Below are 70,849 nucleotides of genomic sequence, written 5' to 3'. Positions count from 1 at the left end.
TCAATAAAGCAGAAATAGATGTTTTTCTGGAACTCTCTTGCTTTTTCGATGATCCAGTGGATGCTGGCAATTTGATTTCTGGTTCCTCTGCCTTTTCTAAAACCAGCTTGAACATCTGGAAGTTCACAGTTCATGTATTGCTGAAGCCTGGCTTGGAGAATTTTGAGTATTACTTTACTAGCGTGTGAGATGAGTGCAATTGTGTGGTAGTTTGAGCATTCTTTGATATTGCCTTTCTTTGGGATTGGAATGAAAACTGACCTTTTCCAGTCCTGTGGCCACTGCTGAGTTTTCCAAATTTGCTGGCATAGTGAGTGCAGCACTTTCACAGCATCATCTTTCAGGATTTTAAATAGCTCAACTGGAATTCCATTACCTCCGCTAGCTTTGTTCATAGTGATGCTTTCTAAGGCCCACTTGACTTCACATTCCAGGATGTCTGGCTCTAGGTCAGTGATCACACCATCGTGATTATCTTGGTCATGAAGATCTTTTTTGTATAGTTCTTCTGTGTATTCTGGCCACCTCTTCTTAATATCTTCTGCTTCTGTTAGGTCCATACCATTTCTGTCCTTTATCGAGCCCATCTTCCCATGAAATGTTCCCTTGGTATCTCTAACTTTCTTGAAGAGATCTCTAGTCTTTCCCATTCTGTTGTTTTCTTCTATTTCTTTGCATTGATTGCTGAGGAAGGCTTTCTTATCTCTTCTTGCTATTCTTTGGAACTCTGAATTCAGATGTTTATATCTTTCCTTTTCTCCTTTGCTTTTCGCTTCTCTTCTTTTCACAGCAATTTGTAAGGCTTCCCCAGGCAGCCATTTTGCTTTTTTGCATTTCTTTTCCATGGGGATGGTCTTGACCCCTGTCTCCTGTACAATGTCATGAACCTCCGACCATAGTTCATCAGGCACTCTATCTATCAGATCTAAGCCCTTAAATCTATTTCTCACTTCCACTGTATAATCATAAGGGATTTGATTTAGGTCATACCTGAATGGTCTAGTGGTTTTCCCTACTTTCTTCAATTTCTGTCTGAATTTGGCAATAAGGAGTTCATGATCTGAGCCACAGTCAGCTCCTGGTCTTGTTTTTGCTGACTGTATAGAGCTTCTCCATCTTTGGCTGCAAAGAATATAATCAATCTGATTTCGGTGTTGACCATCTGGTGATGTCCAAGTGTAGAGTCTTCTCTTGTGTTGTTGGAAGAGGGTGTTTGCTATGACCAGTGCATTTTCTTGGCAAAACTCTATCAGTCTTTGCCCTGCTTCATTCCGTATTCCAAGGCCAAATTTGCCTGTTACTCCAGGTGTTTCTTGACTTCCTACTTTCGCATTCCAGTCCCCTATAATGACAAGGACATCTTTTTTGGGTGTTAGTTCTAAAAGGGTAAGTTGTTGCATTTTGCCCTTCCTACAGCCAAGAAAGGGGCACATGCCTACCTCATCTCTTTAAATTTTGGAGGAAACGTATTTCTCTTTTGGGGCTGTTGCTCCAGCTCATTTAGTAGGTGACCTGAAAGCCTGTTAGTTTTGAGTGATGCCCTGAACAGGAGAACACTCTGCTGTGGGTCCAGGCTGTTGTGTAAGCTGCTGGGATACTCAGGCCATGTGGTCCAGCAGATCCAGTTACAGAAATGAGGACTTCAATTGTTGTATTTCCTCCTTCTTTTATTATGAATGTGTTTGTGAGTGTATGCACATGTATTAAGTAAATACCTTTGTTTTTTTCTTTTCTTATTACCTTATCATGTAACATAAGATGTATTGACTTTATACAGTGTTTAAGTATTGCTATTTTATATCAAAGTATTTAAGTTATGGGATACCAGGAGAGGAGTAAAACTCACTCAAGAACATTATTTCCTCTTCTAGAGAAGAGATGAATGCATTTTTGGTTCTATACAGGGTAATTTTATGTTACAAAGAATTTTGATCTTTTATTGTCTTTATCTGAGGATTAACTGTATGTGTGCCAAATTGACAAGGGGTAGACTTACAACCTCAGATAATTTCCACACATGCATGTTGTGATGGTTAGTTTTTAGTCAACCTGACTTGCTGAGGGATGCCCAGAGAGCTGGTAAAACATTTCTTGGTATGTCTGTGAGGCTGTTTCTGGAAGAGTTTAGCATTTGAATTGTTGAACTACATGAAGAAGACAGCCTCACGATGCAGGTGTGCCTCATCCAGTCCACTGAGGACTTGACCAGGACAGAAGGGTGAATTGCTCTCCGCTTGAGCTGAGACTTCCATCTTCTTCTGCCCTGGGACATTAGACTTCAGCGCTCCTGGTTTTCTTCTTGGCATTTTTTTCCCCGAGCTTTTGGACTTGGGCTAGGTTTTGCACAGTTGGCTCCCCAGCTTCTCAGGGCGTCAGACTCTGACTGAATTGCTCCTTGGCTGTCCTGGTTCCACAGCTCACACATGGCAGATTGTGAGACTTCTTGGCCTCCATAACCACATGAGCCAATTACTGTACAAATCTCCTCTCATCTTTATGTGTTGTTGTTGTTCAGTCGCTCAGTCACGTCCAGCTCTTTGTGACCCCATGGACTGTAGCACGCCAGGCTTCTCTGTCCTTCACTATCTCCCAGAGCTTGCTCAAACACATGTCCATCAAGTCAGTGATGCCATCCAACCAACTCATCCTCTGTTGTCCCCTTCTCTTCCTGGCTTCAATCTTTTCCAGCATTAGGGTCTTTTCTAATGAGTCGGCTCTTCGCATCAGGTGGCCAAAATATTGGAGCTTCAGCTTCAGCATCGGTCCTTCCAATGAATATTCAGAATTGATTTCCTTTAGGATTGACTGGTTTGATCTCCTTGCAGTCCAAGGGACTCTGAAAAGTCTTCTCCAACACCACAGTTCAAAAGCATCAATTCTTCAGTGCTCAGCCCTCTTTATGGTCCAACTCTCACATCCATACGTGACTACTGGAAAAACCATAGCTTTGACTAGATGCTGGCAGAGTAATGTCTCTGCTTTTTAATGTGCTGTCTAGGTTGGTCATAACGTTTCTTCCAAGGAGCAAGTGTCTTTTAATTTCATGGCTGCAGTCGCTGTCTGCAGTGATTTTGGAGCCCAAGAAAATAAAGTCTGACACTGTCTCCATTGTTTCCCCATGTATTTGCCATGAAGTGATGGGACCGGATGCCATAATCTTTATTTTTTGAATGTTGAGTTTTAAGCCAGCTTTTTCACTCTCCTCTTTCACCTTCATCAAGAGGCTTTTTAGTTCCTCTTTGCTTTCTGCCATAAGGATGGTGTCATTTGCATATCTGAGGTTTTTAATATTTTTCCAGGCAGTCTTGATTTTGGTGTGTACTTCATCCAGCCTGGCATTTCGCATGATGTACTCTGCATAGAAGTTAAATCTTATATGCACATCTTTATGTGTGTGGTTGACCTTTGGTGCAAACTCCCTGCACAGTCAAAAATCTATGTGTAAATAGACCCAGGAAGTTCAACCCCTGGTGGAAGGCACAGCAACCCACTGCAGTATTCTTGCCTAGAGAATCCCATGGACAGAGAAGCCCAGCAGGCTATGGTCCATATGGTCGTAAAGAGTCAAACATGACTGAAACAACTTAGCAGGCAGGCAGTTCAAACCTATGTTGTTCAAGGGTCAATTGTATTTCTCTTAACGTGTATCCTATTGTTTCTGATTCTCTGGAAAACCCTGGCTAATGCAGCTGTGTTCCTTCGTACTCAGAAGACTTGAGGGCTCATCTGCAGATATCCAAGGCCGGCTCCTGCTCTTTCTTTCCTCTGTCCTTCTCCCTTTCTGTACTGCTCTCTCCTCAGTAACACTCTGCCCTGTGAGCTGCAACCACCTTGGCCTCCCTGCTGCATCCTCAAGGAGACCACGGGGCTCCACCTAGATTCCCGCTCCTGTGCAGTGGTCTGACAGCCCCCTCCAGATATGAAGCTGGGGGCTCCTCTTTCTTGCTTTCTCTTTCTCTAGGATCACTGCCTTCTTTGATGTCTGAGGTGTGGAAAACTGTTGTTTCATATATTTTGCCCAGTTTTTGGTTTCAAGTGAGAGGACAAACTCCACTTATAACTCCTTCTTAGCCAGAAAGAAAGTCGATGAATGAGCTCAGATCTCTTCTCAAGGAATTGATATAGATTCAGATGTTTCTACTCGGCAACTCGGATGGAGAACCTCTGTAATTTTTTTTAAAAAAACACTGGATGAATGAAACAGGACATTTCACAGGCTATATTTTGCCCTTGGGTAGCCTTGAGACTCATAACCTACATATTTGTAGATTTTTTTTTACTTGTTATTCTAACTAGTTTAAGCCTCAAAATAGTCTTCACATTTTACAGGTGCAGAAATTAAGACTCAGAGAGGTTAGGCAACCTACCCAAAGTGAGGAGTTGGACAAAACAGCATTTGAACCCCGTTCCTCTCTGACTTCAAAGGCAGTGCTGTTTCTTGCCATTTTGTCCCTATTTGTGCTGTTGTGGTTTGTGGCATTTTCTGTGTCTTTCCTGTGTGTTTCTTCCCTTCCCCCTCTGACTTTGAAACTCCTGTCTTTTCATCCACATCTCTTCATATTTAGCAGAGAACCTGACCTATGGGCAAAGATGAGGAAATTTTTGTGGAACGAATGACTCTTCTCCTTTTGTTTGCATTCTTAATGTTTCATGCCTTCTCTAGTCCACACCTGTCTATTAAGTGGGAGGTGTGTTACCAGCAGCTCAGGTGGGATTTAAATCAGGCAGCTGTTAACAGTGAGATGAGGCCTCTGCTACCAGAGGCGTGAGGAGCATGGAGTGACACTAAGATGGAGGTGGTTCATTAGAGAGGAAAAGAGGTGGTTGACATCATGTAAATAAGATCTTTGAGGGATTAAAAAAAATTTTTAAGTCCTAGGACATTGCCAAGGGGCTATTCAACTTCAGTAGTCATCAAAAAATTCAAATTAACAAACAAAATATTAGCATAATTAAGAAAATAACACAGGCATTGATGAAAGTACAAGGAGAAGGTGCTCTCACATGCTGCTGATGACATTATAAATCAGTACTATTTTTCTGGAAAGCCATTTAGCAAAGCTTATCAAAAGCCTTAAATTGTTCATCCCATTGACTCAGCAATTTCACAACTAGAACATTCTATCCTAAGGTGATAATCGGACAGGTGCACCATGATTTATCCAGGAGAATGTTCATTGCAGCTCTGTTTATATTAGTTGAAAACTGGGGACTTGATAAATGTATCCATTCAAAAGACAACGCCACAGCCTTTAAAAACAAATATGCAGAAGAAGAATGACTTGAAAAATGTTTACGAACAATTGCCGAGTTAAGAAAACTCAATTATAAAAGTATATGCATATCCATCATAATTAATTCTTCCCACATGCTTTGCTTAATTAATTAACCCATTTGGTTCTTACAATAATCTTTTGAGGCAGGTGCTGTCCTTGTGGCTTGTAGAAGCTGGAGCATGGAGAGACCGATTGACTTCCTTGCAGGCAGGAGGCTGGTGAAGGAATTCAACCCCTGACACCAGATCCCACAGTCAATTCTCAAAATGTGGTCCTTGGGCCAGGAGCTCAGTATCACTTGGAACTTGTTAGAAATGCTAATTCCCAGGCCGTCCAATCAGAAGTTCTCGGAGTGAGGCCCAGTGATGTATGTTTAAACAAGCCTACCAGGATCTACCCTATTCCACTTTTTCTTGCAGTTTGGATTTAAAAAATGTATGCGGGTGGATAAAAAGTGTCCAATGGATTAGTCACTAAAGTATCAAGAACATCATCTCTGGATGATGGCATTCTGGGTGATTTTTATTTTCTTGGAGTTTTTTGTTGTTGTTGTTAGTTTGTTCTTTTCAAAAGTTTCACAACGAACATTTATGAACAACAACAACAACAAAAAAAGCATTCTTAAAAAAAAGAAGAAGAAATGTCCCCAGGGAGAAGGAACCCTCCTTTAAAACTCAGCGAGTGGGCACATATTTGCACGGTAGGGGGATGGACAGAAGGAAATGGGTTTCCTAAATCATGTAGAAACTAAAGCAGTGCTTTTTAATCATGTATGAATCAGCAAGGTTTCTTGTTAAAACACAGACTCTGATTCAGCAGGTCTAGGTGGCTGAGGTTCTGGATTTCCATCCAGCTCCCAGAAGATGAGGTCCAGGGACCAACCACACTTTGAGAAACTTTGAAATGTAAGCCCTCAACTCCCAGAATGCAAGCTCCATGAGGGGAAGCCTTTTCTGGGTCAAAGGATGTATTCCCAGTGCTGAGAACAGACAAAGAATAAATACATGGAGGAATCGCAAGACCAAGGGTCCTGCTGGGGATCCAGGAAACTGGGTTTTGACCATGGTTCTGTGCCAGCTTGGAGAAGGAAATGGCAACCCACTCCAGTATTCTTGCCCGGAGAATCCCGTGGACAGAGGAACCTGGTGGGCTGCTGTCCATGGGGTCGCACAGAGTTGGACATGACTGAAGTGACTTAGCATGCATGCATGCATTGAAGAAGGAAATGACAACCCACTCCAGTATTCTTGCCCAGAGAATCCCGTGGACAGAGGAGCCTGGTGGGCTGCCGTCTATGGGGTCGCACAGAGTCGGACGCGACTGAAGCCACTTAGCAGCAGCAGTAGCAGCTGTGCCTGCTGCTGGCAGCCCCCTGGGCAAGCTGTGGCCTCCCCATGTTCACTGGGCAGAGAGACAGCCCTGGGCCTCCTTCTCTAGACCTGATGTGTCAGTCCCACTCAGTCTGGCCCAGTGAGATTTCAGCCTGACTCAAGACAGAAAGTTCCAGGAACTTGGCAACTCATGGCCAGGAGTAGTTCTAAGAAGCCAAGGAAAGCAGTTAGAAATGAAGAAATCTCCAAGTTGAGGTTTCCGTAGAAACATTAACTCATCCACAGAGGCTGCGTGCTGCATTTGGATTACAGGTTAGGCTCGTAAGCCTGAAATAAATTATATACTCTTTGTATTATTCAGCACTGTACTGTATAATAATAAATTATACAGTTATAGGCCTCAGCCCAAGTTATAACAAATTATACCATAGCGTATAATTACCCTGCACTGCACCATATAATAATAAATTAGACAGCTACGAACTTAAGTTGTGATTCCAGAAAGTGATATGGGAATGAACAGGGGCTGTTGATCCATTCCTCTGATCAGAGCCTTGTCAGACAAGCCTGGGGCTGAAGGAGAAAAGAGTCGATCCTTTTTCCTTCCTTTCCTCTTTCCTTCCACGTATGTAGATGCTTCCTTGATTCTGAGTACAGACTTGACCTTGGAAACCTGGGCTGACTGGAGCTAAAGCTCGTCCCTAAGGGTTCCCAGTTGGTCGGGAAGGGTGGTGGGGGAGAGGTAGGAAACCATTTGTAACCTGAAAATGCAACCCTGTGTGACAACAGCCATTTACTACTCATAGTAAAATAGCAAATAGGCCAAGTATCTAATGTGTTAGCCCAGGTGTTGACTCCTTATAGCTCTGCAAAGTGGGCGTCAGCATTTATTTATCTTTTTTTTTAATTGGAGGATAATTGCTTTACAGTATTGCTTTGGCTTCTGCCATCCATCAACATGAATCAGCCACAGGCATACATATGTCCCCTCTCTCCTGAACCCCTCTCCTATCTCCCACCCTATCTCCCCACTCTAGGCTGTCACAGAGCACTGGATTGAGCTCCCTGGGTCACAGAGAAAATTCCCACTGGCTATCTATTTTACATATGGTAATGTATATGTTTCCATGCTTTTCCCTCAATTCATCCCACCCTCTCCTTCCCATCCCTGTGTCCACAAGTCTGTTTTCTTTGTCTACAGGTCATCAGCATTTATTGACAAGTGAAATGAGCAAGGCTGACATGACTTGTTCAAGGTCACACACTTAGAAATGGCAGAATGGGGATTCTAGCCCAGGACTATCTGCTGGTCATACTCCTCTGACGGTGCTAGAAAGTGGAGTCAGTTTGGAAAGCAAGATCAAGCATCATCAACATGACACTTGACACGTCCCTAGGAGACACCAGCTTGAAACTGACATGTCATCCCCCTGTGGGTCCATCATCTCCCAATGGGTCCCAGAGCAGTCAGGTTTTCCCACATGGGTACAGCACCATGCAGAGCAGCCGCCCCACATGTTGTTGCTGACCTGCTGCTCATCTTTAGGTGTAGGGGGGTCAGGGGCAGACCCTGCAGCTCCCACCAGACCTCCCTGAGTGGCTGGAGGCCTGGCATGGTGTTTGGGTAGCCCTGAGGGCAAGAGCACTGGGTTCCCCTACAGATCACTGTGGCATCAAGGTTGGGGGTGGGGGCAAACAGGTTTCTGTCTGTCCCTGCCATCCTCTCCTCTCCACTGAGCTCCTTCCTGACTGCTGGTCTATACAAACCTCAGCTCACACTAGATGCAGAGGTGGCAGCCTGCAGAGATGCCATGCCATCTCCCCTCCTATATGAGAGCACAGTCCTATGATGGCTCGCTCCCCCGATCACTTGTTTATCAGAGAAGTTGCTTTTCCTTCCCCAGAGCTCACAGGCCAGGTGTAAGATGAAGTGGTAATGCTGTGAGCATGTCACATATTGTAAGCTCATTTCATTCTCTCAACAATGTTATGAAGTTGGTGCTCTTCTTACACCCATATTATAAAAGAGGAGCCTGAGGCTCAGAGGGGTCAGCAACTTGCTCAAGGTTAGTAAATGGCGGAGTTGGAGTCTACATTTAGGCAAGTCTGGTCTGCCTGATTTCTCATTATACACACTGCTGGTTTAGAAAGAAACAGAACACACTTATCTTTAAAGTCTAAGCCAGTCCTCAGATGGTTGTAGGATGAGAGACCTGGGGAACTGAGCCCCAGAGAGCAGCTACCCACCTGCATCTCCCATCCACTCAGGACATATGTCTGTCCACTGGGCCACTGGTGCCTTATTTAATGATTAGTCTTTCTCTTTTCTTTTGTCTTAAGAACTTATTAAATATATCATGCACACGTGGTGGCTGCAGTGTATTCAAGGTATGAAAGAAGCTGGAAGGAGCAGAGAAGTGAAGGCCAGCCCTCTGCCTGCAGTCAGGAGAGCTTCCGGGAGGAGACAGCAGAGGCCAATAGGAGTTTAAATGGCACTCGAGCAAGGGAGAGGCGTTTCAGGCAAGGAGAGTAGAGGTAAAGCCAGGTGAGCAGAGATCATCTTTGGCGAATATCAGGTCCTAGGTGGTTGCATGAATTGGACAGGAGTGAGGTGGGGGGACAGGCCAGGGCCTTGGATGTACCATTAAGGAGCCAGGACTTTATTCTGTAGGTGGTGATTATCAATGTGTACACTTGAGGTTCCATGGGGTCTTCCCAGCTTCACACTGTAGCCTAAGAGGGGGAAACTGAGCCCTGCCAGGACCATCAGCCTGCCCTCAACCTACTCCATCCTCCAGGGCTCTCGCATGCTGATTGAGTGCTGACTGAGTTCTTCACAGCTGAATAATATGCTGCATGTTCTTGTCATGTCTGGCAAGTGAAAGAGGCTCAGTTATGTGAGTCTCCCTGGAGGGGCATCTATTATCGAATGAAGATACAGGATACCCATGCCCAGTTAAATTCAAATTTCAGATAAACAACAAACATGAGTTTCATAAAAACATATTCCCAGTATTGCATGAGCTATAAATACTTGCACACTAAAAAGGGTATTCAAATTTAATTGGGCATCCTATATTTTTATTTGCTAAATTTGTCAAATTAAAGGGGGAGGGGGAGCAAGCCACTTTCCAAATAAAATTCAACCCCACGTGCTTCAGTCAGGATCTCATCAGAGAAGAAGAGCCTTTACAAGGATCAGGGGAGTGAGCCATCATAGGACTATGCCCTCTTATAGGAGGGGAGATGGCATGGCATCTCTGCAGGCTGCCACCTCTGTATCTAGTGTGAACTGAGGTTTGTATGGACCAGGAGTCAGGAAGGAGCTCAGTGGACAGGAGAGCAGGGACAGACAGAAACCTGTTTGCCCCCATCCCCAACCTTGATGCCACAGTGATCTGTAGGGGAACCCAGTGCTCTTGCCCTCAGGGCTACCCAAGTACCATGCCTGGCCTCCAGCCACTCAGGGAGGTCTGGTGGGAGCTGCAGGGTCTGCCCCTGACCCCCCTACACCTAAAGATGAGCAGCAGGTCAGCAACAACATGTGGGACGGCCGCTCTGCATGGCACTGTGCACCCACTCCAGAGCATCACATGATGGTGACTTCTTCACCTGTGCCTTAGAAACCTTGAACAGAATGTGGAATGTGGCCAGTGTCAAACCAGAACCATACAGGAGGGGAATTCTGGGACACGAAGCTTCAGCTTTGCTAGCCACAGTTCAAGGCCCCGGGGCCAGCGAAAATCATGATTACAAAGGAAGGGAGTACTGGATTTGCATCCAGTTCTGCCCTTGACTAGCTCTGTAATCTCGGGTAAATTAACTTCTCGATGCCTCAGTTTCCTCACCTGTAAAATGTATACAAAACTCTTACATCCCTTATAGAGCTGCTGAGAAGATAAAATGAGACAAGGTGACCTATCTCACAGCTGACACCTTCTAATTAGTTCAGTTCAGTTCAGTTCAGTTGCTCAGTCATGTCCGACTCTTTGCAACCCCATGAATTGCAGCACGCCAGGCCTCCCTGTCCATCACCAACTCCCGGAGTTCACTCAAGTTCACGTCCATCGAGTCCATGATGCCATCCAGCCATCTCATCCTCTGTCATCCCCTTCTCCTCCTGCCCCCAATCCCTCCCAGCATCAGAGTCTTTTCCAATGAGTCAACTCTTCGCATGAGGTGGCCAAAGTACTGGAGTTTCAGCTTTAGCATCATTCCTTCCAAAGAACACCCAGGACTGATCTCCTTTATTTTTTTATTTATTTTTTAAAAATTTATTTATTTTAATTGGAGGCTAATTACTTTACAATATTGTATTGGTTTTGCCGTACATCAACATGAATCCGCCACGGGTGTACACATGTTCCCAATCCTGAACCCCCCTCCCACCTCCCTCCCCATACCATCCCTCTGGGTCATCCCAGTGCACCAGCCCCAAGCATCTTGTATTCTGCATTGAACCTGGACTGGTGATTCATTTCCTATATGATATTATACATGTTTCAATGCCATTCTCCCAAATCATCCCACCCTCTCCCTCTCCCACAGAGTCCAAAAGACTGTTCTATACATCTGTGTCTTTTTTGCTGTCCCGCATACAGGGTTATCGTTACCATCTTTCTAAATTCCATATATATATGCATTAGTATACTGCATTAGTGTTTTTCTTTCTGGCTTACTTCACTCTGTATAATCAGCTTTAGAATGGACTGGCTGGATCTCCTTGCAGTCCATGGGACTCTCAAGAGGCTTCTCCAACACCACAGTTCAAAAGCATCAATTCTTCTGCGCTCAGCTTTCTTCACAGTCCAACTCTCACATCCATACATGACTACTGGAAAAACCATAGCCTTGACTAGACAGACCTTTGTTGGCAAAGTAATGTCTCTGCTTTTCAATATTCTATCTAGGTTGGTCATAACTTTCCTTCTAATTAGTTAGTGAATAATAATGACCTTTTGTGTCAAAGAGTTTGCTATCCATCTATTTCACTATGAAAAAAAGCAATCATGTGTCTTAAAATATTAAGAAACATTCTGCTGCCAAAATCCTCTCTTAATTAACTCACTAGATCAGCCTTGGAAAGATAACATAAACCACCTTCAAAAGCATCTCCAAATGCCAAGGGTAAAATCAGATACTGCATGAGCACTAGTTATGAATCTTTGAGATCCTAGCAGCCCTTCCCCATCCCCCGAATAAACCACGCAGATAAGCCCTAAGTGATGAGAACAGAGTAAAATTATGCTTCAACACTGCTGCAGATGCTGTGACTGCTTGTAAGAAGAAGGCACTTTCTTTATAAAGGCCACTTATGGGAAGGAAAAGTTTGGCAGCAGAACCGGAATGGAACAGAAGCCAGGAGTCCGGCCGGCAGGTGGTGTGTCCAGGGGACGCGATGAGGTGTGAGCCAGGGAAGCAGGGTGGGGCCGGGGAGGGTGAGGGGCAGAGGGCTCTGAGAATAGCAGCTGTTTCCATTCTTGGTGCCCAGAGAGTTGTGGGGAGAACGGTTTTCCAACTGGCCCTTCATCATTTGTAACTCAGGGCCTGCTTCCATAGCCATCTTGGTGCTGTGCCTCATTTTCACAGCTGAGCAGCAAAAAAAAAAAAAAAAGCTGGGAAATTCTCAGTGGTTGAAAAAATAGAGGTAAATTGGTCCTCTCTGGGGTGTAAAGACCTCTCTCTGCCCCCTGGGCAGTCTTTTTAGCCACTTAGCCTGATTCTGAGGTCTTCTTCTTAGCAACTTGTAATTCCAGATCGCAGCAAGAAATATAACTGCACCTGAGCCTGGCGGGTTTGTGCCAGGGCTGGAGAGGTTGGGGGCATGATCCCAGAAGCAAAGCAGGCAGAGAAAGTTAGCTCCATTGGAACCTGGGGCTCCTGTGTCCGGAAGGAGTGAAATGGAGGGCGACGTGGCAATCTGGAAATGATAACAAGTGTCCGTGTGTTAAATCCAGCCATCCCACTTCTAGGAGTTTCTTCTGTACAATGATGTTCTGTGCAAAACTGTTTGGAAGTAGGGAAAGAAAAGAAACTACCCAAGTCTCCATCAGCAGGGAATCTGTGACCTTCCTCCTTCCTTTATTAGTGCCTCTCCGACTCATTCCTTTCCAGCAGCCAGAGTGGTTTGTATAAATGCATATTACAGCAGGCTGCTCCTCTGCTCCACTGGCTTCCTATTTCCCTCAGGATAAAATCCTGGCTCCCCACCAGGCCTACAGGGCCCATGACCTGGGGCCCAACCTCCCTTTCCACCATCTCAAAATGCTCACTTTCTCCAGCCAAACCACACTGAGTTCAGTCCAATCTCACTGTCGTGGCTCTTGTTGTTCCCTCTGCCTGGAATATTTGAGCCTAGGTTCTTACCTTACCTTTCTCTTCTTCTGCTGGTGGCATTATAAATGCCATATCCTTTAGGGAGTTAGAGCACCGTTATTCCACGCCCCCCAATTCAGGGTCTCTCCATCACTTTGTCTCATCTTGCTTTCTTCATAGCACTCAGCAGAAGATGAAATAATCTGTTATTTGTATGCTTGTTAACTGTCTCTTCCACCAGAACTGAGAGCAAGGACTTAGTGTGTTGTGTGCTCTCACCTGGTGCCTAGAAACTGCCACTATATGCATGTTTGGCAAATGGATGAATAAATTAACAAATGTATAAATATACAAGGGCATCCCTGGTGGTTCAGACAGTAAAGAATTTGCTTGCAATGCAGGAGATGTGGGTTCGACCCCTGGGTCGGCAAATCTATTACATAGACTTTTTTTTTTTTAACATATTTTATACAGTAAGAATAGCTCCCAAGTTTTGAGGGCTTAATGATCATTCAGGCCCAGTTGTAACCACTCTTATATTGATTGTCTTATCTCATTTGATCTTCACAGAAACTCTGGGGTAGTAACAGTTTTAGGCACCTTTCTAAAAAAGGGGGAAACTGGCACAGAGAGGTTAAGAAACTTGCCCAAAGTCACACAGCTGGAAAGTTGAGAGCCATAGAATAGATCCAGAGTCTGACTTCCAAAAATATATTCACTAAATGGGTGTAGAGTGATCACTGTGTGTTCTCAGGCAAGTCAGCTCCCTTCTCTGTGCTCACCGGGGAACCGAGGCTGGCAGTCCAGAGCCACTGAGAAAAATGAGTTGGACAACGTAGGCAGAGTGCACAGCACAGGCCCTCGACACGTGGTAGCCACCCACAAAGACTGAATGTTTGGGGAAGCAGACTGGACCTTGGCAGCCTGAAAGCCTTGTTCCATTTTTTGGAGCCAATGCCACACGGGGTCTCCCCAGGGCTTGGGTGTTTGGTTCAAGGTCATTGTCCTGTGGGGTCCCAGGGCTTCCATCTGTTGCCGCTGTGCTGGAATGCGACTTCCTGGGCGGCCCAGCCGGGGGACCACTCACAACGATCATTCTTGACATAGCTGAGCTCTGGGCACAAGGTGCTAAGAGCAGGGCAGGCGATTTCAAAGGGCCTTTGCTGCATCTTTCTTGAAAGACGAGACTCTAAAACTTGTCCTGCTTCAGCAGAACACACAGCTTGGAAAGGAAGTCAAATCAGGGGCAGGCGGCCCAAGCCTTGGCGCCTGCCGGGCAGCACGGCCTCCGCACAAGTGGGTGAGGGAGTGTTCTGGGCGGCTCCCAGTGTGGATTGCGCATTTGGGTTCCTGCGCCTCCCCCCTAAAGCCTCAAATTCACATCTATTTTGGGGATATTTGCTGATACCCCGTTGTCTCCTCCCCTTCCCCCAAAGGTCTGGGATCTTATCGGTTGCTCTCTGTGTGTCCACAGTAAATGCTGAGTAAATACTCCTCAAATGAATGGATTGCCCCTTCTGCCAGTTTAATCATGTTAGAAGGCCTTGGAATTTAATCCTGCTTCTGGGACAAGTTGGGTAACTTTGAACTTTGCTTTCAAGGCTGAAAGTCTCTGGAGTCAGGCTGCCTGGGTTTGAACCCAGGCTCTGCTTCTTACTAGCCATGTCAACTTAGGAAAGTTTCTGAACTACTCCGTGCCTCAGTTTCCTCCTCTGGGAAATGGGACCCTTGCAGTGCCTTCGTCACAGATTGGCATGAAGATAAATGGCTCAGCACATGGCAAGTGCTTACAAGGTGGCCAGGCACAGAGTAAGGTCTAGATAAATATTAACTCGTATTCTTTTATTATTATTATTAAATCAACTTTATTAAAGGGTAACTTTCAAACAATAAAATGCACTCGTCTTAAGAATATGGTTAGATGAGTTCTGATAGATATGTACACCCATGGAAGCACCACCTCAATCAAAGGACAGTCCCACCTCCACAAATGTTCCCTCTGTCCTTCGGTCAAGCCCCTCCTCTCCCCTGGCCCACTGGTCTGTTCTCTGTCTCCATAGCTCAGTTTGAAGGTTCTGGAACTTTAGATAAGTGGACACTTAAACCATGTGCGGGAGCCCCGGGTTCCTTCTTCTCAACATGTTTTTGTCCATGTTGTTGTGTGTATCGGTAGTTTGTTCCTCTTTACTGTTCTAACTCATGCTATTGCCAGTGATTTCCTCAGTCTCGGTTTCCTCTTCTGGGAAATGAGGTTAATAATTTCCACCTCATAGAATGTGGTGAAGGAGAAATGAGACCCTGAGTGGTGCAGCCGCATCCCCGATCCCCAGACGGAAGAGCCTGCATCCTGGGCCCAACCAAGCTCTCCCATCGCCGCCCCCTGGTCCCCAGAGAGGGGCCCTTCCAACGTCACAGGAAGCCTGGAGCCGGAAGGGTTGACGGGGGAGGACCTTCTGAATAGATGCACAGCTGCGAGATGATGGCCATGTTTATAAAGCAGATTGTTATTTTTTAATTCTTTGCCTTGTGTCCTTTCCCCTACTTCTCTCTTTTAAGGATAATTAAAATGCAAGCTGGCACTCCCTGCGAGGAGACAGCTGAAGATTTAATTGCCCCAAGAAAAATTTTCCAGTGAAAGGTCTTGCGGTAATGGCAGCTCCCGGCCTGGCCGCCTGAGCGCTTTCGCATTGCGCACATAATATTAGCGGTAATGCCTTCATCTGCATGTGCACAGGGCCCATTTACTGGCACAGAAGAGCTGGGGCAGAACGGAGCGGACGGCCTCAGTCAGGCCACCGCCTGCTCACCATTAAACTCTCACCCGGCCTCACTCTGGAGACAGGTCTGTGTCCCAGATCCACGCAGCCGGCTGCCGCACCAGCTGACCCTGCCCCGAGCGGGCCTGCGGGGCAGGAGGCCCGGGCGCCTGGGAACGGCCCCTTCCACCACGAGGGTTTGCCCTGTTGTCCTTGAAGTGCGGCCAGGAGGACACGTCTGCTGAGTGGCGGAGCCCTGCCAGCTCTCCAAGCCGGGCCATTTGCCAGCTGTGCCTGGGTCGTGTGATTTCAGGGGAGAGAACGATCTTGCAATCTCTCATTCTGTTTTCTAAATGCAGCCCCAGTTTCCCCAGATGAGGCATCAAAGGCTCAGAGAACGGTCACTGGCTCCTTGTCTGTTGGGAAGCGTGCATCAATTTTTAAAAAAGTGATTACTCTGAACCCAGGATCACGATGAAAGGCAGAGAGACTCAGTAGGGAAAGTCAGACGGATTGGGGTTTGAGTCCTAGTTCCAAACCTACCAGTGGGTGCAGGTTTCAGCTCTCTTATGATGCCGTAATGTCTCCAACTTCTGGGTCTTTGTGCACTCTCTTCTTTCCCTAATCTTCTTCCCTGTCTCTTCCTTCCTTCCTCCTTTCCTTCCTGTCCAGGCCTCCATCCCCCCGATCCTTCTACTCACTCATCTAATAAATATTTATTGGGTGCACCCTGTGGACTGAGTGCAGGAGTTACATTAGTAAGCAAAGGTGGCAGCCCCTCGCCCTGAGGCGGCTCCCAGGGCAGAGGAGGAGAAGGGTGTTAAGCCATCAGAAGGTCAGTATATACTACAAACTGTGACCAGGGCTGCAAAGGAGAAGCTGTGGACAGGATTGTTACTGTGGAGTCAACAAAGGAACCCAAGCCCTCTTGGATTTAGAGGACTAGCAGGAAAGATCCCACAAGTGTTCCTGGCAGGAGAACAGCATGTGCAAAGGCCCCGTGGTTCCTGCCAGGACCTGTCAGGTGACTGGTGTTCAGAGCAGGGCGAGATGGGAGGAGCAACACTGGGCCAGCCCACACGGGGAAGGCAGAGCCTCACCCAGCACCTCCACACCCTCTTCCTCTGGCTCATTCTTACTCATCCTTTAGGGCTCAGCTCAGGAATTTCCCCTCCAGAAAGCTTCTCTGCTCTGTGCAGGTGAGAGGCCTATGACTTTCTGCTATAGGACAAACTGTCCAAAACTTAGAAATGAGGCAAATAAGGTGGCGTTTCCTTTCATTACCGTTGTTTAAAAGACCCGCTAAAGGATTAGTTAATTCTGTGGGAAGTACACCCGAGTTTAGCTTTGTCATTCTGTGTTTGCATCATGTTTTATCATTTCCTGAAATTGCAAGTTGACATCCTCTTGTTCTAGTGGTGCTCCAGCAGTGTCAGGATTGCTACCAGTGCTCTGGCTCCCTCACACCCCAGGAGCTCACAAGGGTGCGGCTATCGTCTGTCAACATTTTATCCTCAGAATTTTGCACAGGGCCAGCTTCACAGCAGGAGCCTGAGAAATAATTATTGGCTGAATGAGCAATCTTGACCTTATCTCTTCACGTCTCTGGGCCTCCGTTTTCTTATCTGTTAAATGGACATCATAGCATCCATCTTCAGAAGAAGTAAAAGTTCAGTGAAATACAGACTTCAGTTCCCTGTGATCCTGTGAGCTTCAGTGCCCCTTGTCCCAGGGCTGGATTCCAGAGATAGGAAATGAAGATCTGGTGTGGGGAGCTCAGGCTGGGGGGACACTTAGTCACTGGATGAAGGAAGGGTGACTCTCTGTGGGGCCAGGGCAGCCAAAGGCAGCTCCACCTGGTATTTGGTGGGATAGGGACACCAGCCTGGCTGGAGAGTCAAGTCTGGGCTGGGGAAGAGCAGAAAGTGTCCTTAAATAGACCAGGTGGGGTATAAGGAAGAGACGCTGGAAACCAGGCTGGCGTGCTGGATTCCCCGAAGTTGGTAAGAGGGGGACATCCTAGGCTGAGGGAGGGAGGGACTTGATAAAATCATTTGAGCCAGGAGAGGAGAGCCACCATCATTGAGTTCCTCTGAGAATCTGACCTTGGTGTGTGCGTGTGTGTGTGTGTTAGTGTGTGTGAAACTGTGTGCATGAATCTGTATATGTGGTGTGTGAGCATAGAGGTGTGAATGAATGTGTGTGTGGGTACGAATCTGTGTGAAGGTATACATAAATACGTGCGTGTGGGTGTGAGAGAGTGTGAATGTGTGTGTGGACTGTTGTCTGTGCCACAGGGTTGCAAAGGGCTGATCTATTCTCTATTTAACCTTCACAAGAGCCCCCTGGGCTTTCCAGGTGGCTCAGTGGGTAAAGAACCTGCCTGCAATGCAGGAGACATCAGAGATGTGGGTTCAATTCCTGGGTCAGGAAGATCCCCTGGAGGAGGGCATGGCAACCTACTCCAGTATTCTTGCCTGGAGAATCCCATGGACAGAGGAGTCTGGAGGGCTACAATCCATAGGTTGCAAAGAGTCGGACATGACTGAAGCAACTGAGCACAACACCTCACAGAACCCCCTAAAGTGAAGACTACCACCCCCTGCCCCATTTCACAGGTGACCAAACGGAGGCTCAGAGGTGAAGCCCTTTGTCTAGGGTCAGGGTGAGGGCTCTGAGCAACTGTCTCGACACCCCTGGGTGGAGAGAGGAGGGGTGTGGGCACAGGGTGATAGGGGGGTAATTAAGGGAGTCTCACTAGACCAAGTGATGATAAATGGTTTATCACTGTTTCGTGTGCTATTTTGGTTGTGTCTGCTCAGACGATCAGTGGTGTCCGACTCTGTGACTCCATGGCCTGGAGCCTGCCAGGCTCCTCTCATCATGGGATTTCCCAGCCAAGAATACTGGAGTGAGTTTCCTTCTCCAGAGGATCTTCCGACCCCGGGATCGAACGTGCGTTTCCTGTGTCTCCTGCATTGGTAGGTGGATTCTTCACCACAGAGCCACCTGGGAAGCCCTGCTCTTTTGGTCACCTGGATGTTATTTTTCAAAGGAATCTAGCAATGCTCTCTAAGCTCTCACCTGGGCAAGGCCCAGGGCTGGGCTCCTGGACCAAAGATAAAGAACTGATACTATCTTAAGAAAGTGTCAGGTTGGGGCAGGCATCAACTTGGGGGTGGGGTTGAATCCCCCCGGGCAGTAGTCTCTTTAAGACTCTGAGGTGTAACTTGTTTGTAGAGAAATGCAGACCTTGAGTGTGTACTTGGATTTTCACATTTGCAAGCCCCCATGTAACCACCATTTGGGTGGGAAAACAGCTTCCTGTCACCCCAGAGGGCCCTCAGCCTCCTCCCCTCCACTGCTTCCTCCAAGGGTAGCCCTCCACTGACCTCTGTCACCAAGCTTTTGCCTGTTTCTGAACATCTGGGTCCCATATCTTTTTGGAAAACACTTTAAATTTCATAATCCTGTATTCAGAAAACAAATCCAGCCCCTAATCAAACACAGTGTAATGGTTAAGGGAGCCAAAGCAGGGACCCCAGTGGTGACAGGCTGAACCCTGGGGAGGTCCGAAGTTGCCTGGGCTGGCTGTTGACCAGGCAGGAGAGCGAGACCACCCTGGCACTTTGAGGGTAAGACCACATGGTGTTTCCTGGCTCCCAGTAGAGCCCAGTGCACCCCATCATTGTCTGTGGCCCCCACTGTCTCACCAGCACCCCCCAGCCCCCAACATGCCTGTCTGGTGCCCACCCATACCCACAGCAGCACCACTGCCCAGGCAGATGTTGGCCCTTGAACAAGACTCCTAATCTCTCTGCTAAATGGGGGATAAATCATAGGACCTACCTTAAAGCTTTGTTAAGAGGGCAGATGAACTGATATTATATGAGTTAATATTTGTACAGAGTTTAGGAGACTTTCTAACATGCAGTAAGGGCTTATGTTAAAACTAAATAAAATAAAGAAACCTGGATTGAATCTTGGCTGGTGGGAACATGCTGGAAGATGCAGGGTTTTTTACTGTTGAGCATTAGAATCTTGAGAGTGAAGTGAAAGTCGCTCAGTCATGTCAGACTCTTTGTGACCCCATGGACTATACAGTCCATGGAATTCTCCAGGCCAGAATACTGGAGTGGGTAGCCAGTCCTTCTCCAGGGGATCTTCCCAACCCAGGGATTGAACCCAGGTCGCCTGCATTGCAGGCAGATTCTTTACCAGCTGAGTCACCAGGGAAGCCCAGAATCTTGAGAAGGAGCAGAGATTTTCCTGATTATAATGTAAAGTGGGCAGGGGCTGCAGAAGTCAAGGCCAATGGGTCCTCCTGGGTGGGGCAGGGTAGGGGTGTTATCGCTCTCCTTTGCTCAAGGAATGCAAAGGAGATGACTGATAAATGCCGAATGCTGGCAGGAGGGAGAGGGTCACTTGGCTCCCATCAACTAGAGGTTGCCCACCAACCTAAGCCCCAGAGATCTGGGCTGTGGCGAAGCAAGGCCCAGGTGCTGCGTGAATTCTATCCCCACTTCTCCTTGCCTGGACGTGCAGTCCTCCACCCCCACCTTCCCAGAGAACAAAGACATTTCCCCACCCACTGGGCCTGGATTCCTGCCTGGAACACCTCATCCCAGGAACGCACACATATTTCACAGGTTGGGGCTGAGGAAGGGGAGCTGAATTCTCTGTCACCTGCCAAGGTCCTGGCCTGTGAGGCAAGCAACCTCTCCGAACCCTGCAGGAAGTTCGTTGCCTCCTGTGTGACCACATGGACCAGGCCAAGGTCTCAGACTGATCCTCGATGGGTTTGTGGATCCAAGTACAAGTCCAAACTTCACTGAAGATTCATTGTGTGAGATTGGCCAGGTCATGGGTACTTCTGAGCCTCAACTTTCTCTCTCTGCAAAATGGGCACACAGCTGCCACTGCTATTGGACAATTAGGAGAATTAAACCTGATGGGGAAGAGCCAGACTCCTAGTGCTCTGCTGTGGGGCATTAGGAAAAGGACTTCACTTTTTTGCATCTTGGTTTACTCATCTGTAACATAGGGATAAAAAGAGTTCCTACCTCACATGATAGTTGGGGGATTAAATGAGTTAATAATTACAAAGCACTGGCATATTACTTACCATAGCAGGTATTGGCTTTTATAATTGCTAATAATTTTGCATAGTCAGTGCTAATATGTAATGTGATGCTATTAACTCAGTGACTAGAAGTTGGTTTCTGAAGTTGGCAGCTGGAGTTTGGGTCTCAGCAATGTCACTTATAAGCTGTGTGACCCTATATCAGTTACATCACCTCTCTGTGCCTTGTCTATAAAATGAGGTAAGTACTATTATTTACTTGAACTTGTGAGGTATGAAAGGGTTAATCAATGTACAGTGCCAACACACAGTGAGCATTGACTATAAATGTTATGTTGACATCATTATATAATTGTCATTCATATTGTTAATATTCTTATGGAGGGTACATCAACATTTATTGAGCACCAACTAGCACTAGACATGAATTATCCGGCAAGGATGGTCTAGGACAAGCATTAGCTCCTCATTTGGTAGAAGAGAAAAGTGGGGCCCCAAGAGGGTGACCCATTTGTCCAAAATCCTACAGGTAGTGATGGCAACCAGTCCCCTCTGTGCAGTGTTTAGGGCAGAAAGGAAAGAGCCAATGCTCAGTGAAGGCCTGTCATGTGCCAACCCTTTAATGCCCACACTAACCCTGGAAGGGTATTACTGTCCCCATTGTGCTGATGACTGCCCTGAGTCTCAGTGAGGTGAGTGGTTTGTTCTCAAAGCTACAAAGTGGCAGATCTGGGATTCAAACTTGGTTTTCTGTTGGAATTTTGCTCAAGCGGGTGTTTTGGTCTTTCTCACACTGACTCCCTATGAACCAAGGGAAACGAAGCCTTTGTGTCTACAAAACCCAAGTGTGCATGTGTGCTTGCTCAGTCATATCTGACTCTTTGCGACCCTGTGGACTGTAGCTTGCCAGGCTCCTCTGTCCATGGAATTCTCCAGGCAAGAATACTAGAGTGGGTTGCCATTTCCTTCTCCAGGGGATCTTCCCAGCTCAGGGATAGAACCTGTGTCTCCTGCATTGGCAGGCGGATTCTTTACCGCTGAGCCACCTGGAAAGCCCCAGAGAGAGGCCCAAACGCTGAGGCTGCTTCCAAGCCCTGGGGCCCAGGCGATCTTCTCCCAAGCTCATGTGGATAGGACAAACTCACAGAGACAAGGATACTCAACATCCAAAGGGGCTGTTGTTACCCAGAAATCTTTATTACAAAAATATTTTGCAAGCCAAAAAGTTTAAGTTGCAACTATATACAAAATGGGGCCTGTTTCCTTCCCCACAGTCTGAAAATAAACTCCCAAAACCATGCTCCTTCCGTACTGTTGTTTGGACCGTTTCCTTTTCCTGGGGTTCGATACACAAGGTATGGGAATCTCCAGGCTGCCAGGCTAAGTCTAAACTACATGACTTCCTTGGCCTCATTCCTTACTCCTCTTCCAAAATTCAAAATAAAATTAAAGTGGCACCAGGAAAACATTCTTTTAAAATTCTGTATGTGCTTGTGTGTGCTCACACACATGTGCTCTCTCTGGGTAAAAGAGAGGGAGACCAGGGTTTACAAGCCAACCTTATGGAATTTGGAAGTAGCTCGAGCCAGGTGGCTGGGACACTGAGCTCCCAGATGCCACAGAGAAACTCGGCTCATGGGGCCAAAGCTGCTCACATGGCCTGTTGGCTCAGCCAGTTCCTGGATGCTATCATGTAATACAAATCACTGTTCCCCAGAGAGGCAGGTCTGTGCTGGCCTCCCAGGGTTCCACCTGGAGGACCTGCTGATGGGCAGGATGGCTCAGCTTCTGGCTCTGACAGCCTGTGCCAGGACTCCCTTGGGTATCCAATGGCTGGACCCAGGGGGCAGTGAAGATTAGCATCTCAGCTCTGAGAGTGGATCAGTTACACGGGAAAACTGAATAAACAGGGCTTGTGACACCTGCTTGCCCTGGGCCCAGCTGGGCTGCCACACTGAATTGGAAGGGCCAGGGTTCTGAGGGTAATGGGGTCAGAGCCTCTGCCCAACCTCTTGAGACAGAGGGACAGACGGTGGGTCATTCCTGGCTTCACAGATGTCCAGGCCTCCTGGCTGACTTTGATTTATTCCAGTTTGATCCTAATAGGGTTTGGGAACAGAAATGGAAGATTCTGTCTTCAGAGAGCTGGAATGGTGGGGGACGGGGCGGGGGGTACAGCCAGGCACAGCTGCCTACCCTGCATGGCCCTAAAGTGCTTGTGAGAGATGGAGGGGAGGGACAGTGTCTTTCCTCCCCCCTCTTTACAGGTAAGCAGGCTGAGGCATGAGGTCTCGACCAGACCTTGTGGAGAAGGAGGCAGCCTGGAGAAGTAGGGGCAGGTTCAGACTTACCACACTGGGGGCTCAGGAAGCAGAAGAACCAGCCGCGTGGAGGGAAGGCTAAGTGTCTCCATGGAGCAGCCAACCTGGAACTGTCTGCCCCACCCTCAGGGCTCTGGGACCGGGAGGAACTCAGTTTCTGCCATGAGTGATTCTCTCCTGGACAACCGACCGTTAGCCTCAGACTGTGCAAGACCAACCACGCACATCAACACATGACAAAGAGCCAAGATAATGCTGCTGTTGTTTTAAGAAAAAAAAAAAAAAAAAACAGAACAAAACACCACAGATCAAATTTTCTAACACCTCAGTTTCAAGATTGCACATTTCACATTTCTCAATAATTTACAGGCGTCCACAGCGAGATGTTGTGAGTTAGTGCTTGCTGAAGGAAGCGAACTCAGGTCTGGAAAGGAGAGGTGGGGCCACATGGAGCATCATAGTCAAGATGACGGGTCCTCTAGGTCTCGAGGGCTGCGAGGAGGAAGGGTGTTTCTGTCCCTCAGTCCTTAGTGGTGGAGGAGTTCCTCAGAGGGTCCTCTCCTCCCCAGGGCTTGTGGCCGGTCACTCCAGGTCGGGGAAGGCCAGAACTGCTGGCAGCCACTGCACCAGGTCTCAGGAGGCGGGTCCAGCTTCCCCATGGACAGGCAGTTCAATCTAAAGGGGATAGCTTTCCCCAAAGCCCCAGCTGGTAGTTCTGGGGGGAGGAGGAGGTATGTTTTCTCCCTCCTCACTCTGGAAGATCAAGCTGCGGAGCGTCAAGGAGGCAATCAGGGGTCTCCAAGACCATGACCAAGACCCACAGTTGATGGACAGAGGCGTGAGAGTTCTCGCACCCACAGTGGCTCTGGCCAGTTCCCAGGCCAGCTCCCCACCTGGTTTGGCAACACCAGCCTCCATGTGTGGCCACGTTGGAGGGTCATGGCTACCCTGGAAATGCTGGTGAGCCAACTGGGTTGAGGAGACAAGAGCTACCCTCACTCCTGGGTCCCAGGGCCTCTGCCACCCTAGCCCCCCAGGAACTGGGCTGGTTGTCCTCACCACAGCTGCTCCGTGTGGGACAGGAAGGCTCATGGGGACAGACCCTAGAGATGACCACGGCCCTGTTCACTTCCTCTGGACCTGGACACTGGCATACTCTGAGTAGGATGGCTCAGGCTTGGGGGCCGGTTGCTTGGGGGTCCGGTTGAGGTGGACCATGTCCAGGTCAGCGTAGGTGAGGGTGTCCTCAGATACAGGTGGCGGGCGGGCCTGAATGCTGGCATACTCCGTGTGGTTGTTCGGTTCACTGGCCTTGGGGGTTGATTTCTTCCCCTTGGGCAGGTTCAGGTCTGCATATGTGATGTCATTGTTGTCTTGGATCTAAATGAGATAGAGAGAAGGTCATTCTGGAGCCCCTGCCAGTCACAACTGGGATTAAGTCCGGATGCTCTGTCTCCTCTTGGCCTCTACTAGCTCAGCCTTAATTCATGTCCCCTCTTCTCCAGCCGAGGTCACCTGTCTCCAGCCTTGCCCTTCCAATCAGCCTCCTCATATAGCCTGAAGGCTCTTCCTAAATGTCAGTGTGGTCACTTCATAGCCCTGCCTCAATGTCACCCCTCCTGCAGTTCTTGCTTGCCTTTCCTGATGCGCTTTCCTCTGCTGAGAAAGTCCAGCCCCCTTTCTCCTTGTGATGAAGCCCATCGCACCCTGTCAATTTCATCCTAAGACCTTCCGCTCAGCTGGGTCCAGGACCGTGACTCTGCACTTCCCTCTGTGCTTCTCCATCACAGCACCCACCCCTTAGCTAGGACCGTCTGTGCCTGTCCAGGGGTGTGTGTAGATGCTGATCCCCAGTAGCTGGGGACATTCATTTATTTACTCATTTATTCAACAAGTATTCACTAGGCATTTGTTATGGTGCAAAAATCAAGGCTGGCACAGAAAAAACCAATCAATGTTAAATGAATGAATGAATGAGTGGTAGATGAATAAATGGATGGCAACTCTTCCAGCCCCACTCTAGCTGAGGCTGGGGACCGGGGAAGAGAGGATGGGAGTTTGTGAGAATGAGGGCAGCAGTTAACAGGAGGCAAAGGTTTTGCAGGCAGAAGTTGGAGTGTGAATCCGGGTTCTGTTCTCTCTGGAGGAGGGACTGGGGAGTTCACTTAGCCTCTCTGGGCTTTGGCTTCCCCATCTTTAAAGTAGGTCTAATAATAGGATCTGTTGCCATGGTCACTGGGAGGATCCAATGAGCTGGTCTCAGGACAGAGCCTGGCTCGTGCCAGGTACATGGATGTGCGGCACGTGTCAGCAATCCTCCACCACCCGGCAAACCTGAGCTGCTCCTATGTGCCTGTCTTATCACTCACAACTGCCATCTTGAAATTACCCATCATGAAAGATACTTTGCTTCTTTATGCCTAGCAGCTTAACTGTGGAAGTGTAGGGGAGTGACCAACACCCATGATCCCAGCTGACACACAACAATAACCTCAGACCCTGACGGCTCTCACGTGGATCACCTGATTTAGGTGCTATCACAACCCTGCTTGGTAAGACATATTTATCCCACTTTATGGTGAAGAACCTTATAGCAAGGGAGGTGAAATAATTGGGTCAAAGTCATACAGCTAGAAAAGAGTCAAGGTCTGCTGGCCTCTAAGGCTGTGGTCCGACCACATGGCCCCTGTCCTCAACCCTGCATGCTTGCTCACTTCTCTCTGGGAAACCCATGCCAGCATTAAGGGCTGGCCCTGGGCTGGGAGTCCTAGTTACAGGGCTGCGAGCTCACAAGAGCCCAGCTCACTGCCCAGGGCTTGGCACATAGTAGGTCCTCAGTAAGTCCCGACTGACTGTAAATTCTGTACAGGATTCAGTGACCAGCTCTTTTCACCATCATTCTTTCCCTGGAAAATTCCAGAAAGAACTTTGACTTTTAAAGTGCCAGAAAGTAAAATGACTGGGGAAAAAGCCTTCCTGACCCATGATTGGAAATTGTCTTGTATTTCTAATCATTGCCTGAGCTTGTGCCTATGGTTGCTGGTGGGGGAGGGGAGGTTGGCACCGAGTCGGGAGAGTTCTGGCCTACAAACACTGTGCATTTTGCCAGCCTGGCTCTCTTCAACAAATTATAGCTACAGCGATGACAACTGACAGGGAAATGTCAAGGACAGCTGGCTTTTCTCATTCCAGGTTCAGGGCTGGGCCTGTCTCCTTATAAGACGCTGAGGAGCCCTCTGCCTCCCAAGGTCTGATAGCATCAGCCAGTGTAGACAGGGCCAGAGTTCTCAGAAACAGGCCACCAACCATGGTGACTGCAAAGCCTCCTCAATAATGCTGGGGTGGAACTGCCAGCTCCAGGGGCATGTGCCGTTGCACGAGGTGATCAATGACATGGGGCCTTCCCATCAGCAAAGGCAGTGCAGTGCTGTGTTCCCGCATGTGAGAGACACAGGGCTGCAAGGGTGCTCTGGGAGGAGGTGCTGGCCAGGCACAGGCACGGAGGCCGGATGGTGTGAAGAGCACTAAAGCCAACTCCAGCAGCACCATTTACACAGAACACATGGTGGATGGTGCCCTTCCAAGCTGCGCGGTGACTGGCACTGAGAGAGGCTGGGGGACACTTTCCAGGTTGGGGCCGGGGCGGGGGGTGGGGGTGTGTGTGTGGTGGTGGTGGTGTGTGTGAGGTGGGTGGAAGGATGCGGGGAGGGGGAGGGGGAGGGGAGGGGAGGACTCAGGAATGAATGTAAGAATCCTCCACCCCCGGCACCCACCCACCCTGGTGAAGAAGTCTTAATTTAGAACAGGATCTGCAACTCCTGTTGATGCAAGGAAATCACACCACCGATCTCCCAGGAAGGGCATCTCACCAAGGACTGTACCTGAGTTGTTTCTCTGGTGTTCTTCTCGGGCTCATGCAGCCTAAAAAGGAAAGAGACGCACAGATAAAAATACCCTCACTATCTCTAGTGCTCATGCACATGGATAAGAATAACATTTAGGTTCCACTTCCTATACGGGTGGAGGACATGGATGAGCCGTTCCCAACAGAAACACAACTGCTGATCACATGTTTGGACCAAAGGACTTTTCAACAATGCACTACTTCTTTTGTTTGTTTGTTTAACCTACTTTATCATCAAGGATCTTTAAAAACCATAGTACTCGGTGCTGGGGAAGCTGCGGTGAGACTGGCAGGTTCACGCACTGCTGGTGGAGGGGCTGACCGGCATAATGCTCTCTGGAAACAGCTTGTCAAAGTCAAGAGCTTGGAAGGTGTCCTCATCTTTTGACTCATAATTGCACATTTTGGGGTATTGGTATTCAAAATATAGAAAAAGCTTTATGCACTAAGGCATTTACCACAGAATGAGATGGGAGAGGGAGGTTTACATCTCACAGCTCCACCAATTGGGACTGGTTAAGGAAATCAGGATAGATTTTGTAGATAAAGACTTAAGAGGTTTATGAGGAGGCTTTCCTTTTTTTTTTATTACAAATGTTTACATTAAAATGATAAGCATAAAATTCTCTGTGGAATGACCCCAATTATGAAAAATGTGTGGATAACACTAGAAGGAAATATAGTAAAATGCTAACAGCAGCGGTCTTGGGGTGGTATTTTTTCTTCTTTTTAGTTTCCTAATGTTCTATATTCTACACACCTAAGTCTTATCATTAAGAAAAGAAAAGAGGAGGGCCATGTGTTCTGATTAATCAAAGAAGCCATTCATGCACTTGATTCTGTAATTGGAGGCTGTGGCTTGGCTCACTGCAGGGTCACAGTCAAGGTGGTGAGTAAACCGGAGCCACTGATTCGGCAGTTGTGTAAATTCTCAAGCCAGCCACTCTGGGGACGTTAGCCTGGCTCATGTCAGAAATGAGCAATGGGGCTTGGCAGAGGGGTTATTAATGGATTTGGCATGAGTGCTTGGCTCAGAAAGCAGTTCTGGGGCATGACGGGCCCCACGTGGCCACAGCAACAGCCCTCTGGGAGCAGGGACGCTGGAGAAGATTGCTCACTCGGCTCCATCCATGCACCTCCTGCTTCCCACCTGTCTGGGTCCCCGCTGACTCTGGTTCAAGTCAAACACCTCGACCTGCTTGTAAGTCCCATGGAGTCTGGTTCTGGCTGACCACCCCGCCTGCCCCCCACCCACCAACCCAGACTCATTCACTTCGTCATCCTCATTCACCCACTTATCCACCCACCCAATATTTCTCAAGGGCTACTCAATGTGATGCACTTTACATGTCAACAGCCTTGAAGGACCTCCTGAATGGCTTTTCCTCTTGGTTAACCTTTGTTCATCCTTCAAGACGACTACATTGTCACGTATTTGGGATGGCTTCTGACAGTGCTAAGCTGGCTGGGCTGTCCCTCCGTGACCGTTTCAAACTCCTTGCATATTTTCCCATCAGGTTTGTAAGTCTGTCTGTCTGCCATGCTTCCTCACCACATGGGTATAGGTGCTCAAAAGAGACTTGGAATGAATGCCAATCAGTCTGCCCCAATGCCTTTGCACATTCAGTCCACCTTGCCTCTTCCTCTGATCCACTCCTTCTCTTCCCCCAGAGTTGTTTCAAATGGTCATTTCTCAGGGAAACCTTCACTATCCCGAAATCCATTCTCAGAACACTGGGCTCCTCTCTCAGAGTGATAATTATAGATGGGAAGCAGCTATCCATTTTGTCATGTCTCTCTCCTTGGGTCTCTCCCATCTCAGTGAATGGCATCGCTATTACTCATCCTTGTGTTCAGCTAAAGAAATGGGAACGGCCCCCCGATTCCCCTTCCTCCTCCTTTACAACCTGTGTCTAATCCACCACAAGGCTTGTCGATTTGCCTCCAAAATACATACCAGACACCACCATCGCCACCATCCAGGTTTCAAATTTCTGAAGAGCTTCCTCCCTGGCGTCTCTGCTCTATGTCTGCCCCCTCACCCCCCACACTCCACTCTCCACATGTAAAATGCATACGTGATGTCATGTCACTTTTCTGCTCAAAACCCTCAACTCCTTCCCACCACACAGTGAAATCTATCTCTGTGTCCTGACTGCCCGGCCCACGTGATGTGCTCTAGCCCTCTGTCTCTGGCCTCGCTCACTCCACACTGCTCGCCCTCCCCCCTGCCTCTCCCCCGTTCTGCCTCCTCCTTGGTCCATGAACACGTCCAGCTGCTCCTGCCTTGGGGTTTTGGCACTGGCTGTTCCCTCTGCCTGGTCCACCCTTGCCCCTGATGTTCCCAAGGCTACAGCCTTCTTGCCCCTCAGCTGTCATCTAAATGTCCCCTCCTTAGATGGCCTTCCCTGACCACCCACTGCACACCCCCTCCCGCCTCTGCTTTGAGCCTGTGCATTAGTCAGCACCTGTAGCACACCACGTATTCACCTCCCAGCTAGTATGGTAACTTGCCTCCCTATGGACCACGAGCTCCATGCGAGCAGGGACTAGGTCCATGATGTTTACCACCGGAGCCTCGACACCTAGTAATGGGCCAGTGCATCATCAGCACACTAGGGATGTTTGTTGAATGAATGAACGAACATCTCTCCCATCAGATCAAAAGTGCAACCGACCAGGGCTAGTGTCTTTTTTATTCCTTTTTGCAATCCCCCCAGCTTAAGGCCTGGCGCTCAATCCAGATGAATAAATGAAAGAATCAGGGAAGCCTTAACTATTCTAAGAATAAACGCAGTGAATGTCTGACAAGTGAACAAATGGCCAACGAAATGAACCCCAGTGCCCAATTAAGGGAGCAGAGCCACATTTTCCTCTCATCTGAGCTGGGGAGGATTACAATGTTCTCCTGTACATTCCTAACCCAGGGAGTTAGAAATAGCCAGTCCTCCCACTGGCCCTGCAACCTGATGGGCCCTTTGAGTTCAAAACAGAGGCACCCCCAACTCTTGCCACTGCCCCTCCCCCTCCCAGGAAGCTGGCTTATTACCCACGCCAACATTCTCTGCAAAGTGTCTGATCCCAGCCAGCCGAGCTGAAGCTGGCAGCTGCATGGAAAAGCACCAGTACCGCTCACTAGCTAGCGCTTTGGTTTAGAGAGATCAAAGGGAGCAAGTGATCTCACGGCTCCCTGGGTAGGATCATGCTCAAAAACTAAAAAAAAAAAAAAAAACAACAAAAAAAAACAGGCAGAAAACGGTTGGCTTCTCTGGGGAAGAAGAAACAGGCAGCAAGAAGCACTGGATCAGTGATGAAGAGCCTCAGCTTCAGCGTCAGAGAAACCTGGGTTGACTCATGGTTCCGCACTTGCTAGCTGTGGGTCCTTGGGAAGGTCACAACACTTGTCTGAGCCTCAGTTTCCTTAACCACATATAGGGACAATAATAAGCATCTAAAGCAGGGGTTCTCAAAGTCTGGCTTAGAAACAGCAGTGTCAGCACCTGAGAACTTGTTAGAAATATAAATTCTGCATCCGAAACTCCAGGGAAGGGGCCAGTAATCTGCGTTTTAATAAGCCCTCCCAGGGATTCTGCTACACACTCAAGTTTGAAAACCTCTGTTGAATTAAATTGGGATAATAGTAAATCACAGGATTTTTGTGATAATCAAATCACCAATGGGCTAATACAGGTGAAATCATAGATCCGTGCCTAGAACACAGTGAATGCTCAATAAACGTTAGCTGCTGCTGTTGTCATTATTATTATTGACACAGCCCTTTTCTTCCAGAAATGTATTGTATAACTGGGGAGATAAGACAAGTAAAAATAGTGACAGCAGGAAGAACGAAACAAAAAAGAGAGCTCCTTCCATAGTTGGGGCTGTGAAGCCACTGACAAGGCTAGTTTTAGGGATTCATGAGGTTAGAGATCAGGGATTACTGGAGTGGTTTGGGGTAGCATTTATTCACTCAACAAACCATTACTGAGCACCTATTCCATTCCAGGCACAGTGCCAAGTTCAGCAGTAATCAGCAATGAACGTGAGGGAGGTAACCCACCCTGCCTTGAAGAGGGGTAGGTCACACTACAGGGACAAACGCAGAGACAGCCTGGATACACTGGGCTGTCAATCCAGGGGAGCTCCCAGGAGGAGCCTCTGTCCCTGGAGGAGGTAATGCCCTCGCTGAGCCCAGAAGGAAGAGCAGGAGGTAACCGAGTAAAAGGAGGGTCACCCACGCTAGCTTCCATGTCAGACCACTCCAGGGGCGCTGTTCAGAACCTGCTGTGACTGCCAGGCGCGGCAGTTGTGCAGACCCTGGGTGACTCAGGAGCAGGGGTGGGGAGCACAGGGTGAGGAGAACGAGAATGCAGCGTGAGGGAGGAGGTGGGGGCTGAGGCTGAGCCATGGAATTCAAGCCCTGGGAGTGGTAGGAAGTGAAACTGTCCAGCTCAGCAGGGCTGCACTGCAAGGGGCTTGGGGGGCCTCAGGAGAGAGACTGTTCGGAGGGCCACAGGGAATCACTGAGGGGTTCCAGGCAAAGGATGAAAGCCAAGCCTTGCTCTTGGGAAAGAGTGTACTTGGTGTGGGAAGTGTGGCGGGTGAAGGCATGGCAACAGGAAACACATTTCCCTGCGGGCATGAGGAGCCCAGTTTTGCTGGAATGGTGGCTCTGTTTGTTCGGGGACCAAGAGGCTGGGAGGCTGGCCAGGGCTCAGAGCAGGAAGCCACCTGTAGAGGTCAGAGCAGAAAGCAAGGCTTTCTCCCAAGGGTACCACAGACTCCTGGTACGGCAGGAAGGCCCGATGCTTCCCAGGACCCCTCAGATGGGTTACGTGCTCCTGCTGTGTGCAACCACAGGCCTGGAATTGCCCCCCACCATACCTGCCACCAGTGACCCCCCAACACAGGATACAGCACTCCCTTCCCCCAACTGTGGGGTTGTCCCTGACCCTACAATCTGTCAGCAAGTCCCCTTGGCTCTAATTCCAAAATATCTCCAGAATCTGACCATTTCTAAACCCATCCAGGCCACAGCCATCCGCCTGGACCACTGCAGGAGCCTCTTCACTGGCCCCTCTGCCTCCACCCACCCTCCCTCCTACAGCTTGGTCCTCACATGTGGTCAGAGTGGCACCTTGCAAACAAAGTCAGATCAGCTCCCTCTTATGCCCCCTCATCCAACTGGGAGTCAAATCCAGAGTCCTAACAGCCACAGCCCCTAGACACTGGCTTCCACTTCACATCCTCAGTTCTGTTTTGCACTTCTGAAATCCACAAAGTACTAAAAGAATCAAAAGATCTGCAAAACCCATTTGATGGCAAAACCTGTCCTGAACGAACATGAAGCAGTTTATAATTTGTATTTATCATACTTAGAGTTGATGTTCACGTTTCCACACAGGCACATTCATGTGGTAGGTGATGGGGTGCGGCCTCTACTCTACTGGGGTGAATGCTGGTGGGGGGAGTGCTTCAAAGCTGCAGTCTGGATTAGTCACCCACCTGCTGTGTGGGCTGCAGCTAAGACACATGGGCTGCACCTTCTGACCTCATCCCTTCCTGTCCCCTTGCTCCTTCTGCCCCAACTGCTGGCCTCCCCCGTCCTCCCAGCCCACCTTGAGCCTTGGCCTTGCCTGCTCTCCTGCCCAGCCTGTGCCCCCTCACGGCTCCCCAGCTTCAGGTCCTTGCTCATATTCCCTCTTCAGAAGAGGCCCTGCCCTTGCCCCCATCTCCATCCCCTTGCTGTGTTTAATTTGTCACCACCTGACATTACATTATAGACTCTTTCACCTCCACACTTACTGCCTGCTCCTCTCACTGGCGTCTGAGCTTCATGAAGGTCCAGACTGAGTCTTGTTCATTCAGAACAGAACTGGCATATAGTAGGGACTCAGCAAAAATCACAGCAAATGTTAAATCAACCAACTAATGTACCTTCCATGATGTAATGTCATCGGTTTAGCCTCTGACCAAGGCAGTTTTCAGGAGGCACAGGTGCATCTGTCATACCCACCTACCCTGGCACTGCCCAGGCTATCTCTGTCAAAGCCCTCCATAAATACTTAATGAACAAAGGAAAGAGCACAGTATACAATTAGATTTGGGGATGGCATGTGCAGGAGTTTCTGCCACAGTCCAAACAGGATTTGGTAAGGGTCTCACTGTTTGTGGGCAGCAGGCAGGAAATCAGTGCCTCTGTGTGCTGAAATCACCTCATTTGAGGTGGTAATTAAAGACAGATCTGGTGGGAGGAGCTTACAAAGGAAAGACACAGGAAGGCTGACTGGCACAGGAGTGAGGGTCAGTGGGTGCGGATTCTGCTCGGCAGTTCTGGGGGGCAAACAACCAAATAACTGCAAAAGCACTCCAGCCCAGTGACATACTTACCTTGTAGAAGAAGTGGAGCCCTTGGCTGAAAGAGAAAAGGAAAAAAAAAGCCAGTTATTCAACTTAGAAACACACTTTTCTTTTATAATTACTTTCTGGAGGGTGCAGAGGCTTGCCCCCAGGGATGTTGGGAGGAATTGTTGCAATCATATCCTCCAAACCACAGGAAACCCCATGCCCACCCCAGTGGGGTGGGTGGTCCATTATCTTTCAGTAGGAAGAGCTGGGCCTGCCAGCTTTCCCACTTCTGGGAATTGCCAAAGGTCAGATCCCAAAGCAACCTCCAGCCTGAGAGGGCCAGCTGCCCTCCCTCTGGCTGAGCCTCACTTCCATCCATCACACACATTAACTGAAACCCTACAGCAAGACTGGGTGCCCATCAGGGCCCTTCACTGCTGGAGAACAGGTTCTGGCAGAACTGCTAATTGGGGGAGCAAGAGCAAATTCCACTTCTGCCACCCACTCACATGCTGCGTGACCCTGGGTGGGTCATTCTCCTTCTCCCAGGTTAGATCTCAGTTCTCTAAGTCACACGGGTGGGCTGAACATTCATTTTCATCTCACCACCTTTGCAAAAAGGTGGGAGGAAAGAAAGGGTCTGTCTGGCTCAGAGGCTTTGAGCCTGTGATGTGGGGCATCCCACAGAGAAGCCACTGGGGTTCGCCACCATTTGACTCTGATTTTGCTGTAAAATTGTAATTAAAAAGCAACATGCACAGGCAAGTGTGCTCTGCATCACATATTAGCAGGCTGGAGGCTGCCACGCTGCAAGAATTCTCACTGCCACATGAATGCTTGGTGCCTGGGCAGGTATTGGATTTTTAGGTGAGTGGTACCCATTAGATGTAGCAGCTCAGCATCTAACATTTGAATGGAGGCTGATGGGCTGCCAAGTGCTGGGACACGAGTCATCTCAGGGAGTCCAATGATGGGACACTGCTCATCTCCGTTCCACACTAAAGACACCAGATGACTCCCTAAGGTCACGCAATGGGTAAGTGATAGAGCTGAAATTAGGATATTTCACTGTGAGTATGAGGTAGAGGGCGGCAGACACCTCCGGGGATTGACAAGGGAGAGGGGGTGTCTCATTAGGATAGAGGCAAAGTGCAGTGTGGTCTCAAACATGGTCCCTGGAGACCCACTGCCATGTGAATCCTGGCACCAGCACTCACCAGCTGTGAGACCTGACCAAGTTCTATAACTCTCCCGCGCCTCAGTTTCCTCATCTATAAAGTGGAGTTAGGTCTGTGGTGACTTCAGTGCCTGGCACATCAGAAGAGCTGACTGAGGGCCAGCCGTCACTGTCACTAAAGTCTACATTTGAGACCTGGACTCTGCACACAAGCAGACCCACCAATTCAGGGCTGGGTGGCCTTCACTAGCGTCTGCAGCTCTCCAACCCCCATTTCTTCCCCAGAACACTGGATGGCTGATGCCCAAGCCCACGGAAATGAGCTCCTGTGTGCTAGAGCCTGACATGGTGCCCAGGGATAAAGCTCCAAAGGAGGCTGGGGCTTTATGAACAGGCACTATGAATGTTCCATCCAAGGGCTGGCTTGTCTCCCAAGGTGGGCAAGAGACCCTGTTTCCCCATCCAAAGAGGAGTCCTGCCTGTGTAGGGGCTCCAGGAATGTTAGGGAAACCATCCTGCAGATCACCTGGAAGAACCTCTTCTAGATTCTAGAGATGCCAGCCCTCCCAGATGGGAGTTTGAGGCTCAGGCAGTGTCTCAGGGCTGAGTCCTCCAGGCAGTCCAGCGGGGAGGGAAACTTGGGGGCCAGAGGAGAGGGAGTGCAGGAGGGGTGTGTGGCTGAGGCACAGAAAGCCCGTCAAGCTCTGTCTGGAGGCCCGGGTGCAGAAATGCAGCTCAGGATGGCATTTGGCACTCTGCCGGCTGCGGTCGTGGTGCTGGGTCACAAACAGCATTTTTAAGAGAACATAGTACAAAATATGACAAAAAGGAAAATATCAGAGTTCCAATTTTATAGATGGGGTGTGTGTGCATTGGGTTGAGACATGAAATGTATTTCTATCACTTGTAGCCAAAAAGGTTTCAGAAACACTGGCTTAAAATAGTCTTCAAGAGTGGGAAAGAGGACATGCATTTTTTTAGGTCTGACAATGTGTCAGCGCTGTTGCTGCACATGAGCTTGTTTGTTTCATAACTATCCTCCGAGGCAGGCACTGCCGTGTCCATCTTACAGGTGAGGAAACCGAGGCTCATGGAGGCCAAACTTTAGAGCATAAAACAAGGATCTGGAACCCTGGTTCATCTAACTCCAAGTCAACAGAAACAACTACACAGACACACACATACACACACGTGCACGCATGAGTGCAAACAGGGCACAATGTCCTGGATTGGAACTTATACCCTCCTGCTGTAGTCAAAGGCCACACACCTTGCCTCTATGAGGGGAGCTTCCCAGGGAGGTGGTTCATGTTTCCGGTCTCACGTACAACACTGATGACAGGGGCTGACATCGAGAACCTGCTGCTGTGCTGGGCATCTTGCTAACGCTGTACCCACAGTTACTCATTTAATTCTCCCCACAGCCTGGGAAGTAGGTGGTGGTATTCTCCCCACTGCCTTCCAGCCTCCTGCCGGGGGACTGGGCACATAATCTGGACAGGTAAGGGGAAAGTAGAAGTCTGCCAGGGGCTCCTGGGAAGTACCGTTTCCTCCTTGAGACCCTTTTGCCACCCTGGCATCTCCCCAGTTCCCACATCAGCAGTGGTTCTGTGAGACTGTGAGGCCTGGAGCAGTGATGCTGCATGGTAGGGGCCCACCCATATTTCAGTCTGGTGAAGGGGCTGCACAGCCAAGGCAATGGTACCCCTGGACTTCTTGTTACTGGGAGTAACCGGACGTCCTTATGACTTAAACTACGTGTAGCCCAAAGCAGAGGCCTCTCCCCGTCTGGGAAGTACAGCCCAGGGGTAAACTCTCGGGAGGAACCAGGGAACCCACCCACCTTTGTTCTGTTTGATTCGGAGGAGGTAGAGGGCTGCGATCAGCAGGGCCACCAGCAAGGCACACACCACGCCCACCACGATGAAGATGCTGGTCCAGTTGTTGCCATTCGAGCCTACGACCACACACAATAGAGGCTTCATGTAGGAAAATTTAAAACAAAGAAAAGGAAAAGCCACTGCCCCTTTTCACCATGAGGCAGGCATCATTAACTGAGAACATCTGGCTCAGATGTTTCAGCCCCGTGGGCATGTTCATGGATCTGCACATACTTCCCCTTGTGGGTTACCCACAGGCAGCGCAAAAACTGTGCCGAGGTGCCAGGAGGGAAACATTGCTGTCAGCCTTGGAGGAACCCCAGCTGCAGGGTGTGGGTGGAATTGCCCTCCTGAGGAATAGACATACGTTCCTCCTCACCTGAGTGAGCCATGGAGCGGCCACGCAGGGACACAGGTCTGCCTGGATCTCCTAATGGCAGCTGGGGCATCACACACCACGGGGGGAGGGTTGTGAGGAGAGTGACCTGCCATTGGACATGCAGAGCCCCGAGGCAGTGCCCTGGTCCATGCCTGGGGCCTAGGCCCAGGAGGGCTGAGCCCAGGACACTTGACATGGAGACAGTGCAGAGGCTGGCACCAGACACAGGAAGGGGATCCCGCAGGAGGACAGTGTGCAGTCAGGAGCAGGGCTCTGAGCCACAGAAATGCAGGTTCAAATCAATGCCCTCACTGAGCGACCTTGAGCAGGTCATTTAAACCCCCTCACACAATGGCTTCCTCTTACGTTATTGAGGTCAATAGTCATCTCTACTTCATTGAATGGCTCTGAGGAACACCTCACTAACCAACCAACCACTCACTCTTTCATCCTTTCTAAAAGTATTTCTTGGGTGCCAACTACCTACCCAGCCCTGAAGCCACAATGCTGAGACAGCCATGGTCCCAGCAGCGGAGACTCAAAGCTGAGAGGTCACCAGGGTCACCTCCTTCAACACTGCCAGGGGCAGGTGGAGCAGCCCAGAGACAGGCACCGACTTGTTCAAGCTCCCCAGTGACACAGACAGCCCGAGTGGATCCACACATCCTGTCTCCGAGGGGAGGGCTCATGGTGGCATCAAAGGGCAACTTGACAGACCCTAAGGCTTCTTTAGAGCTGTCCCTTTCAGGATGCACGAAGGAAGGAAATAGCCTCTATTCTAATCCATTCAAAGGGTTTGCTATGTACAAGGGTACAGGTGATGGAACATTCCACAGTGGCACCAAAATGCCAACCAGGCACTGTCATTCTGAAGAAAGGGAGATACGCCGACAACCAGTTGGACAGGGGCTGAGACAATGACACCCTGACACCTTTCATTCTCCCAGGAGGGTGGCAGCATCGCCATCATCTTCAATGGGCATGCACTTGGGCCTAGCAACATTCCCTGGGGATCGTCCCATAGAAATAGCTGCGCATGTAACAGAATATGTACAAGGGCAGTTAGTGCAGCACTGATCACACTTGAGATAAGCCACAGACAGCCTGAAGCCCCCGACCCCATTCCAGTGGGGCTGCCAGGGAGAGTAGGCTCAGGTCACGAAGAGCAAGTGGAGGAGGTAAGCGGGCAGGGAATGCTGAACACAGAAACTGTTAGTAGAAGAAAGCGAGAGAGTACACCATGAGCAGGACAATCCCTCTCCTTCCCTGTTTTCTTTCTTTCAAGGATATTTATGTCGAAAGATCTATAAAGAATACGCCACACTCTTACCAGTGGTCACTCTTGGAGGTGGGAATTCACTTTAAAATTCTATTTTAATCTATTGACTTCTACATTGTTCTATAAAAAGTATGAATTACTACCTTTAATATTAAAAAAAAAAAAAGATCAACAGCTGGGTCAGTTGCAGTGGTGACCTCACCAGGGGTTTGACCTGTGTCCTGGTCCTTCTGGGGAGCAGAGACCTCCAGGGTATAGTTTTTGGAGACCGCCGGCTGCCCGTCATGCTCCACCTGGCAGGCGAACACCACAGCCTCCCTGTGGGCAGAGGAGTTCACCAGGAGCCAGCTCGTCTGGTTAAAGGTCCCATCCTTGTTCTCTACGCGGATTGAGGCTGCTTCTGTTCGGGACATGTTTCCGTTCTCCAGCCAGGTCAGCTGTAGGTCCGGGGGGTAGAACTTGTTCACCTGACAGGTGATGTTCACCTGGTTCCCAGCTGGGGGGTATCTGGTAATCTCCAGGGTGGGTGGAACTGAAACAGCACAGGAAGAAGTTCTGACCTTATGGAACAGACATGTCATAGGGGAGGAGATGGATAACAGCTCAGCACAGCCCGGGAGTCACCCAGAGCCAGGCATGCAATAGGTGCTCAAGCACTGAGGCTGTCTCTGCATATGAATGAAGTCACTACGCACAGTGCAGGGCACACAGCAGGTGCTCAAAGGCTGGGCTCCTGTTAGGTTAACCATGTGTGCAATCTATAAGCACAGCCCTGGTATGCAGCTGAAATATAATAACTGCAGCAAGATAAATGAAGTCACTAAACACACAGGGGCCTGACTTACAGTAGGTGCTCAGCAGTTGAAGAAGCTATTGGTAAACTATCAGCACAGTGCTTGGCATATGACAGGCATCCACCTGGCAGCTGCCATGAAAACGGTAATAAGTGACCAGCTAGGAGCCTGGTGACTGGGCAGGATTGTCAGGAAGCAGATTCCAGGCAATTCAAGCCCTGGAACAAAAATCAGGGGGAAGGAGCAGGTTGGGGCCTTGGGGGCAGGTATGGGCTTGGGATGACATGAGGGGCATCTACCTCGGATGGTCTCAGACAAGTTGGCAGTCCCACGGAGAGGAGGGCCCCCCTGCAGGGTGACGTGGGCCACCTGGCAGATGACCTGGGAGTGAACATCTCCTGTGGTCATCAGCACTTTAGTTGTGCTGTTGATGCTGTAGGAAACGTTGTCTTCCTCTGGGTCCACGCTGGTCTGGGAGGCTGACAGCTCATTGCCATCTTTGAACCATTTCAGGGAGATGTTTCTGGGGGAGAAGCCGTGGGATGTGCAGGTGAAGTTCACTGTCTGCTCAGGTGTAGCCCTCACTGCAGGGCCGGATACCACGGGAGGAGAGGGCTTGGCTACGAAAGGAACATTTATAAACACTGAAAACCATTGTGATTATCATCACTAATGAAAAATATGTAACATAGTTAGGAACTATCACATATATTATTATTTTAATTCTTCAAATAGTTCTGCTGAGTCAGGAGTATGGAATTCCAGGTCTGAGTGCAAAGTCCACCTTCTTTCCTCTGCAAGGTGATTTCCCACCAGTCTGGGCACAGGAACAAAAAGTGCTGATTGGTCTCAGACATTCTTCCTATTTGCTATTCCTACCTGGGCTCTCCTGGAAAACTTAAGTTCAGAGAAAGCATTTATAGAAGTGAATGTAAGGGAAGCAAGGGCACAGTGGGACCACAAGGAAGCTTAACCAGGCTGGCCATCCAACGAAGGTGTGACCGAGGTACTTCCTAGCTCCTCATCTATGAAGTGGGACAGCAGGCATTATTCCTCCTGGGGCTCCAGTGGGAGAGTTAAATAGTCAGTGGAAGCATTTTTGCCATGAGTAAAACACAATATGCTTCACCAAACTAAGTAAACACAGATTTCTCTTTAACCCAGACTATACTTATATCCAGAGCTGCCCCTTCAGGTACCTATGAATTTACTCCATAGTTTTCACTCTTTCCACAAATATTCCAGTAAGACTAATGTGTACCAATCCTTAAATTTGAAAGAAAGGGAGCAAACAGATACTTTTCTGAATCTGGGTTCTTCTCCTAGATCAGTTTTGGGTTGAAACAAAGATCGCCAAGTGCTGAGAAACCAACGGTGGTTAATTTCTTAATTGTTATTAAATCAGAAGACACACAGAAACAGGCTTATGAAGCAGCGGAAGCACTTTTTGTGTCCTGAAAATATACACAAATCAGCAAGTCAAAAGTGAGGGCAGTTTCTCCCTTTAGAAAGGTCCTGTGGGGCATCTCCAAATTGTCCATTACTGCCTAACACCTCCTGTAAACGTTGGCAGATAGCAACTATATAAATATCTACGCTTGTAAATATTTAACTTGCTTCTTAAAACTCATCAAACATTTTGAGGACATGGTAAAGAGGTGTTACTTGAGTAAGTCAAGTCATAGAATCATCAGCATCCTGAATGTAAAGGGAGCAGATGCTGTGATTAGTTACCACTTATCAAAAGTTTCTTGGGAGCCTGACACTGGGCTGATCCCTCTAGGAACCTCAGCTCTTTAATCCCTCCGCCAACTCTGAGAGGGAGGGCTGAGTGTGGCCCCATTTACAGGATGAGGCCCAGGAAGATGCATTACGGTATGAGGCCAAGAACATCCAGAGAGTAAGTATCAGAGTTCATCTCACTGCACGTGGGACTGATTGATTTTAGCATCTCTGATCTTTACTCTTAAGCCTCAGTGACTCTAGACAAAGCAGATAAAGCACCACCTGGTAAGATGAGTGAAGGGTGTATATAAAACAGAGAGCCTGGCATATAGTAGGTGCTTAAACAATAATACCCAAGATTGTTATCATATCTGGTCATTCCTAGGTCTGACCAGGTCATACCAGGTCATACCTAGGTCATTCCGAGGTATTTATTCTCTAGGCAGTAAGAAGGCAAAACAAAAGTGTTGTGGAAAAGACAAGAAAAGTCTCAAACCTTGTTCCCTGCAGTTGCCATGAAAGACTCGCATGAATAAAGGAGTAGAAAGCCACCAAGTTAGATCCTTTCCCTCTTTTCAAAACTACCCCCTCAGGAAAAAAGTTGGGGAAACTGGCTTTCAAAACACACAAGGCTTCACAGGTGTTTTCCTACAGATCAGCTCTTTTCAGAGCTGGAAGCATTTTGAAAGGACAGAGGGCAGATTTCATCAGTGTCACTGTGGTTGTTGAGGCAGGAGGGCTCTGGGCTGAGCATGGAGTGTTGTTGGGGATTCCAGCACCTGTTTAGACACACACATATTTAAAGAGGGGAAGGTTTCCCTCGCGATGAAGCCCAGGTCTGAACAGGTGGTCTGAGTGGGCAGGAAGCCCCTCTCGGCCTAGGTGAGTTCTGCTGGAAGTGAGGGGTGTCCCTGCCAACCCACTTCGGCTGACTTTCTTGGGCCTCCTAAGAGCTGTCGCCATCACAGGCTATTCTGAACACCCCAAAGATCTGTCCTTACAACCCAGGCACCAAGGGGAACCTACCTTTTTCAGGGAAAAACTACAGCTCTCCCTCTGTGACCTCAGAGAACACGTAGCTCAGGGCTTCTCTGCCCTGGCTAGGCACCAGCATCCTCTGCCGGAGTTAAGACACTCAGCTGCCCAGGCCACATCTGCGCACTTAAATTAGAATTTCTAGGGTGGACCCAGGGTCCTTGGAGCTTGTCACCACCTCCCAGGTGATTCCAATGAGCAGTTGAGGTTGAAAGTCACCTAGTTCCATCCCAACCCATTACACTTAGTCCTGGAGGGAAAGTGACTCTTTCAAGGTCCTTTGGCTCTGGGACATCAGAGCTCACATTGATGGAACCTGTCCCACGTGCTCGGCTCTGCTCTAAGCTCTTGACGTGTGTCCTCATTCAGTCCCTGCAGCTGCTGTGAGGCTGGGGCTGTCACCAGGGGACAAGGACACTGAGCCCCAAGGTGGAGAGGGACTCATCAGAGGTCGCAGAGCCAGAACGGGGCAGAACTGGGGTGGGGGCCCAGGCAGGGGGCTCGACCACTGTGCACTAAACTCAGGAACACCCTAACCCACCCTATCCAGGGCTTTCTGGACCCTCTCCAGTCATCACAGAGCCTTGCAATGGTGTGATTCCCACCATTTCACAGATGCGTAAACTGAGGAGCAGGGGGAACTGAGATGTGCCCAAGACCACAGAGCCTGAGAAGCCAGCACCATCCCTTCCCGAGGGGCTGTCCTGTCACCAGGCCACTGTACTCCTGGAACACCCTGCAAAGGCTGTGTGATTATCTTCTTTCCATAGGTGAGGAATGGAGAAGGCAATGGCACCCCACTCCAGTACTCTTGCCTGGAAAGTCCCATGGACGGAGGAGCCTGGTGGGCTGCCGTCTATGGGGTTGCACAGAGTCGGACACGACTGAAGAGACTTAGCAGCAGCGGTAGCATAGGTGAGGAAACGGGAGTCCAGCACAGGGAATTGGGTCTCAGCCTGGAAATAACACCTTTAGTTAGGAGTCCCTATTCTGTGCTGGTGATTTAGACAGAGCTCCTCAAATCCTTCCAACTCTCCTGAAAGACATGATGACCACCATCATGCAGATGAGGAAACTGAGGCTGAGAGAAATGAAGGGTCTGTCTCCTCTCACCCCCTGACTGTGTCCTGGTGTTTCCTGTCAAGTCCAAGCTTTCAGGTCCATCAGCAGAGCAAGTGCCCACCTTCAGGAGCCCCCACCCTGACCACCCCGCCTTTTCCCTCAGATTCTTGAATTCAAGTGACTACAGGGAGGAGTAGCCTCTCAGGGCCCAGCCCTGGGGACCCTGGAACAACAAGGGAAGACGTGGGCTCCCGACGCCTGAGTCTAGAGCAGGAACTCTCGCTCACACGGGGCCCCACCACCCTCTAGGGGACACCTCCCCCTCCTCATCCTCAGTCCACAGAACCAGGAGTGGGCGTGCCTGGCGCTGCTGGGGTCGCAGTGGCCCCTCTGGGCTCTGTCCACACCACCCTTCCCGGACCTGCTCCACAGGGCCCTGGTAAAGGGGCAACATCACACCAATGGGCAGAAATGACTCCTGATGCTTTTAAGTGTGTTTTTTAGGAAAATCATGACATATTGTAGTATTTGTCTGAATTGGTTATAAAGGTAGTCCTGCCTCTCACACAGGACTCTTTTTTTATACTTCATACGGAATAGAACAATACAGGATTTTAAGAGGACAAGGCTGGAATTTTCTCCCCACTTTGATAAGCATGGTGAGGTATGCAGAGAACAGGGCTGTTAGTCAGACTGCTTTGGGTTCAATCTTGGCTCTCCTACTTGCTCACCAGCCATGTCCCCTCCTTGAGCCTCGGTGTCCTCATCTATAAAAGGACAACAGGTGAACCCCTCCCTCAGACACTGGTTATAAGGAGTAAAAGCCATGAGGAAGATTCTGCATCTAACAGGCTGCTCCCCGCCCCTCCCTGTGTTCTCACCCAGGGAATCATCTGGGCAGGCGGCCTGGGGAAGAGGCGGAGCAGCCTCCTGGGAGGCGGCAGATCCGAGTGGTGGGGGGGCCACTTCCTGGCTGTGATTGGTGGGCAAGGAGCCCATCATCTGGGAAATTAAGTAGTATCTGCAAAATCAGGAAAAAGCCACCTTCCTTTTCTATGTCCAGGGGTTGTAGGGAGATTCAACTGTTACCACATCTAAGAGAGAAATTTGGGGCAATTTCTACCCAAATTTAAATCCACATACTGCCTGAACTAGCAATGCCACTTACAGTGGGCGTCTCCCACCGGAGTAGAGTGATGTATAGATAAGGTCATCCACTGTAGTTCTGTTTTAATGGCCTAAGTTTGGAAACAACTTGCTTATTTGTTAACAAAGACTGGTAGATGCTGTCTCCATATGCCAAGTGCTTTGCAGCTGTTGAAATACTGGGCAGCTCCAGGGGATGATTTGGAATGAAGGATTTACGGTTAAAATAAAAGTAGGAAGAGGTTCCCAATCACCTTGGGTCTCAGGGCCTGCATGTAAGGGGCATTATGAACCTTTGAGAAACCTATGAAAAGGCGCCCTGTTCAATGGTTCAAATTAAGGGGCTTTTATTTTGCTCCCTCCTTGTACCAGGCTCTTCTATGAAACCAGTTTCAATGTTGCTGCAGGAAGGGGACTGGCCTGGAATCGGACTGGGTTCTGGAAGGATCCCCTTATTGACCATGTGACTGTGGTCTGGGTCCCTGTCACCTCTTGGCCTCAGGCCCCCATGTGTACATGGGGGGTTTGGAGGATGGTGTCTAAAGGTCTTTCCTGTGCTGACAGTCCAGGATTCAGGAGTTAGAAAGAGGATCCTGGGCCTCTGGCAGAAAACCCTAAATGAGCACCTTTGCTACCTCAATGGGGCTGCCCCTAAGTCACCCACGTGGGGACATTTTCTGAGATGACCCAGCTCTGCTGGGAGCCTTCAGTGAAGGGTTTTCTCAACAGATCCCCAGGAAACACCCAACCTCTGGGCATCTCCTCCAAGCAGGACCATCAGAGTAAACACTGAATGTCTGCCCAAAAATTTCTTCTCAGTGTGTAGTTTCTGAAGAAGATATAAACACATCTCCCCTCCCTGCGCTGGATGGATTTCTCCTCTTTGGGAGGAAGCGGACATAAGCTTCACGGGAGAGGAGCCCTCGCCTGCTTTGTCCACTGCTGCCTCCACAGCATCCAGGGCAGGGCCTGGCACACAGGAGGTGCTCAATAAGTGCTGAGCAAATGGAATACTCAGCCACATTGAAGGGAGTACTCTCCGCAGGCTGGTGGTAGGATCTGACCTGTGACAGGTAAAGTAACTCAGACTTTCAGTTCCCTCATCCCTGGAACCAAAGAGCTGGATGGGATAAGCTGGACGAGGAGTAAGTAGCATGACCCCCATAGACCTCAACTTCTCTGACCTGTAGAAGGGAGTGAAATCAGAACATGTCCAGATCATGTGAAAGCACACAGTGCTGCATCTGACTGCCTTTTTTTTTTTTTCTTTTTTTTGCTCACAGAATGAAAAGCATTCCTGTTGACATGTTATCACAGACCAGCGGACAAAGGAGACCCAGGCCATACTCACCGCTCACAGTGAGATGAGTGCCTGGTCCAGACTTAAACTCCACATCGCCATGTTCTCCTTTCCGGAACTTCACACAGTGGTAGACACCAGTGTCTGCTGGGGTGATGTTACTGATGCGGATGGAAAAGTCCATGTTGTTTCTCTTTGTGGCATCTGCAACAATTGTTACTCTGGGTAAGGGGGCTTCTTTTTGACTGTAGATGAACGCCCGACCTGGCCCAGTTCCCCTGAACCACTTGATGGGCCCCACGGGGCTCAGGGAGGTCACGGTGCAGTTCAGAGTGGCCGTCTCTCCTGCTGCAACTGACACTGACCTCTCAGGCTGAATCACCTGCAGCTCCCCCTCACCTGCTGCTCCTGGAGGAAGACACAAAGCAGTTATTTATTCATCCTCATGTGATCCTGTAGGTTTTCTCAAGTGTTTATCAACGGCAGCTTTCAGTGACTGAGCATACCATGAGCTGGCCTTGAACTCAGTCCACTGCACATATATCACATGTGACCCTCCCAACGAACCTGTAACTTGAGACCCTATTACAAAGGAGGAAGCTGAAGCACAGAGAGGCTAAAAATGTGGCAGATAGTAAGTTTGAGTACCTGAGCCATCTATGGAAGTCATGTCTGAACTGGGCTCTGAATTCAAGTCTGAATTTACCAGGAATCAAGAAAGGGGCACAAGTGCTCCTGAGAGAAGGAACTGCCTGGACAAAGGCTCAGAAGCGGGTGGCAACACGGTGTGTGTGAGGGGCTCTATTCTGTTTCAGGTCTGGCTCAGCAAGCAGGCCCTGGGCAGAGACTATACTCGGCAGTTGGGTCCCATGTAGGCCATGGTCTAGTGAAGTACTTGGGTGCAAGGACTTGGGTGTGAGTCGTGGCTCAGTCCTGCTGAGTGACCCTGGCCATCACTCAGGCAACCATGAAGATCCTACAGGGGGGCCTGCGAGTGTGCTGGATGCTGCCAGGCACTGCGTGGAGTGAGTTACTGCCCTCTGGGCCTTGGTCTCGTCTGTCAGTTACTATGGCCCTGTCTCCATGGATCTCTGGTAGGAACAAACAATATGCCTAGGCCAGAACAGGGTCAAAAAGAAGGGTCTAGTGTCTGGAGCCAACTGAACTGGTTTGAGACCTGGCTCACTTTTTATTCACCCATGACCTGAGCTTATCCATTGCTTCAGTCTCAGTTATGTTATCCACAGAAAGGGTAGAACACCCACAGCCTTCTGTGTGTTCTGGAAAGAGAGTGAGATGACACACAGAAGCCCCTGAGCACCAAGCTGGGCACAGTGACTAAATGAACTTCACTTCCACCGGCCCTCAATGACGGGGGCCCTCCACCGGCCCCCTGCAGGCCAGGCCCAGGCTGGATGCTGGGACACACAGGGGCTGAATCCAGGTCAGGCCTCAAGGGCTCCTGGGATGGTCAGGTGGAAGGAGTCCAGGAGGTCAGTAGTGCGGGGGGCCTGAGCCCCAGATTGAAGAGGACTGGGGTACATGATCAGGGATTCCCAGTAGAGGAGGTTGGGGGAAGGGGGACACAGAAGGAAGATGGACAGGCCGGGTATAGATGCTAGGAGGTGCTGTGGCTGCTCAGACTGAGGTGCAGCCGGGGCCCTGATTCTAAACAAGGTGGGGGTGGGGAGAAAGGGCAGATCATGAAGACCCTGGAGAAACACACACACACACAGACATCGGCGGACGGAGGAGCAGAGATGGAGTGAGAGACAGATACATGGGGAGAAAAAAGAGAGAAAAGACAGAGACATGTAGTGATGTCAAACTGGCAGATGTGCAGATGGGCCAAATGGCCTCTGCCTGGTTTCTCCACTGACCCGATGTGATCCTGTGTTGTCCTGACCTAGGCCACCTTGCTTTGTACATCAGACAGGGTTGTAGTTGATGCCCTAAGCAGGCCCTCACCTCTAGTTGAGCAGGACAGTGACCTTGTGAATCTGTCCGGCCACAGACTCCTGTCTGCCTTCACTGCGGGCAAGCCTGGACCACAGGACAGGCTTCTCATCCCTCTGCCCATGGTCCCAGCTCTGACTTCCATGCCAGGGATTGCCCAGTTCTCATGGCTGGTGATCAGAGATGCAGAGTGGCAGCCTGAGGGCAGCCCAACCCTCATGGTGCAGGGAAGAAACCAGAATCCACAGAGGGCAGGGGCTGGGGGTGAAGCGGGTGGCCAGGTGTGTGGGAGACACAGGGAGGAGGCCCATGGAGGCAGGCATGCACCCTGAGACATTCCAGGCCTCATTAGCAGCCGCCAACAGCATCCATCTAGGAACGTGCCCAATGGGTCCACATCCACACCAGAGACAACACTAGAAACGCAGCTTGGAGTATGCACAGATGCTGGGGCCAGCAGGCCTGGGTGAGAGTGCAGTCCCCACCCAGCCAGCTCAGCACCTGCCCTTGTGGGACTCCATCACCCACTCCTGACACCCACCCCCTGGGACAGTCATGAGGAAATGGTTGGATATAAGTGCCTGCAGCACACATGCTGATTAAACTTTAGTTTCTGTTCCCATAATTATCAAAGGTACATTATACTTGACTTTCTGTGGATTGACATTTCTCCCCAAGCAGGAAACAGGATCCACAAGGAAGTGTTTCTGACCCCCTGCCTAGGACACTGGCTGGCACACGCTGGGCCCTTGATAAACACACACTGAATGAACACAAAAATGAAGGAAGGAGGGATTTCACTTGCTCCTGGGCAAATCCTCTCTCTGAGCCTCTTTCCTCATCTGTTTAAGGGGCTGCTAGAGGCAAGTCTGGAAGACACCGAGCCTGGAGCCTGGGACTGGGCCTGGACCATAGACGCACGTAATTAGTGGTGGTTATTATTACCCTCATCAATACCACTGCACGGGGCTGTGAGCCAGCAGCTGGCGAGAGACCATGAGCAGGACATGGGGTGCGGAGCCAGGAGCACGGCTGGGGCAGGGTTATTCTTGTGCTGCACCCGGAGGCCTGCAGTCACACCCAGGGAGGCGACAACAAAATCTGGCATTGTGGAGGGCTGTCCCCCCCACTTTTTTTTTTAGCTCTTCTCAAGCTCTCTCCACCAACTGCAGCCAGATTTAGGAGGTTTAATTAATTAGCCAGTGTTTATAAAGCGTTTGAAGAATTTTAAAAGTGCGACGTAAGTGCCAAATATTATTTTAATCTCTGTGTGTTTTTTCCCAGCAGAGTCTTTCCCTCATTTGCTTGCTTTTCTTTTTCTCTGCAGGTTCTGTTCTGGGAACTGGGCTTCTTAAAAACCACTCCCGCGGTTCTGGGCCTGGGGTCATCACGCTGGCATCACTGTCAAACCCATTTCCCACTCTCTCCTGCCCTCCTGGCAATGGTTCAGCAGCCTGCACTGTCTCGGGGAGAGGAGGGCGGCTGGGCAGGCGTCCTCCCACAGTGCTAGTGGGACTGGAAGGTGGGCCATCCTTTCAGGAAAACAGTGTGGTGGGAGGCGCCCAGGCGTGGCGGCTGTTCCCCAGCCTTTGCTGGGCTGCTCCACAAGGACGCAACCCCAGATACGGAGTGGGGTCCCCATGGAACGGTCTTGTGAAAGTTGGGGAAAAACTCAAGTGCTCAGTGACAGGGATGGTTAAGGGAACTGTGGCCTGTTCTCTAGATGGAATTACAAGCAGCCATCACAAAACAGTAACTGTGAAACTGGTAATCTGGACATTTTTGCAAGGCATAATTTTAAATGATATTGTGGTTAGTGAATAAAACCTGTCCATTGCAAAGCATTTAGAGAAAGCAAAAGTATAAAAACAAAATAATAATCTCATAGAATACCATCAAAGATAACTGCATTTTGACATTGGTAAAAAATGAGTGAATAAAAACAATGTAAAATCATACTCATATTACTAAGGATATTTGAAAATATTTTGCATCATTCATTCAGATGTTCTTATAAAAAATAAAAAATTGCAAATATTGTCATTTCCAAGAAAAGGAGACTGTTGATCCCAAGATGATGAACTTACGATGTCCACATCTACATATAAGGATTATAATTATGGACACAGAAATAGATGACAAGATCAGAGTCAGTTACTAAGTGATGTTTTTCATGTGATCTTAAACTTCTAATTTTGAAAAAATGTATATCTGATTTAAAGACAAACATGACTAATCGTGAGTAGCAGACTTCCAAGGGATTCTGCTTTTATGTTTTCTGTTTGTATTATGTGTACAATAGAGAAGCAGGAAAACGGCTTTCAGTATCATCGTGACTTTGTAAAATAAACTAAAACTATATATAAACAAACAACTGCAAGGTACTACTGCTTTTCCCCTTTTTTTTAATCACATATTAGTGCATGTTTAACTCTGGTGGGCATAGTGGTTCTGCACTGTAGCCTCTCCACGCACAGGCACAGCCTAGCCTACTTGGACAATTTATTGAGCCCGGTGGTTCAGTTTCCTCATCTGTAAAGTGGAGATGACATCAACGACTGTATTTCAGGGACTAAGTTAGCCCACATTTCAAGCTTGAAGCTGTGCCTGGCATGCAGTACGTACTCAGTACCAGCTTACCACACGTTACATTCAGTCGTCATCGTTTTGTTCTGTTTGGGTTTCCTCATCTATGGGAGTGGGACTGATGTTGGTAAAGCACCCTGCAAAAGCCCTTGCGCACAGAGCAGCTGCTCCTGCTGCTGCTAAGTCGCTTCAGTCGTGTCCGACTCTGCGCGACCCCATAGATGGCAGCCCACCAGGCTCCCCCGTCCCTGGGATTCTCCAGGCAAGAATTCTGGAGTGGGTTGCCATTTCCTCCTCCAATGCATGAAAGTGAGAAGTGAAAGTGAAGTTGCTCAGTTGTGTCTGACTTGTAGCGACCCCATGGACTGCAGCCCACCAGGCTCCTCTGTCCATGGGATTTTCCAGGCACGAGTACTGGAGTGGGGTGCCATTGCCTTCTCCGGCAAGGTACTACACAAGGCTATAGAACGCAACTCTCTTTGGATCATGAATCTAATGGGCTTTTTCTTTTTTATTCCTTCTATTTTGGGTATTTTCAGATTTTTTAAACTGGATAGCTATTAAAGAATATTTACATGTCAATGTATGGCAAAACCAATACAATATTGTAAAGTAATTAGCCTCCAATTCCAATTAAAATAAGTTAATTTATATTAAAAAAGATTAAAAAAGGAATATTTACAGTATCCCACCTGTAATAAGAAAAACCTATACATGTAATATGTATGTTACCTGGGTATGAATATTTGTTATTTGAATGAACCTTCCGAAGAATTGTCTATTTTGTTCGGTGCTTTTTCCCTAGCTCCCAATATAGGGCCTGGCATAGGGTAGATGCTCAATAAATACCTGCAGACTCGCTGATCAAAGCATCTTGGGAAAAGGCCTAGAGTGCTAACCATCATGACACTGAGGTGAGTTATGACTGGGAAACGGGACGAGTGGTGAGTGGGCACCAGGATGGGCGTGTTTTCTATTTCATAGTAAATAATACATTGAAGTCTTCCTGGCTCTTTTTTTTTTTTTTTTTTTTTTTTTTGCAGTGAACAAACTTGTTGCTTTTGGAAAAATACTAAGTAATGAATAAAACATGTAGGTTATCTATTGGAGGAAGTCATCACAGTGGGTGGAACTTCCCCGTGTATTTGTTGTGAGAGGAACTCCGTGTCCACGGGGATACCGAGCAGGGAGCTCACAGGACACGGGTGGATAGCGATGAATGATGAGAATCTGCTGTGCTCCGGGCCCTCAGCTCAGGGCTGTGCAGCGGCTGTCCTGGCCTCATGGAGCTCGCACACAAGTGGATAAGATAGACTTCAAAGAAATAACTCCAAAGCTTACATTTGGAATGAGCCCCAACCCTTTAGACAAGAGACTCCTGCTGGCATCTTTGACCCTATCTCCTGTTCCCTCCCCATAACCTGCTCCAACCTCCCTGGTCTTCCACTAATGGACCAAGGAAGGTATAAGAGATGAAATAAGATAGGGACTGAGAACTGACCACTGAACCTGGAAAAATATCTTTGATTTTTTTTTTTAAACAACATTCATGTGTAGTTTTTGAGATTAAGAAAAAGATAAAAACAATTTAATCAGAAGTGAAGAAACAAGCATGGATGCTTTTCTAACGGAAAAAACAATCGACTTAGAACTGAAACTTGCCAGGAGGGAAACAAGGCCACTGTGATCTCTGGGTGTGATTCCTCCTGCCTCCTCAGGATGCAGAGGCAAAGCTAAAACACATTTCCCAAGAGCCAGCCTTTCCTGGTGGGCGTCACTACCCCTCGTGTGGGAGCCTGGGCCTGGACAGTGGGTCACCAGAGCAGGGGCTTTAGGGACAGGCTGGAGGCCACCCCTCAGATTTCCACAAACCCAAGGAGCCTGGGGCCTGGGAGGCTATGGCAGGAGCTCTGGCAGCACCTGGGGCTCAGTATCCCAAGAAAACATCCACCCTGGCCCCACCTGGTTTAGCATCCCCCTTCCTGGCTTTGACTGTTACTGGCCATCCTTGGGGGTGGGGAGTGCTGGTTTACCACCCCCTCAACACAGCAGCACCTCATCAGGCACTGCCTTAGGCATCTTCTGGGTTACGAGTTGATGTCTGTGTATGAGTGTGTAGTGAGGAGGGTGGATGGGAGTTTGCACACAGGAGAGAAAGAGAAATGTGCACATGCATGCATGGGTGTGCCAAGCACAAGTATTCACACATGTGTGCATGGATGGGTGCAGGGGTGCATACACACATAAGCTTGTGTACAAGATGCTCACCTGTGCAGGAACATGCTCTGGTGCAGCTCAGGAGTGTATCAGAAGGGGACCGGGGACCAGGGCCAGGCAGGGGTGTGAACTGTGTACAGGAGAGTATCTGAATGTGGGTGTGAACCTGTTGGTGTGTGTCTGTGCCCAAGGTGTGAACAGTTAGATGTCTGGGAGGGGTGTGAGCACGTGGGTACATACAAATGTGGGTGCACGCAGGGGAGGAGAGAAGTGGCGTGTGTGCACGAGTGTGTGTGTATGTGTACAGGGAGGGCACGTATGCAATGGGAATGGTGTACATGAGTGTGAATGTGAGGGTGTGTGTGCTGACGTAAGTGCTGGGGAGAAGGGGCTGCAGCGTGTGTGGGGACCACTGTCATGTACACTGTGTGTGTGAGTGCCCAGCTGTGAACGTGCCTGGCACACACGGGGTAGTGAAAGAGTAAGGAGGGCGGGGGAGATGCCCCCTCAAGTCTGGCTCCTGGTGGGCAAGGCCCTGTCTGGCCCCTGGCACAGGGTCCTGCCCTTGACGGGAGGCTCAAACCTTTACTGAGCACCTACTTACTAGGCAGTAGCCACAGGGCACAGTGGTGAGGAGGCCAGCCTGGAATTGCCCTGCTGGGGCTCATGACCCTGGGTGGGGCAGGCGGCTCCCAGGATGCATTCAGGAGGGGTTGCACAGGTGATGACTGTGTAGACTCTGCAGTTCCCAAGGGGGGGCCTGGGGCTCTGATCCAGGAGTCCCAGCTGCAGCTAGGCGCTGACTTTCCTCTGGAGTCAGGCTGATTCACTTACACCCTTTCAAGCCTCACTCTACATCCAGGTCGCGTCCTGGATGCCACAGGACACAGAGCCAAGTCAGATGGGTTCTCACTCTTGTGGGGCAGAATCTTGAACACAGGCAATGATCATGTGCAGGGTGATCAGTAAGAAGAGGCTTGGGGACAGGGTGTTGGAAGAGATCTGAGAAGACTTCCTGGAGGTGGTGGTCCCTGAGCTGGGTCTTGAAAGCTGCCAAAGGCTAGGGAGAAGGAAAGGCATTCAAGAAGGAACAACGATGTGAGCATGGGTGTAGAGGAGAGAAAAGGGCTTGGCACAATTAAGGGACCAGGGCAGAGTCCTTGGGACATACTCAATAGCTGTGAGCATGCTGGGGAAGGGTTAGCCCAGGACTGAGCTACCTAGCACCCTAAAGGAGGGCTTCAGTTGCCATCTAAAGAGCAGGCCATCACTGGGAGCAGCCTACTGGTACCTGTTGGGTGGAGATGCCCAGATACTGTGGTGGAAACTAGCACCTGCCTTGGGACCAGCACAAATGAGGATACACATGGCCTTGTGAATAATACGGGAGTGGGCCCACTGGGATCAGGGTACTCTCTCCTCCATCGCCACTCCAGGCAACTCAGAGAACTGGACACTGTCCATATGCAGGTAAAGGGCAGACCCTGGTATCCCTCTCCACGTAGCAGGTAAACTCTTAAGGTGCCAAGACAGTCTGAAGCTTGGGCGCTGGGGCCAGAAGATGAATATATCAGCCCTAGCAGGGTGACTTAGCAGAGTCACTTTTCTCAAAGCTTCCACTTTCTCACCTGTAAACGAGGGGGTGCCACTGTCTCTCTCTCTCCTCAAGGCCAGACGTTCAGTGGTTGGAAGAGCTGGCCTGAGATCTGTACGTTTCCCCAACTCCCATCTTTCTCCTGACCCACAGCTAGCTATTAGCAGAGCAGCTGGCTCACCTTCCAAGATCTGGCCAGAATCTGACCTCTTCTTACCACCTCTATTGTGCCACCATCCTTCACCTAGATCCTTATCTCAGCTTCCAAACCAGCCTCCCTGCTCCACCTCACCTCTATGTGACGTACGTTCTCTGCAGCCAGAGGAGCCCATAAAACCTAAGGTAACATGATCATTCCTTTGTGCAAAACCCTCCTGCAGCCTTCATTGTTCTCACAGTGAGACCCAGGATCCTTCCTGGAGCCTTGCTCGCAACTGTGCTGGATTCTCAACTCACCTCAGGGCCTTTGCACTTGTCACTATCTCTGCCTGGCACTCTCATCCTCTAGATATCTGCATGCTGGATTTCTCACCTTCTTCAAGCCTGAGAAACTTCCTTGGCACTGTGTATAAAGCACCACCCCCCTCAATGTCCCTTTCTCTGCTTTATTTTTCTACAATACGTATCACCCACCACCCAACATAGTACAAGCATTTGTCAATTTCATCAGCATCTAAACCCCTACCTAGACTTATAAATCCTTTGAGGGGGGACTCAGTTTTGTTCCCTACAGTGTCCTCCATGTTTATACCAGTGACTGGCATTTGCTGAATGTATGTTCTAGTTTAGATTCTAATTCTGCCACACATGAGACCCCAGAAAGTGTCTTGACCCCTTTGGAACTCTGGTTTCTCATCTGTAGAATGAGTACGGTGCTGCTGATAATAATAACAATAACACCAGGGCTATTCTAGGATGAAACAGGCTAACGTGTGTGAGGAGCTCAGTGCTGTGCCTGGCACAGAGGAAGTGCTCAGTGCGGGGCGTTACCACGGCAGTGGATATTTAAGGATGAAGAGGAAGACAGACGATTGCAGCCGTAAGCCTAAGAAGCTAAAGATTCTCTCTGAGGCAGAATCAGCTCTTCCTCAATGTCTACACAAGATCACTTGGAGCAGAACCTGTGCACAGGCTCTGTGCACTGTTGGCAGGAGGCCGGGAGGGCCTGAGTGTTTGCTGGGTTTAGACGGGACCCGGATGTAATGAAGAAATGCTCACGGCGCAGCCCTGTTTTCAAAGCAGCAGGGAAAGAACTACCACTCGATGTGCGCTGTAAGCACCCTCTGCACTCTCCAGGGCTGGTGGGGCCAGGCGAGGCCGGGAGAGCAGGCAGGGGCAGTAACACCCACCATGCACTTTCTTGACAGCCTAAGGACCTTTCCCCTACTTCCCCATTTTACAGAAGGAGAAACTGAGGCCCAGGAGTAAAGCCTGGAGAGGCTGAGAACCCTCGTGTGTCCTTTCAACCCCAAACCTCCACGCCCAGCTGTTCCTCCAGGACAAGCCCTGGTGCTTCCCAGCCACGCTCTCATGGGTACAACACACCGGTAAGGCCACATAACAGGAAGCCCTCATTTATTTAACTGTCACGACCTAGTGATGCAACTTCTGTTGTCACCAGCCCCTTCCTCCAGGTGAGGAAGCTGAGACCCGACGAGGCAGGAAGGGGCAGAAGCAGAACTCAAACACAAACGTCAGACACATGCAATCTCTTCCCTCTGTGACCGGGTCCCCTTCCAGGTCAGGCTTCTGGATTCTCAGGCTGCCAAGGACACACACACATTTTCCCAGTTGAGATAAAGGCTCCCTTAAAGCGACATGCATTTATTAAATGACATTTGCCAAGATTTCAGCACATTCTGCGGCTGACAGCAGACAGTCTCCGGACAAGATTTTTCCCCAAGTTGACACTATTCGCTGATGCCTTTTATAGTGCTTTTCGCAGTTCACAAAAGCACTTTCCACAGCTCTTCATTCCCTTAACCCTCAAAGGTCTCTGTGCAAGAAGAAAGACTGGTAGCATTTCCATTTTACAGATGAGGAAACCGAGGCTCAGAGCAGGGAAAGACACCTCTTTCAGAGCACACAGCCAAGAAGTGGCACATTCACCTGGATTCACTCAGGAACGTGTTCCAAAGCGGATGCCTCTCCATTGCCTCCCCTGCTAGACAGAGGGTCTGGGGTACCATCACGATGGAGGGTGAGAGAGGCATCCCAGCTGGAGCATCTGAGCTGGAAGGGACCAGCAGGAGAGCAGCCAAGCTGAGCCTCTGCTTCACAGAAGAGGAAACTGAGGCTCAGAGGGACAGCATGGTGGGTTCCGAGTCCGGGTTGGTAAGTGAAAGAGCAGCCAGAGCCCCAACCAGAAAATGATGACTGCACGATGATAACAGTAATAGTAACGACGGCTAACAGGCATTGAGCACGGGTATTACCAAGAGCATGACAGGCCTCACCACCCTCCACAGGGACCCAGCAACACAGGCTGTCCTACCCCACTTCACAGAGGGGAAGACTGAGGCTCGGGGACGTACAGCCACTTGGACACGTCACAAGGCTGCAGAGTAGTCTGACTCCACCCACATCCTTACCCACTGCATCAGGTGGGCTGGTGTGATGAAAGACCCTCGGGGGAGGCTGGCACTGAGTCAGCCCTCCAAGTCGAATCCCAGTCAAGAGAGTATAGCATGAACTGCATCTGTTTCATGGTTTATCTGCTTGTTCACCATGGAGTTTATACTGGGGCAAGCTGTTCAGTACAGCGAGAATTTAGGTACCAATTCTAGGGTTTCGGGACCCTTACCTCCATCCTAGATGGCACTGACACTTTGTACTTCCAGATTATCTTGAAGTGAAGTGAAAGACGCTCAGTCATGTCCGACTCTTTGCGACCCCATTAACTGTACAGTCCATGGAATTCTCTAGGCCAGAATACTGGAGTGGGTAGCCTTTCCCTTCTCCAGGGGATCTTCCTGACCCAGGAATCGAACCAGGGTCTTCTGCATTGAAAGTGGATTCTTACCACCTGAGCTATTTCACACAACAGGCAGGGATTTGTAGTCGTGGTCCCCTTAAAGAAGCAGAACTGTGTAACGGTTAGGGCACAGGTCTGTTTTCTGACCAGGATTATTGCCTGTGTGACCTCAAGGTTCTGAGCTCCCTTTTAAAAATTGAGGATCTTTCTTCATTCAAACAATATATATTAATCTGCCTACTTTTAGCAGGCCCAGTATAAGGTCCCAGAGGCCCAGCAGTGAATAAGACATGGTCCCTATTCTCAGATAGCTTATATTCTAGTGGGAGAGACAGGGGTGAAATAATGAAGCAAATATAAAAATGGCTAGGAGTGAAAAATACATCTGGCACCATGAAAGAGAATAACAAGCAGAACCAGTTTTAGAATGGGGCAGTTGGGAAAGGCGTCTCTGAGGAGATGAGATGGCAGCTGAAGGAAGCAAAGGCCAGGGAAGGTGCTCTGGTAAGAGAGAAGAGCAAGTGCAAAGGCCCTGAGGTAGGAAAGCAGCCAGCACACGTGAGGTCCAGAAAGAAGACTGCTGGGGCCGAAGCCCTCGGGGGAAGATGAGTGTGGTACTAGTTGGGGCTGGAGAGATGGATGTTTTCCAGAAAATGCCATGTCTCAGGGATCATAGTAAGGAGTTTGATTTTATTTGAAGGGAATCACTGAAAAGTTCAGAGAAAGACCAAGAGGATTTGATTCACTCCAGGTGCTATGGGTAGAGACTGAAGCGGGTTAAGAAGGGAAACAAGATAGCAGTGATGAGGATGCTGCAGCGTTTAGGGGCCAGAGTTCAAACCTAGCTCTGTACTTATGAGCCGTGTGACCTTAGGCAAGTCACGTCACCTCTTTGAATATCTGTTTCTTCATCTGCCCAAATAATAATAGTTCCCATCTCACAGAGCAGTGGTGAGAATGAAATGAGATGAGGTATAATCATCCTATCACATGACCTCCCATGTTCAATGTCAAGTGCTCGGTGAATTAGATCCTACTTGGTCTGGCCCTGACCTCTCCTAACTCCCACACTGCCTATCTCCCTTAAGTCCAGCCTCACTGGCTATTCTTGGAACACAGCTAACCCATCCCAGCCTCAGGACCTTTGCACGTGCTACTCCTCCGTGTGGCCTGCTGAACCTGATATTCCCTTGGCTGCTCCCTCGGTTTTACCCAGGCCTCTGCTCTTTGGAGAGCACCCCCACCCCATCCCCACTCAACCTTCGATTCTCTTGACCTGCTTTAGCTCTCTTCACGGCACTTGTCTCCACCTGACATACCGTTTACTTGGGTCTGTTTTTCCTTTCTCACTGGAACACCAGCTCCATCAGAGCAGGTGTTTTTGTCTGTCTGCCGCTGTATTCCTAGCACCTAGAGCCACCCCTGGCACATAGATGCTCAAAAATATTTGTTGAATGGATATTTACAATTAAAATGACCATAATAAGGGCAGAAAAGTGATTAAGAGTAAACCGAGGCTTGGATTTAGCTTTTTAACTCTCACTGGCCACGTGACCTTCGGAGGAGCCCAATTTAGCTTTGGGGATCCTCAGTTTCCTTATCTGTAAAAGGAGGATGAGGACTTCATACATTTTGGCTCATTATAAGGATTAGACAATGGCACACGTTCAAGTATCGATGGATGAAATGATGCCTCATGTCTAGCAGTCTTTACCCATCCTCCATCCTCCCGCTTTTCCCAGAAAAACGCGGGGCAGGTGAAACATGAGTGGCAGATGAGTGTTGAAGCTGAGGTTCCTCACACCATTCCTCATCTCACAAATGTTTGAAATTTTCTAAAATAAAAAGATAAGGAAGAGGCAGCAGAGAGCCCCAGCTCAGCTAGTGCCCGAGCACACCGTACATGACTTGCTTCCGGCCTGGGCTGCCACTTCTGAAGGACGCCGCAGGCTGGCATCATCACCCACATGCTCCGGCCCTCCCGCCGGTAGGCTTGCCTCTCACTCCTGGCTCCCGATCTCCCCCTGGGCCGCACACCTGATCTCCCCCAGGTCCTGGCTTAACCTGCAGCCATCTCACACTCTGTGCCCCCAATCGGATGTGCCAGGAAATCTTCCAGACACAAAGAACCAATTCTGTATAACTGCCAACTTCCACCTCAGCTGTTTTGCATCTCCCTGGACTGAGGGCCTGGCAGGGAAAATCCACCTTGTGGAGGGCGCCATCAAAAGACCTGTCCCAGGAACACCCAAGTTAACAGGAAAGCAGTTTCAGCTGTGAAAATAGATGCTTCCTTCTTCTGTATGGGATGGAAACACATCTTGGGAACAGCCGCTGTCTCTGCCTCCCAGAGGGATGGACTGACTGACAAAAATATGCAAGGAGCACCAAGAGGGCAGGAGAGCAGCAACCCTGTGTCCCAGTAGCTCTGCCGGGCAGGGTGGAGGGATGCCGAGTGAGTGAACATCATAGGTGCTGTGGTCATCTTGACTCTTAACACTTACTGTGTGGCCTTGAGCAAGTTGCTCTGCCTCTCTGAGCCTAGTTTCCTCACTGGTCAGATGGATTTGATGACAACCATGCACATCACCCAGGGTAACTGTACGTACCACTGGGACCTTACGCGCCAAGTGCTGAGCCCAGTAAAGGGCCGGGAATGATGGTTCCCATTATTATCACTTTGGTATTTTCCATGGAACGTGGCATGCTGTCAGATGTCTAGCTTTAGTGATGGAAACTTCCAACCCAGCTTGGTTTTAAAGAGCCTTGGCCTGAATGACAGGGGGGCTTGGTGTGCCATGCAAGCCTTGCCAGGGATCTGCTGTGTGAGCCCAGCCAGCCCTGACCTCTCTCAGGGCTGCAGTTTTCTTGGTCGCACAAAGAGGTGCTGACTGACGGCAGCTCTCACAGGCCTCCTCCGGCTTTCCAGGTCTGGGAATCCACAATTCCAGCCCTGTGGATCGAGACAGAGACACCTAGAGGCAGTCTGTGCCCATGGCGGGTGCTGAGTCCTAGGAACTATTCAGTCACACCAGCCAGTCTCTGCTCAACTTGTCTTCCCTGACTGCACAAAAGCCACAGAGAAAAAACGTGATGCTCGTGTTCACTAGCGACAGCTCTTGTTTTGTGAGCGCCTCTGCTCTGTACGCAAGGACTTTTGCAGGGTGCTTTACCAACATCAGTCCCACTCCCATAGATGAGGAAACCCAAACAGAACGAAACGATGACGACTGAATGTAACGTGTGGTAAGCTGGTACTAAGTACGTACTGCATGCCAGGCACAGCTTCAAGCATGAAACGTGGGCTAACTTAGTCCCTGAAATACAGTCGTTGATGTCATCTCCACTTTACAGATGAGGAAACTGAACCACCGGGCTCAATAAATTGTCCAAGTAGGCTAGGCTGTGCCTGTGCGTGGAGAGGCTACAGTGCAGAACCACTATGCCCACCAGAGTTAAACATGCACTAATATGTAATAAAAAAAAAAAAAAAAGGGAAAAGTAATAAGTAGCCTCCGATAAATCCTGGGGTGAGGGTTCAGAGGAGGAAGACATCCATGGAACAAGAGGCAGCACAGAGGCAAGGCTGAGTAGGTTCGGACATGTAATGATACAGACATATAGGAAATGGCATCTCGGGTGGCAGGAACGGCATAAACAAAGGCACAGAGATGAGAAAGTTCAGCTGAGGCTGTGGATTTGTACAAAGGCGTTAAACAAACTTTGGTAAAGTACGCCTGCAATGCGGAAGTCCTGGGTTTGATCCCTCAGTTGAGAAGATCCCTTGGAGAAGGGAATGGCAACCCACTCCAGTATTCTTGCCTGGAGAATACCATGGACAGAGAGGAGCCTGGTGAGCTATTATTATCCACAGGGTCACAAAGAGTCGAACACGACTAAGCAACTCACACAGACACACATTTACCAAACTGGGTTAGGCCCTGTGTTAATGGCCATTAAACAAACCCAATGCCCCTTATTCGTATGTCTGGGGAACCCTGGAGTGAAAAGGGTCCAGCTGGGGCTTCTACAAATGGAGGCCATCTCAGGGCCTCTCAGGTGCTGATACACTTGAGCTGCCAGGAAATCTCTGGCTGCAGGGCGGAAGTCTGGCCATCTAGCAGCATCTCAACAGGTCAGCTCTTTGGAAAACATGTGGCTTAGAAATAGGGCCTGTCAGGGAGGGAGCCCAGGCCCTGTTGTAGGTTTTGCTTTATTTTTTTTTAAAGAAAACTTGGACCCACTCAACAGTTTTGAGCAGGAGAGTGACATGATCAGAATTGTGTTGACAGACCAGAAATCTGAACGCATTAAAAAGAGGCGGGGGTGGGGGGGGGCACCTTCCATCAGTTCAGGACTACAAATAAGAAAATAATCTGTCGCACGGAGCCATTGGAAGCAGCGAGCGAATGCGTGTGGGATTCATACAACAGTTTTAGACTGCCTTCCTCTCACACACCCCCTCTCCATCTGTCGCAAAGGGCACCAGGAAGATGCAGGGAGGAAGATTCCAGCTCTAGGGGCTCCAGAGCTCAGCAGCCCAGATCGGGGGCTCTGACAGGAGCCACACTGCTCCATGAGCTGTCATTTAGGAGGGCCAAGGGGCTGCCAGTGTTCCCATCCTCAGGGCACTTTCAGAGAAACAACTGTGGCTCAGTTAAAAACTTCTGCCCCAGAAGGAACCCTTTCACAAACCTCTATCTGAGCTGGATGGGGACCCTCTCACACCATTGGAAAGTACCCTTGATTAAGTCATCAAACATCTCCCTTCTAAGGCTAACCAGCCATAAGGTCAAGATTCAAAATCCAAGCTGCCTACCACTGACCCCCTTGGGCAAGTTACTTCCCTAGTCTGGACTCTATTTTTCTCATCTGCAAAATGGGGATAATAGCCAACTCACGCTTTGCTTTGCTGACTGATAAGATAGCAGATCACTTGGCAGATAAGGCACTACTTAGGATTCAGCCAGGAATACAGGCAACATTCAAGGAATGCTGGTTCTCCTCCCTTCTCTCAACACGAGGATCCCATTAGGACTTCATACATGCTAAATGATGGCAAGTAAAGGAATGAATCACACCACGAGTTTCCACGGGGTTGGGAAAGGAGTAATTAATGGCAAGAAAGTACCCAGAGAACACCAAGACCTTAAAGGACCTTCCACAGACTCTATGGGGCCAAGGCACCCCGCCCGTTTTTTCTTCTTGTGAAAGAGGAAGTGAGTTGAACTTCACCACTTAGGAAAGTACAGAGGAATCACCAGCATGCTACCCTCTTCCGAAGGGTGAGAGGTTCACCAGAGTGCTCAGCTGTCCCCCAAAGCCCGACACCCACTTTGGCCTGGCCTTCTCCAAATCAGAGCAAGGAGCGAATGGGAGTTTATCTAACGTCTGTCCAGCAGGGGTCCCAGAGGTCCTCAGACCCGGAGGGGCCAAGTGAGGAGCCTGCAGCCTTGGTGTCAGGCACTGCTGCTGCCACTGCAGAGTCCAGCTTCCCAGGTGCCCCCAGTCCAGGCCCCTTGCCCTTCTTGCCGCCTCAGAATCTCCCTTGGTGAAGCTGTTTGAGGAAACACTGGCTCCAAGAACACAAGTTGGTGACTTCACTGGCCTCTTTTCAGAACTTCTCTTTGGCAACATTTGTGCTGAAGGCAATCTTTAGAAACTTCTTCCCTGTCTCCCCTATCCAAGATAATTCACATGAGCAGCCCCCCTCCAAACAGTGATCATGTGAAACCATAGCAGTCATGTGACACCTCCTAGGCCGACAGTTCTGCCGGAGACACTAGCAGTCATTCAATCCAAAGATGCCTTCCCAAGCCTGACATTTGAGTTCCTCACTCAAACAAATCCATTTTCTTAGAAAATTGGACAACTGCCTCCTTCTACCTTCCTGCTCTTCTGCCCTGCCTCTCTTCTGCTTTGTCATAAAATCCATGCCTGGAGACCCGAGGGAAGGGTCTGAAGCCCCATTCTTCAGCCAAACCAGGTGAATTCCATGCCAGGGCCAAGGGTGACCAGGACTCCTTAGAACCGAGTGAAGGATGCTGAGAAGCTCGAGCTCTGGGGGTGACACCCCTTCCCCACCACCCTCAACCAAGAAATGTATTCTTCCCTCCTAAGATTTATTTATTTCAAAGTTAATCTTGGCCCCTCTGCTGCTCCCACTTTTTCAGGCTATTGATGCTGAATGGATTGGAACGGAAGTTTTACAGCCTAATCTTTACCATTTTATAGATTGTTTTTATAGCAAAAGGGGGAGAATTTCCTCACGAGAAGGGTGTTGGTGCTCCCAAGGCAGCCTTGGGAAAGGCAGCTGCCCACTTGTTAATCAGCATCACCCTGAATTTCCCAGGGATGGAACCACTGGGTCCTGGTTAGAGAAGGGTCTCAAACAGACATTTAGAAATTAACTTGGGCCCAGTTCCCTGCTTCAGGGAACTTGTGAGAGAATCTCGTGCATCCCAGGCCAGGAAGGAGGGCAGGGCAGGGCCTCAGACTTTCACTGGGTGTAAATGGTCAGCTCAGGCGGGAAGGAGTAGATCGGAGACACCACTGGCTCATCAGAGAGACATGAAATCTATTAGGGCTTCCTCTTGCCCAGCAAGGGCCCAACTGTAATTGAAATACTGGGGGTGGGGGTGGGGATGTGTGGGGGTGCCTGCGTGGGTTCTGGGGGCTCAGTGGAAACAGTGGAGCAAAAAGAAGCTGCTGTCCACCCCCACCTCTCCCTCCACCCACTCTTTGCTAGTTCTCCCTTTCTCACCGCTATCAGATGGTTACCAGTCTCTAGGCAAATGCAGAAGGAGGGGGGAGGTGGGTACTGAGCTCATCTTTACCTCCCTCCCTCAAGAGAGGGAGGTGCAGAGACCCCCTCTGCTGACAACAGGGCTTCAAGCAGCCAGAAACAAAATCCCATTCTCCCCCCAACAACTCCTTTAACACAGTTTCTCTGCCCTCCACACCCTCCCAGGAGACTCAGGGTGCTGCAAAACCCCTTTAAGAAGCAGGGCTCCTGAATGGTGACCTCACCCTTTGGCGAACACACGGTAGCCTTCAGAGCCCGCCTGCTGGAGACAGCCAGGTGTTTGATGTAGGCCGACAAAAAGACATGCTCAGAGCCACAGGTAACAGCCCCACTGAGCACCTGAGCAGCAGCGAGCTGCCTGGAAACCTGGGGAAGGTGGGAGGAAGGAGGGGGGCCACAGAGCAGCCGGGAGCACGACCATCCACCCAGAGGCTTTGGCAACCACAGGGACAATCCGCTGTGTTTCCACATCGGTATCTGCAGATCGCAGCCGCTCACCCCAGAGTTACCCTGGCCTCCCTTTCTCTTTCCCCCATACTAACACTGTTTTACTCTGCGCACCAGAGGGAGAGCTCACTCTTCCCCAATTGTCATAGCCTGTTTCTGTTCCATCCTGGCCAGTACAGGAAGGATCTCTGCCCCTATCCCCTTCTCTCAGCCCCTGAAGTCAAACATACGGAAAACATAAGACCTGGGAGAGAGATTCCAGAGGAGCCAGGGCGCCTTGCTCTGAAAGCCACTGACAGCCTTCCTCCCCCATCAGATTGGGCAGGGACCAGTGAACCAGCTCTTCTGGGTCTGTTCTGATGGCCAGCATAGGGGCGCACAGTCAGAGTCCAGAGAGACTGGGTTCCATCCTTGGCTGTGTGACCTTGGGCAAGTCGCTGTCCCTCTCTGGGCCTCAGTTTCCTCATCTGTAACCCTGGTTACAGGCACCTCTCCCCCTATTACTGCTAGACATTAGCCGAGTGGCTCCGAGTGGCCGGCTGAGAGGCCTGGGCCGGCAATTTGGGGACGGCAGCGGTGGGCGGTGCGGGTGCTTACCTGTCCAGGCGCTGGACGCGGCGAGCAGCAGGCAGAGCAGCGGCCTGAGGCGGCCGGGGGCCGGACGGGCTGGCTCCATGGGCCGCGGCTGCGGAGCGAGGAGGGAGAGCGGCCGTGAGTGCGCGCTCGGGCGGGCGCGGGCTGGAGCGGGGAAATGACTAAGGCTCCCCCCTTTCCCCCCACCTCTCCTCCCGGCCGGGCTTCCCCCCTCCCTGGAACGGGCGCCTGGAGCGGCTTAGGAGGCGCCGTGAGCGCCGCGGTTTTCGGAGGAACACCCCTCCCCCGAGCCCCGCCACCCCGGAGAGATCAAGAGACGGAGAAGGGGAGAGACCCCAAGCGCGCGAGAAACGAAGCCAGGGACAGCCCGAGAGAGCCGGCAGGAGAGGGAAACAGACCCAAGGGAGCCAGGCAGAGAGCCAGAGACACAGAGAGGCGAGAGCTGAGGAGAAAGAGCGCGCGCGGAGTGAGCGAGGCGGCGCGCAGATCGAGACAGACAGAGCGGGAGAGGGAGGACCGCGAGGGCAGGGCGAGGGGCAGCGGGCCCGGCCGCCCCCGCCGCTGCCCACCTGCCCCACCCGGGCTCCTCGCGGCGCCGCGGCTCGCTTCCTCCGGCCCGCAGTCTGGGCAGGGTCCCCCGCCCTCCTTCCCTTCCCCTCCTCCCGCCGGCCTCGCTGGAGGCTGCGGGGCTCGGGCCCCGCGGGCACCTCCGCCGAGCGCCCGCCAGCTGAGCGCCCCGGGGAGGGAGGGAGCGAGAGAGGGCGGTGCGCAAGGCCCGGGCACCCCTTCATCCCCGCCCGGGCCCGGGCTGTGGCCCCGGCCGCCGGCGCCTCGCTCGGCTCGGGACTGGACGAACCCGGGCTCCGACAATGTGCCAGTTCAGACGCCCGCGCGGTGGCCCCGGCCCCGAACCGCCTCCCCCTCGCCCCCTCCCTCAGCCAGCCGGGCTCGGACCTGCGCCGCCCGGCGGACGAGAGCTGCGAGACAGTGGAAGCGTCGCCGGGGCTGCCCCGAGGCCGGGCCCCTCGCTCCACTTTGCGCAAACTTGTTTTTCTAAGGTCAGAGCCGCAGGCCGGCTACATCGTCCTCTTAAGGTGGACTGGGGAAGTTGCGGCCGGCCTCCCCTCACCTCCGGACTCTGGCCGCTGCCAGTCCCAGCTTCCCGCCCCGGGAGGCTGGAGGCGGCTCGGGAGCGCGGGGAGTGGAGGAGGGGGAAGTCTGCCTTTCGCCCCTCCTCTGCGGCCCTGTCCCCGGGCCCCAGAGCCAAAGCCCCTCTCGGGGTGGGTGAGGGCCAGAGGGGCCCCTATCCTTTCAGATCTGGGCCGAGGTGAAGGAAAAAGCAGGAAGTAAGTGAAGGTAGGGGGAAGGGGGCAGGAAGGAGAGAGTGATGGTACAAAAATAGCGTGTGTGTAGGAAGGACTTCAGTACAGCCTGGAAAAGCGGCGCGGGGAGGAGAGGGAGCTGAAGGGGGGCTGTGGCCAGGAAACCGGGGGGGAAGAGTCCGGGCCTCTCTGGGGAGGTGGGCTCTCCCCGCCAGGTGCCTGTCAAGGAGGTGCCTCTCTGTCAAGGATGGCTGCTTCAGGGATGGGGAGGGGCCAGGAAGAGGTGCGGGGCCAGGGGAACTTGAAGGCCTGTGCTTCAGGAAGATGGCAGGGGGTGAGGAAAATGAAGGGATGGGAGGAGAGCAGGAGCCAGAGGCCTGGAGGCAGGACAGAGCCTGCTGGTGAGAAAAAAGCAGCCGTTTTCCCTCTCTCAATTCCTCTTTCTGTCCCCTTCTTTGAGGGAAAGCTGTATCCCCAATAGCACTCAGGTCAGGGATGGGGGTGAGAATGCTCTGATCACCAGGCCAAAGAAGGCTCCAGACTGGGGGAGGGAATGGAGTCAAAGACCCTCTAATTGTAAATAAACAATAACCACTTTGGTTTCAAAAAGCCTTTAGTATGATATGAAGCAAGGTGGGAGAAGGGCCAGTCCTATAAACTGAGGAGAAATTGAAGCCCAGCGAGGGTATGGACTTGCCCAAGGTCACACAGCAAGACCTGGGGTAGAAACAAAGTTTGAATTTCTGATTCCCAGGTTAAAGATCTTTGTACAGTGACACCCTCATCCCTCCCCAACCCTACCCCAGCCTCCCTGTTAAATGCCTGGTCTTGACGTGGTGCTAAGACAAGGAGGCAGGCAGAGTGCTGCCTCGGTTCAAATCCTGCCAGCCACCTCTTTTGAGCTGTGTAGACTTGAGAAAATACCTGATTTCTGTGGCTCCATTTCCTGAGCCAACAGGAGTATCAACCTAAAAAGGCTGGAGTGAGGATTAGATGAGTTGGTATTTGTACAACATTTAAAAACTGCCACATGGCATTTGATAAATAAGTCATGCATATGACAGCAGTCCTCAGGAACCTACAGGGTTCTGGGCAGTATGTGAAGTGTAAGGGGATTTTCTTTGGGCAGGAAATGCAGCAGGGACCCACACCATATCCCTGTCTATGAAGAATTTACATTCTAGTGGGGAGACAGATAAGTAGACAAGCAGAAATAATTAATGAACAACAGAAGGTCGAGTTACACAGTGAGAAGGGTGCGCTGATTTGGATAACGGTAAGTCCTCCTGAGACTGGGAGCTGAATCACAAAAAAAGGGCAGCAAGGTGAGGGTTGGGGGATTTGCTGTTCCAGGAAGATGGACCAGCACATATAAAGGCCCAGGGGCTAGCTTGACTGGAGGGCAGTGAGCAAAGGATGGGGGAGACTGGTCCAAATGGGTGACCTCGCAGGCCTTGGTAAAGCACCTGCATTTATTCTGCAGGGAAGAAATAATTGGCACTGTTAAGCAGGGGAGCGCCATGGTCTGATTTATGTGTTTAAAAGGCCACTGTGGCTACAAGTGGAGAGTGGGCTGGAGGGAGGAGAGTGTGGAATCACAGAGATGTTCTGGGGTACTCCTAGTATCTGAGGTGAGGGTAGGAAGTCTCCAACTGTTCAAGGCCACATCTGACTGAAACCATAAAGGTGACCAGTGGGGATCCTGGGTAAATCCATCACCCGAATCTATCTGGGTGGGAGTCGGGGCAGGGGCTGCTGCTGCAGGTCAGAGATGAGGCAGCCTCCTGGCCTGGGCTTCCAGAAGGCTCTGCTGTTCACTGCACACATACACACAGACCTGCCTGGGATTAGGAACCTGCGGATTAGGGAAGGATAATAATGGAACCAGCTGCTATTTATGTAGCACCTTCGGCCAGGGCACCCAGCAGGGCTTCCCAACAGCCTCCCTTCTTCATCAGGAGGGGGTCTGGGCCTTGTTATCCTGAATCAGCATCTACATAAAAATCACCCTTGGCCAACTGCCAGGGCTGGGATATCACTGAGACCAATGGGCATCTGGATACATACTGTGGTAGAGGGACAATTTGCCTGAGGTCACGCAGATTACGGCAGATAATTGAGGTGAATCAACCCCTTCCATGGGAGGCATCCTGGGCTGCCCCAGATTAAAGTCAAAATGGCTTTGCCCCTTTCCCATTCATTCACACACTCGTCCATGTTTATTAAGTGTCTGCTATGTGCTAGGCACTAGGCTGGGCACTAGGGATGAAGCAATTGAGAAAAATAGACAAGAACCTCACCCCAAGGAGCTAATAGTCTTGTGGGGACAAGCAAGACAGTCTGTAAAATAGCTAGTCTGTCAGAGGGGGGACAGGCTACAGGGGTAAATGAAGCAGGACTGATGATGAGAGGGGAGGGCATCAGGGGAGGCCTCAAACAGGTGATATTTGGGCAAAGACCTGAAAGATGTGAGATGGAGCCAGAGGCAGCTCCGTCAGCCTTTGGTCCTTGACTCTGTAACTCCCTAGTATAACACGTCAGCACATCCCTCACTGGACCATGCCTCCACATCCAGAGCCAAAGCACTCCTCAGCCCCTTCCTTCCACCGCTCAGGTCCAGTCCTCTACCATCTCCCACCCTGTGTGTTCTCCACTCAGCAGCCAGAGGTCAGACCGTGTGCCTCTCCTGTTGTCCAGCGTTGGTGGAAAGAAGATGTGAAAGAGTACGAGGAGAGGAGGGTCAGGGTCTTGAAGCCAAGACTCTGCCTATTTGACTCATGCAACTTGGGGGAAAAATTTTTTTTTAGCCTCAGTCTGCAGCAGCAGCAGTCTGTTCATCAGTGAAACAGGAATAGCAAGATCCACCCTGGTCAAGGGGTTGATGGTGGCACAAACGTGAAGCTGCTGTGGTAGGAGCATTTGTGGAATTTGTCCCAGCCGGTAGGGTGATGGTGCCCTTGTATGTGCCAGGCCCGTTTACAGGGATTGTCTTGTCAAAGCCTTAGAAATTCCACCGTGTCCCCAGAGGTGAGGAAACAAGGCCAGGGACAGAAAGCGACTGGACCAGGGTCACTCTGCCAGAGCCTGCAGGAGCCTGCAGGGACCCAGCTTTGCCGGGCGCCAGCCCTGCGGGCTCTGCTCCTCGTTTCCCATCACCCTGGGCTGGCGTCAGCAGGCAGGCCCGCCAGCCGCCTTTGTGTGGGGCCTGTCAGGAGGCCGGAGCTGCCAACGACCTATTTTTCTGGGCAAGAGGAGCCATTTGGAGTTAGAGGCCTCAGCTGTAGAGCCAGAACAATAAAAATAAAAACAGCGAGGACTCCTGGGCAGCTTGGACCAGGGAAACAACTGCCCCAGCAAGGAGCTCCTGAAGGGCTGGAGGGAAGCTGGTGGAGGCTGAAGGAAGGAGTGTCCTCACTGCGCCCCCTGTTCTCTGACCCACAGGGGGGTCATCTCCAGAGGTCACATGGCTATTTTATAGCTGTGGAAACTGCAGATCAAAGGGATGGGGTTACTTACTCCGGACATGGGACAGATAGCTAGTGAGCGACCAAGCCAGTTAGAATTTGAACTCACTTCTCCAAATAATAGCAGTTTCCATTTGTTCAGCATCTTCTATGCTTTGTTGCTGTTATTTAGTCGCTAAGTCATGGCCGACTCTTTTTGTGATCCCATGGATCGTAGCCTGCCAGGCTCCTCTGTCCTTGGGATTTCCCAGGCAAGAATACTGGAGTGGGTTGCCATTTCCTTCTCCAGGGAATCTTCCAGACCCAGGGATCAAACCCAGAGTCTCCTGCATTACAGGCAGATTCTTTAATGACTGAGCCACCTGGGAAGCCTCCTGTTGTGCTTTACTGGCATGTTTTTTGTGACATATTCAAACCACACCTAGGTACTAAGAATTCCTCTAAGCTGCCTTAGAGGGGTCTCTGCTCACAGGTCACTTTGCTGGACCATCCTTTTAAAAGTCCCTTCCGCTACCCCAGTGTGTTCTGCCTCCTTCTCTACTTTCTTTCGTGTTCATCACAGGCATCGCAACCTGCCAGCACTGTGCCTCTGCCCTGCATGTTGTCCATCTCCTTAATGAGCCACGGGTCAGCCTATCCCTGGGCCCAGTGCCTAGCCTTGGGCACATACTATGGTGAAACCCCCAGCGCTGCCTCTGACCAGTCATGGGGCAAGGTTCTCTGTCCATCTGTGCCTCACTTAACCAGATTCAGGAACTGATGGAATCAGACCTAAAAAGTCTCTAGTAAGGAAAATGAGTTAATCTGCGGAAAGATATTGGCTATTGCCATAGTTTTCTCCCAGCACTGAGGCTCCAGGGCCTTAATAGTGAACAGTAGGTTATCAGTAAGTATGTATTCAATTACAAAAGCAACCTGCCCACAATCCCACGATAAGACATCTAAAACATCCACCGGCAGAGTCTGGATTTGAAGAAGTGTTTCTCTGAGCCTGTGCTTCAATGCACTCTATAATCACCTCTCCACGGCCCCCACCTTCCCACCACATCCTCACCTGGAATGGTTATTAAACCACGGATCCCAGTTTCTGATTCAGTAGGTATCAGGTAAGACCTGAGAACTTGCATTTCTGACAAGGTCCCAGGTGATGCTGATGTTGCAGTCCAGTGGATAGACTGGTAGGACCACTGAATAGACTGGTCGGACTGTTTCATGAGCCCAGTCTCAGCTTTCCTATTGGCTGGTTTTCAGTCTGTCTGTCCTTCTGCTTTCTGTCCTCCCCACCTAGGGGAAAACAGAGCGGGCACCAGTACTGGTTCAGAGGCTGCAGGTAGTGCCCCCAAAGCTGAGGGGCTGTGACAGATCACAGAGCCAGGGCCTGAACGAGCCGTGCTGTACTTAGTGCTTTCCAGGGGAAGTCAGCGACTAAGCGACTTGGCAGGCAGGCAGGCAGCTCGCCTGAGCTCGTCAGGGGTGGGACCGCACTGTCAGGCCCTAAACACTGTTCTCAGGCTCTGGAGATCTGGCTCTGCTTGGAGCTGAGCTCAGCTGTGCAGAACCTAACCTCCCCCAACCCTCTGGGCGGCAGGGTCCCCTGCAGGGTGGAGGGGTGCAAGGATGGCATCAGGACAGAGTTGATTGACTCAGCATGCACTGGGGGACCTGAGTTCAAGTGCTGACTCAGCCCAATGATAACACGAATCATAGCTAAAATATTAGGACTGCTTACTAAGCCCCAGGCCTGAAGGATTTCAGTGGATTCTCTCATGCTTCTCACTC

General features: G+C 50.1%; 1 protein-coding gene across 5 annotated transcripts; it reads right to left on the bottom strand.

Annotated features, from left to right (window-relative positions):
• Nucleotides 1-21,937: 21,937 nt before the first annotated feature.
• Nucleotides 21,938-65,621, bottom strand: SIRPA (signal regulatory protein alpha). 5 transcript variants are annotated; one of them, XM_044927850.2, is made up of 9 exons: nt 65,414-65,621; nt 64,288-64,375; nt 45,163-45,519; nt 39,143-39,487; nt 38,252-38,581; nt 36,355-36,468; nt 33,377-33,401; nt 26,952-27,003; nt 21,938-24,462 (listed from the first exon to the last, which is right to left on the bottom strand). In XM_044927850.2, the coding sequence occupies exons 2-9, from the start codon at nt 64,364-64,366 to the stop codon at nt 24,208-24,210; spliced, it is 1,557 nt and encodes a 518-aa protein (XP_044783785.2). In that variant the 5' UTR covers nt 64,367-64,375; nt 65,414-65,621; the 3' UTR covers nt 21,938-24,207. The 5 variants fall into 5 exon arrangements, with proteins under 5 accessions (XP_044783785.2, XP_044783784.2, XP_006042105.4 ...); XM_044927849.2 differs by lacking the exon at nt 65,414-65,621 and adding an exon at nt 65,239-65,396; XM_006042043.4 differs by lacking the exon at nt 65,414-65,621 and adding an exon at nt 64,854-65,134 and having other exon boundaries at nt 39,143-39,463.
• Between the last annotated feature and the right edge of the window lie 5,228 nt (nt 65,622-70,849).

Source organism: Bubalus bubalis, chromosome 14 (genome assembly GCF_019923935.1).
Source record: "Bubalus bubalis isolate 160015118507 breed Murrah chromosome 14, NDDB_SH_1, whole genome shotgun sequence".
Taxonomy (NCBI): Eukaryota; Metazoa; Chordata; class Mammalia; order Artiodactyla; family Bovidae; genus Bubalus; species Bubalus bubalis.
Note: the sequence above shows the minus strand (reverse complement) of the source record. Positions and strands in the feature narration are given on the sequence as shown.

Bases quoted from the DNA above. Each gene is read 5' to 3' on its own strand.
- SIRPA (XM_006042043.4), bottom strand. From the start codon at position 65,075: ATGAAGGGGTGCCCGGGCCTTGCGCACCGCCCTCTCTCGCTCCCTCCC. The intron at 38,582-39,142 runs GTAGATGCCCCT...GTGCTGTTTCAG, and splicing joins CTTGTCTGAGACCATCCGAG to TTCCACCCACCCTGGAGATT. The intron at 33,402-36,354 runs GTGGGTGGGTTC...TTTCTCTTTCAG, and splicing joins CCGAATCAAACAGAACAAAG to CCAAGGGCTCCACTTCTTCT.